The 72089-nt window shown below is 47.0% G+C and overlaps 1 protein-coding gene across 1 annotated transcript; it reads left to right on the top strand.

Moving 5' to 3' along the window:
• The first annotated feature begins 23866 nt into the window (after window positions 1-23866).
• Window positions 23867-37776, top strand: LOC115325703 (serine/arginine repetitive matrix protein 1-like). The gene is made up of 6 exons (XM_029986404.4): window positions 23867-24108; window positions 26526-26815; window positions 30284-30457; window positions 31545-31702; window positions 34480-34665; window positions 37081-37776. Exons 1-6 carry the CDS (start codon window positions 23867-23869, stop codon window positions 37228-37230), a joined length of 1200 nt encoding a protein of 399 aa, XP_029842264.2. The 3' UTR covers window positions 37231-37776.
• The last annotated feature ends 34313 nt before the right edge of the window (window positions 37777-72089 follow it).

Here is a 72089-nt window from a genome sequence, read left to right on the forward strand (position 1 = left end):
GACCATATGCCAGGATACATGATGCAAACGTAGAGCGCGGTGTCAAGAGAGAGGGCCGCTTTTGGTTAAAAATAGATAGCCGGACCGGACGGAGTAGCCGAGGCGTCGGCAAAGGGCTTCCAAGAGTCCTTGGCGCAAAGCGTCGAAGCATAGCCTTCTATAATCCTGGTCCACACCTTCACACATGCGGATGGCGTATGCGGGGTAACTAATCTCCCCCTCCATTCCACCCCACCTTCTTCCTATACTCCGTTCACCTCTAAGCTGACAGTGCGGTGGAAGCTGCACGCTCGCTGGACCACTCAACTGTCGGCCTTGAAACATGTGACCACTCCCCTCTCCACGCACTCCTGTGCGTTGAAAGAGGTCAAGCGATAAGACTGGTCCGGCGAACACGTAGCCTCTAGCGCACTGTCAGCTTAGGGGTGAACGGAGTATAACCTCGTCAAAGCGTTGGGTTCTTCCAATCTCCCCTTTGTGTTCATTGTCACTTCACTTATCCTTTGCACCCAAGTTTATCCCAGTCGAAACTGGTGGATTCCATCGTTGTATGCTTCCGCTCAAGGTCTTGGAAAAGCATTTTACTCCCAATGCGGTCACCCCCTCTCCACTCCCAGAGTGATCTTCGGCCGACGTTGGCGTTGTGCACCCGAGATTTTCACTGGTCAGCACAGGTTGTTGCGTTCTGTTTCAACGATTCAGTCTTGCAACGTCAACTCTCAAGTGGACATCTCGATGTCGTTCTCCAAGCCGTCTGCAAAACGGAAAGTTGAAGACGAGAAGCGGCTCTTTCAAGAGCGATGGGAACTATCCTATTTCTTCACGGAATCGCGAGACAAGGTGTTGTGCTTAATTTGTCATCAGACTATAGCTGTGCCAAAGGAATATAATGTGCGACGTCACTTCATGTCGTGCCACCAAAAGAAGTATGGAGCCCTCACCGGAAAGATTCGCAAGAACACGGTGCCCCAACTTAAGGCGTCGCTGGGAAAACAACAAGACCTCTTCCAAAAGGCGGTCAAAACAAGCGACGAAACCGGTGAGAGCTAGCTTTATTGTTTCCGAGCTTATCGCTAAATCGTCCAAACCATTCACGGATGGCCTGTTCATAAAAAAGTGCCTGCTTCAGGTTGCTGACGCTGTCTGTCCGAGCATCAAGAAGACATTTGAGAAGATAAGCCTTTCCCCAAACACAGTGGCAGAAAGAATTAATGAACTCAGTGAAAACGTCGAGAAAGAATTATTCACCCGATGCAACGGCTTCAACGCATTCTCAATCGCCGTTGCCGAGAGCACTGATATTACTGACAACGCTCAGTGCGCCATTTTCGTAAGGGGCATAAACAAAGATTTGGACGTCACAGAAGAACTCTTGAACCTAGTGCCAATGAAAGGAACAACCACAGGCGCCGATATTGCTTCCGCCCTCGAAAAAGTGGTTGATCGTGCCGGGCTGCCATGGGAGAAGTTGGTGTGCCTCGCAATCGACGGCGCACCGTCAATGGTGGGAAAGAAAAGCGGCCTTGTCGGACGATTGAGGACGAAACTCAGTGGACTGGATGTCAGCAAGCGGTTTGCAGCAGTCCACTGCATTTTACACCAAGAGGCACTCTGCAGCAAGTCACTGCAGATGAAAGGAGTCATGGACATTGTGTTTGGTGCGGTAAACTTCATTCGCTCCAGAGTGTTAAACCATCGACAGTTTGTACCCCTGTTGGAGATGGTTGGCAGCGAGCACAGCAAAATTTTGTACCACACTGAGGTACGGTGGCTGAGTCACGGGAAAGTTCTGAAGAGGTTTTTTGATCTTCGACACGAGATTGATACCTTTTTAAAAAGTAAAAACAAGGCCGTTGCTGAACTGTCCGACCCCAGCTGGCTTTGCTCCCTCGCATTCCTCACGGATATCACTGAGTACCTGAACCGTCTGAATGGGAAACTTCAGGGGAAGGACAATCTCATTACGCCAATGTATGATGACATCCAGGCATTTCAATCGAAGTTACAGCTCTGGGAGTGCCAAATGAGTCTGCTCAAACTCAACCATTTCCGACCCTCCAGCCACTAGGGCACGCGAACCAAGAATCGTGCAACACCTTTTCGGACCTCCTGCGTGATCTCCAACAATAATTCCAAGAACGGTTCCAGGACGTGAGCAACCTGTCAAGAGAATTTAAACTTTTTTCTTTGCCCTTCTCAGTGCGAGTGGACGACGTTGCACCTGAACTACAGATGGAATTGCTTGAACTGCAAGCAAACACTGTACTCAAGCAGAAGTTTGAGGACGTCGGAGTCCCGAAGTTCTACAAGTTCCTCGACGAGGCAAACTTCCCCTCGCTGCGCCAACAAGCAGTAAGAATAATCGCCATGTTCGGAAGCACATACTTGTGCGAGCAACTGTTTTCCTTGCTAAAGGTGAACAAGTCGACACTTCGGTCAAGGGTGACCAACGAACATCTGCGATCGATCATGAGAATCGTTTCCGCACAAGGGTTAAAGGCGGACATCGATTTTCTCGTCGCCGCTAAGCGTTGTCAGGTGTCAAGCCAGCGCTCATAGAATTTTAGCTCCCATATTTGTGGTTCACATGAATAAATATATTTCGGCTTTCATAGACTGTTTTGGACGTTATCTTTGTAATACTGCAAATTGCAACATAATTTACGCAGGTAAACTTTGCGGCAATGAATTGTAGCATGGTTGGTGCAGATTTCGACTGTTGTCAAAAGCGGTGGTGGTATCTGGCGTGAACCCCGTGTTGGTCAAAAGCAGGAAGCAGACGTCACACACTTCCGAATGGCGGCAATTGCAAATCCAACCCCCCTCCCCCCGCTCCGACATGCCGGCCCTTGCGAACCTAGGATTTCTGGATGCGGCCCGGCTCCTAACGTGAGTTTGAGACCCCCGAGTTGAAGGGTCATAATGCAAAATCTTGAAAATGTTTAAGTTATTTGCAATATGAAATCATTGCAAGCGGCTTAGTGCTCAACCTTTAAGGGTTTCAAGTAACTTGAAAATGACTGTTTTTTTGTTTTTTTTTTGCTTTTAGTTGAATTGGATAATATCAGGAAGTTTGATGTTGATAGCAATGAACTGATTATTTCAGTAATAATGAACTATAAATGAACTCACGAAAGTCAGTTTGAACACAGTGGCTATGCATCTCCCAACAAAGTGGCAGTGGTGAAATGACCGTGCCTGACCAGTGAACACGATTAAAGTCCGTCGGTACGTAGTGTATTCAGTGTCGTGTTTGTGTCCAATACTCAAGCCTTTTTTCAGATCCTTTCGTACCAGCTGGTTTCTGATCCTTGCATGCCTCTTTTCTTTCAATAGGCACGGCATCAAGTACGAGCCTGTTGCTGTGCGATGCTACGAGAGTTGCTTGTGTGCCCTTGGACACGACATGCAGAACTTCCCCCACGGCATCCTTGTTCACCCGGAATGCCCATCGCTCGTGCCATCTCGACAGAGAAATCTCTGGGATCCAATTGAACCAACTCCTCATGCAGTTGTAGTGGTGAAGTGCCCGTACACCCTGAAAGACTGTTTCAATGCAGTGCGGAACTTTTATATGACGAAGGGCACTGCAGGTGTATACCGGCTGAACAGGAACCATAAGCATTACCGTCAGATACTTGGACAGATGGCACTCTCCGGGCTGCTGTGGGGGGACTTCGTAGTCCACTCACACAGGACCTCCAGGACCTCCTCAAGGTATTCGGCACAGGCCTCGCCACAGACTTCTGAACTTTTCTGCGGATTGGTGTCGTATTTGTCCATTTTCGTATTGCGCCTAAATTTCGGGCACTTTTCACTTTTTTTTTTCTTATGTATTTCAGCATATCACTTTTAATGTTTGTTTGTTTTAGTTTCAATAAAGTTTGTCATTTTAGAGATTAGGGCAAAGGTGTTTGAATCGACATCCCAATTTCGAACGGAGGTCACGGTATCAAGAATGGGAGGGGTTTTAGGCCTTGTCATTTGGTAAACTGCTTCCATGAGACAGTAGGTTGCGTGCAAGCACTGTGATCGAGCATTTGACCAGATGAGATGTTTGCATAGTTTTTAGGTTTTTGTTTTCTAGTGTATCTGACGAACACTCAGCACGTTTCTGCTTTAGTTAAAGGGTCATGATGCAAAATCTTGAAAATTTTTAAGTTATTCGCAATATGAAATCCTTGCAAGTGGCTTAGTTCTCAACCTTTAAGGGTTTCAAGCAACTTAAAAATGACCGTTTTTTTTTTTTTTTTTGCTTTTAGTTGAATTGGATAATGATCAGGTAGTTTGATGTCTGATAGCAGTGAACTGAATGCCTAAGTATACAGTGTAGACTGCATATAACGTATGTTGCAGGAGTCGCAAAAATCCGCACTATAAGCAGTACCGCGCTATAACCAAAAAATCAATTTTTCAGGCCAAAATACGTGCCATCAGAGAACTTACCTTTGTAAAACAATTTATTTTATGTTAGATGAAAAATAAAGCTTAGTTTGAGGAAAGTCTTTATTTCACCAGACTAGTACACTTCTCTCTCAAGTGTGTCACACATTTTGAAAGAAATGAGCAACTTTTGTCTAGCACAACCTTTTATTGGCGTCGCGGGTTGCGGATGGACGTTGCGAGCGTTCAGGATTGCTAACCCTAATCACTTTTCTCCGGTGATGAAAACGCGTGAAAATTCACATCCTTTATATGGTACGCGCATGAAATGCTCAAAAAAAGGCATGAAATGCGCATATGAAATGCTCCAAATAAGAAATCCGGGCGATGTTCGAAAACACAAATGCTGAGAAAGCACCACCGTAGTCGAAGTAAACAAACACGACGACACGGCCGTTTCTGCTGTCTTGAGAGTGCCGCCACGAGTAGGTGGATCTTCCCTTCCAGTACGTCCTGGGTTATCAGAGTGACGCACAATGAAAATTCAGTCAAGGAGAGCACCAGTACGCGGAACGATGAGCTTCCACCACGCCGTCTACGTCGACGATCACCACCGACACCATGTTTGTGGATAGAAGCAGCCGGCCCACGACCGGCATGCAACGCGCGCGAACGGCTGGTTGGGCTTGCCAACTCCTTGCGCCGTGAACGACACGTGCGTGCGTCCCTCCGTCGCTATGGCAACTGAAGCCTCTCTTGAAGTATTTGAAGTTCATGGCCTCAGTCTTGGGGTTTTTCAACAAAATAAATGCTCTATTTCAGAGCAAAGAGAATCTCATTGCTGTCATGCAACAAGAAAGCCCAAGGCTCATTTGGTGCCTCCGCCAAAATTTCATGCGACCTGAAGGAATTCAAGATGTCGAGAAGCGGAACCCCATGGATCCGCATTCGCTTCTTCTGCTGGGGGAAGTCTACCTTGGAGAAAGCTGCCTGAGCTTCTTCAAAGCATGGAAGGGGGAAGCTCGGATGAAAGCACCTAAGCTGCGCCGTCTGGCATTCTATCAGACTGCTGTTGTGGAGGTGAAGAAAAGGGTTCCGGCATCCGGACCATTCTACCACGAGGTGCAATTCATCCAGCCCAGAGCAGCATTGAACTACGAAGCTCGTAAACAGGTGTCAGTCCTGCAAAGCTGGTATGCATACCTCTTGCCATGCGTTGACGCTCTGCAGAGGAAATGGCGAATGCTGCCTTCTTTTCTCACTGAACCCAAGAATGCACTCTTGCAAGAAAAGTCCGCCACATCATTGTGGGACGAAATGTCCAAAAACTTGGAAGGCAAGCCCAAGTTTGAAAACATAGTTTGCTGGGCGAAGCTAACACTGCCTCACTTCAATGCTAGACTAAGAAGTATATTTTCACTACAGACAGGCGTGAAGACTAGGAAAAAAAACACCTTGCTCCGGACAGCATCAACGCAGTGCTCGTCATGAAATCTAGCATGACTGCAAGATCAGAAACAGCACTGGTTTCAAGGTAGAAAAAAAGTACATGAAGTTGTACAGAAGCAAAATTTATAAGGCACAACGCAAGCAGACCGACGCGTCATCGGAACTCGATTTTCCCACCTTACAAAACAACCTTTCCAGTTTTATTGTAGACTGTGGCAACGCTATTTTGTGTATCGTTGTCTTCACAGCTTTTCCAAAGTGTGCTATATTGTGTTACGACTAGCAAGTAATTGTAATCCTTTGTGTGTGCGTGCATAAACTGTATATATTGCCAAGCGCATCGCCGAGCGAGCGCATGCGTGGCCAAATGGTTACCACGCTTGGCTTTCGCACAGAGGCCCCAGGTTAGATTACTGGAAGCGGACGCTCCTTTCATTTATTCTTTCAATTTAGCGTTTTTGTAAGTTTGAGAACCTTGTCGTCTGATTGAGGTATGAATGTTCTACGCACCGAATGTTCCAGAAACCCACGTGGATACATAAGGGACTCTGCGTGGCGAGCCGGAGTCAGTCGCCCCAGCGCTCGATCCTGCTGTTTCGCCGATATCGATGCCTGCAACGCTAACCTTCTATTTTTTGGGGCACAAATGTTTAGTTTCTCCAGTTATTCGCCGCCTCATCATTTGTCACTTGTGACAATATAGTGTATGTCAATTAATTCCTTTCCAGGTCCATCTTGGAAATGGTGTGATCGTGAAAGCAGACAAGATGGCATACATTATGGGAGCGCGGGGTGACTCCATGTTTGTCAAGGAGGCGGCCAAGCTTGTGTTTGGCCGCGAGAGCCTTCAAATGCGGAGTGTAACAGGGAAACCCTGCCTGCACTTTAAAGGAGCAATAGCCAAGAAGGCCCCGACTCCTGCAAAGATGGAGGCAGTACACAGTAGGTGCCTATTTCTTAGGGGCGTTGCAGACCTGAGATTTCAGTTCGAGCGATTGCAAATTAGTGAGATGAAATACTGTGGGGCCTTTGAAAGTTTGAATTCAGAACAAACGTTTGAAACACAAAACCAATGTGAAGCAGCTCACGATATGCAAATTTCTAAAGGTGGAATTCTTGATATGAGATTTTATAGGTAATTTAATGTGCACGCCAAGCTCCATGAATGGTGGAGCTCTATAGGAGGTATTAATATGTGGTTACCGGCACAAGCTATAGGTGAACAACCCTGACATCCAGCATGACCTACAGCTTTGAGGGCACGAAATTAGTTTTTAAGAGCTTGCTGTCAGTGCACGATTTAGGAAGGACATTTGCTCGGTGAAAGATTTCTCTCGAGCATACCATAAGGGGCTAAAAGCAATTTATGAGGGCCCTTTCATGTCATAGGCAAGGCAAAACTTTATGTGTAATAGCTTTGTTCATTACTGCAGCAAATAAATATTATACTTTTTTATACAAACTTTGAGGGCAGACAAAGAAGTAGCGCGCAACCGATTAGTATATTTCTTTTCTTTTTCAGATGCCTTTCACAAGTATGTGGACAGAAACCCCAGGGAGAAGTCCCAATCCAAGAGGATCTCTCTGATCAATTCTTACCTCAGCGAACTGCTCCAGGACATAAAATAGAAGCTTGAATTCTAGGCTTCACTAAGAAGCTTGGTAGTCAAGCTTTGGCATGTACTTATTCAATAGAACAATTATCATGGAACGACCCACCTCATACTCTTTCTTTGCATGACAAACATAGGTCTGTATTCCAACGTGCACATGGGTCAATCCATATCAATAGACTGATCTCACCAGCTGCTCTGCGCATGCTCGTAGGTAGGGTTCGGAGTTTTCGGTTCAAACCGATAAAAGTATGCCGAATCCGTTTTCAGAAATTCGGTTTTAACCGAAAAAGGTCAGTTTTTAGGCTTGGCGTTTACGGCTTAAACCGTTAAAAACCGATAAAAGTAAGCCGAATCCATTCTCTAAAATTCTGTTTTAACCAAAAATGGTATATTGGAGGCGACCCTAAAAATGTGACCATTTTCGGTTAAAACAGAATTTCAGAGAATGGATGCGGGGGGGGGGGGGGGGGGGGGGGGGAAGGGGGGGGGGGGTAGAGGGGGCGTTGGAAGATTCGGGAGTAACCTCTTTGTGATTGCCCTTTTCCAAGGTTCAACATGCAACACAAGAGGTCTTGGGTTGTTCTTCGCGGGACATCTGTGTTGTTTCTGTGAATGGGCTTAGTGTGTCAAGTTCCTGGTCCTAAAAGAAAGTTAGGGTGTTGCTAGTGTAAGGTTTTTAGCTTCATGGAAGATGTGCAGCCAGAGTTTAGTGAAGTGAGCACACAAAATATATTGTGCTTCTAAACGTCACACCGTGTCTTTTTTGGTAGTCACACTTGGTTGATTGGCCGATTTTGGGTCAGGCAGCGCTTCATCTCCTCAGCCTGCCAGTGTCCAGTGTTAACGGTGAGAGGACATTCTCGAAGCCCACGTTCATTACCAGGAACGAATGAGCGTGGATCAACGAGGAGAACCTTGGAAAGTGGATTTGTGTTTACTATGATAAGATCGCATAATTCTAATGTACAGAAGGCGAAGTTCCATGTTTTTTGGGCACTGACTTGTTCATACAGTCTAGCCCGATTATAACGAACCCGTTTATAGCGAAATAGCGGTTATAACAAAGGGATATGGATTTCCCATTCCCATTTCTGCATTTTCAATGCAATTTGGGTTCAGTTATAACGAAGTAAATAAAACAGCCTCAGCGGATATAACGAAGACAAATTTCGTGCCGAGCAGATAAAATACCTAGCAATTACAATAATTTACGACCTTTTTTTGGCAAATTTTGAGTAAAAAAAACTACTCAAAATTCGGTTGCCGGCAGCCTCCGCAGCGTCGTGCTTCACCGCACCACCTCATGCGCCGCCGCATCCTTGAAACTTTTCAAAACAAACGTAGAAAGAAAAAAAATTTCTGACGACAGCACTCATACGGCCAATCGTCGTTGTCTCTCTCTCTCTCTCCCTTTGCTGTCATGTGACGGGTACAGTCGCTGGAGCCGCCAGTTTAACTCGGAGTCGGCTGGGGTAGCTAACGCACAGTAGCGTCGTTCGTGTACTCGAGAGTGACACTCTTAACTCTCGCGCAAGGTGCAGGCGTCGTGCAATGCGAACTCCAGAGTCGCACCGCGCAAAAGTATGATATCGCGCAGTCTACTTTGTCAACGATTATCAAGAACGCCGGCAAGATCGACGCCGTTCTGGATGGCGACGCTGGTGGCGGTGACCGAAAACGGATCCGAGGTGCCACCTACCCTGACGTAGAAGCGGCGCTTTACAAGTGGTTCTTGGATGCCCGCGCGAAGAACATCCCGCTGAGTGGACCACTCATGCTACAAAAAGCAAGGGATTTGGGCTTCGTTCTCCACCATGACGACTTCCAGCCAGGAACTGGATGGCTGCAGCAGTTCAAAGACAGGCACGACATAACGTGCAAGAACATTGTCGGTGAGGCCGCGTCCGTTGACGATCCGTCACTCCAGAAGTGGATGGAAAAGAACCTGGACCGCATCCTTGCAACGTACGCCGACAAAGATACCTATAACGCCGATGAAACCGGATTGTTTTTTCAGCTGCTACCAGCGAAAACACTGGCGGCCAAGACTGACAAGTGTGTGGGAGGCAAAAATAGCAAGAACCGCATTACGGTGCTCGTTTGTTCGAACATGGACGGCTCGGACAAGCGCGATCTGCTGATCATAGGAAAGGCGAAGAAGCCACGGGGCTTCGCTAAGGTGCTGTCCATGCCGGTAGCGTACCGCGATAACAAGAAGGCCTGGATGACGCGAGACATCTTCACAAAGTGGCTCACCGACTTCGACAAGGCAATGGACAAAAAGAAGCGCAAGCTGCTGCTTCTGTTGGACAACTGCAGCGCTCATCACGTGAATGCTCATCTGAGTGCTGTCGAGGTGCTGTTCCTGCCCCCGAACACGACCGCGAAGCTACAGCCGATGGACCAAGGGGTCATTGCAAACTTCAAAGTCCTCTACCAGCGCAGAGTGATCGAGCGCCTGCTGATTGACATCCGCACCGCCGTTGACCCAGCCAGCCTGAAGGTCCCGTTGGAGAAGGCCATATTCTTTGCGAGCGGAGCCTGGAGGGACATTAAGCCACAGACCATCCTCCACTGTTTCCAGAAAGGCGACTTTTCGAGGAGCAGCGGTGCTGACGAGAGTCCTGCCGGAAACGAAGTAGTAGCCGCTGATGGTGACGCAGCAGCGACATGCTTGGGGCGGCTCTGGGAAACTGCAAGCAAGGTCGACCTCGTGCCTCCCGGCGTGGATCACATGGACTTTGCCTTTGCCGACGACAACATCGTCGCTACGGAGGACGTATCCACCGAGGACCTTGCTAAGAGTGTCGTGGACGAAAGTGCCGATGACACTGCCTCCGACGACGATTGTGACGACGGTCGCATTTTGCAGCCAGTGACCTCGGGAGCAGCCGTTGCTGCAGTCGACGTGCTTCGAATGTACTTCGGAGGTTCCGATCCGAGCTTTGATCTGCAGTTTGACAAGTTTGAGGCCGCGATCGTTAAGTGCTCGCTCGCGAACAGCGTGCAGGGAACCCTAGATGGCTTCTTGCAGAAGGAATAAACACGTTCCCCCAGGTGAATAATTTTGTTATTTCTTTTTCTTTAGTTCGGATATAACGAAATAGTGGATATAGTGAAGTCATTTTCAATTCCCGCCGACTTCATTATAAACAAGCTAGACTGTACTTCCGTTTTTTTTTTTTTTTTTATGTATCTGTGCCGTTATTCCTTGAGGTATCACAGATATCAAAGAATCATCTGATCCAGTGTCCGATGATATTTCTTTCATATTCCCGAAAAAACCGGCAAACTTTTGTGGGCATAAATATACACAGAGAGACCGAAAATTAAATCTTAAAATAAACACCAAAAAAACTACGCCGAATTTTGAAAAAAAAAAAAAACGAAAACATTGAACTTTATTTGTAGGTCACACGGCCAGGTGCCAATGCACGAGACTGTTTGTGCTGCTTCATGCTCTGCTTGCATGCACCCACATCAGCTAGGTAATGGCGCATCCAAAAGGGCTTCAGTTCCCGGATTAAATTACGGTAGTAGTAGCATGGCGAAACTGGCTGGTTAGATCTGTTTACTCATATCCCTAGGTGCGAATGGATTAATCCCACGTATGACAGGTCCCCATATCTAAAAGGGGAAACCAGCTCACATACGGGGAACCAGTTCACGTACGGGAGACCAGTTGATTGGCTCAACCAATCAAAAGCTGCAAACTTCCCTAGACTTGAGCATTTAGTATGTGTGTTCATCTATTCACGAACTCATCTCTAACGTCACAACACAGTGGTGGCACGTTGGTCGCACTTCCAATCTGGGGCTGTGGGCAGAAGTCCCCATGTGAGACGTGTATTCCTGCGTTGTTTTATAAAGGAACGAGACAAAAACCTGCCTTCGCGTCAAAAGCCACGACTGGGACTGTACAAAAAGAGTCGAGAAAAGTTTGAAGGTCAGTTTTCATGTGCTCGTTTTGTCCGAGATTGTGGATATGTGCTGTGAAAAGGGAAAACCAGACGCCGTCTGACCAGGATTGCTTGGGCGGAGAGCACTTTAGGTTGAATTCACGGATACTTGTGGTTATTAGATTTATTTTTTTTGTTTCAAAATGAACGCCAGAAAACCGTCAAGTCACAGGGATTACCTGTGGACTACGTTTAGTGCGTCCAAGTTCAAACGGCCACCTGATCGTTCGAACTGTGGTCTGCTCTTTGAAACGTTTGTTTGTCGTCTGCTCTTTTAGAAGACACCGGCCCGTAGACAAAATGCTGGCGCGGTTGTTACAGTGGCCATCACCGACTTGTTATGCCTGATTCACTTGGTCCAATTCTGCTTGCGATTTTCAGTATCGACGTCGACCATCTCAGCTACGGTTCACGCTTTTGCAGCCCGAGCGACGTCGCGACTGAAAATTGCGAAAATCTTATCATGCGAATCAGGCTTAGCGTCCATTCTGCGGCGTCCATGCGGAATGAATCGCCGCATGTCACATTATTCACGCGAAGTTTTGCGGTGTAACGAGCCTCGGTAATTTCGCTGAGGCGGCTCAAGTAGTCAGGCATTGCCAGGAAGACGTAGAATCAACAATTCGAACGCGAAAAACGGCAGGAGGACTCACATCGACGCCAAGAACATCACATTTCAATGGTTTGTTTATGGGCGCACCGAGCTTCTTGTCCACACTCCATTGCGCATGCGCGGTGCTGGAGGCATCCGCTAGGGGCGCTCCGGTTTGTTTGTAAACATGAGTTGGAATATACATTGGAGCCCTTGACTGTGCTTTGACCTAAGACAAGACAAACTATACGGTGGGTAAAGACGCATTGAAATAAATATTTGTACCATTTTCGTTTCACCCTACTTTACAAAAAATTAAATCAACCAGTAATAAAAAAAAAATTTTTTTGCTTCGTTTAAGCTTATTTTGGCGCATGTGAGGCACAATTAGCAAAAATGGCACTTTGGCGCAAGATGAAACAGGCTTTCATTGATGGCGCAATTTGGCACAAATGGTGCACGACTTCGAACACTGTAGTTGCGACAAACTCGAAAGTTTGAAGATAGTCCAGCTTCTTGGCGTAAAAAATTCAAAAGATGCAAAAATTGTTGAATTTTTTAAGGCAAAAGGCTGAAAGGTTTGAACTGCTTCAAACCTTTCTAACCCTTCGGTTCAATCTTTGAAACTCAACTTCGAAAAAGTTGGCAGCATCTCTGGTATAACTGACAGCACCGAGTGAGCCGTTGTGCAGGCACAATCCCACCCCCAGTAAGAGGTTTATGTTTTTCTTGGTTTATTGAGAAATAAAACCAGGCAGTTGCTTGCCAGCATTCATTTCGTCCAGTATCTCGTTTCGTCAGCATCCAGTCACACAGTTTCAATATCCATAGAACAGCCTATGTCAGCCGATGTCGGATCACACTCAAATCTTGACCAAGGCACAGGGAAAAGGAAGTGATTCTTATTTACAAGGAACTAACAAATGAAAAGCTGCTGGCTGCTGCACAAAAGACAAGATCCAGAATGCTGCAGAATCTCTGTACTTCACAGTCTGGTTCCTCCGTCTAAATTACAACACCATAACCTGACCAGACGATGTACCAAGGCATTTGAAACCCGTACTTGGTTCTGGGACCGAACTATCAGGACAGAACACAGAGGTAGCTCAAAATTAGAGTTGGGCAGAACTGACACACATATTTCTCGTTACAGCCATAAAGCTTGCTCCACTGATGCCACAAGTGGAACTCGTATTCTGGCAGGCCAGTAAGAAAGAGGAGGAGATGCAAAAATGACCCGTGCAACACTTGGTAATGCATCGTCTCTGAAAATCTAGGATCCTAGGAGCACAGTTAGCTAAAATTCAATTTTTTGCTGAGGACCAAGCTTCACTTGTGCACCCCATAGCAACGCAGATCATCCACTGACTTGCAGTTCCCTTATTCTAGCAAAAACAATGGAATATGAAAGGTCACCATGCAGGTTCGTGCAAACAAATTGTTTCAACAGCCGGCTTTAAACCAGTTGACCGTAATACAAAAATGTTCGAAAGACGAGAAATGGAGCATTGGAGCCTATCGGTTGTTTGTCGTCTTGTTCATCGCGGCACATGTTTCCAAATATCTCACAGCCGCTGCCCTGCAAGATAAATGCAGAGCTAGGCAGGTCTATGCACACTTACCCAAGAAGCAGACGCTCGAAGAAAACCGCCACGTCCGCATCGTCGTGCTTTCAGTAGCTGTCTCTCAATCCAATGGACGCCAGGTTGCTCCTCATGTCCAGACCCCTGCAGCAGAAGCAAAACAAAAAAGCGTTATCACTCTATGTTGCGGTGGTGCATTTGGGCACCAAAGTGCCGTTTACGTTCGAAAACTACTGTTTGCAAGCAGCGACGACGCACGAGATAATTGGGTGGGAAAGAGGAGGACCGACCGGGTTTTTCCAACGAGGGCTTTCAATCAAAGAAGTGGCAGAATTCTCGGAGGCTGCGCGGACAATCGTTCGGATTGTGGGCACCTTGCCCGGTGTCCACAAGTGCCAACCAGACATCGGTGGGCCGCCGCTTTAAGCACTGTCACGCCCGGCGCTTGGAACGCTTCTCCGACTGGCGCAGTTATTCTGTCCTAAAAGTGGTCTGTCAATGTTCGCCCGACGACGTCGTAGAGGCGTCGTCAGCCGCGATACGGGTGGTGTCGTCACAGCAGTGGTGTTGGATGCGAGCCTGATGCAGGTCGCTCTCCGGCTCAGCAGTCCGTGGAAGCTTCGACAGCCGAAAGTTGAGAATCCACGACGAAAGCGACGTTCACATTCTCTTGTACTTTTTTTGGATAGCGACATTTGACAGCCCGACACTCCGGTCCCTCCAATGTCACTCGTTGCCACTTTGGCACCGAATTGGAAGCACAGTTGGAGTAGGGCGCTAAACAAACCGGGCGTTGCAGGAACCCTTAGCCCCACTGTGGTTCATGCTCTACAATTGCGACTGGGCCCGGAGGAAACTTTTTGAGGCAAAGCAACCAAAACAATGCATGCACACATCCTTTTTCTTTTTTCTCTATATAAATTATCTTAGGGAACCGCCGGTTCGGGAGGTTCCAACACGAACCTGCACGAGCGCATGCTCAGACAAGTTCGAGGGTTCCCACAACCGAGGAAGCCAGGTCCCACCATCTACACTAAGTTTCGCCTTAAGGGCCCCTGAAATGTAACAAGAATGGTTTTTTAAACAGTCTGGTTGGGAAACGCTTGTCAAAAATTCATTTTATATGACAAAAAAAAATCTTTTAGAGCGATATTGAAGGCGCAGGATTTATCTTAAATTTTGCGCGCAAAGTCCATGACGTCATGGAACGGTCATACGCTCTTTCCAGCTCAGTGAGACGGCCATGCACTCTCTTTACCTCAACGTGATGGCCAAGCTGATCCACCTCTCCTTTACGCACTTGAAATGCCAAGAGAAAACAAGTGGAAAGAAGGTGACTACCGACTAAATCGAGTCTCGCAACGTCAATATTGCTCTAACAATTTTTTTTTTTTTTGCGTAATATTAATTTTTTGATATGCATATCCCAGCCGGACTGTTTAAACAAAAAAATTGTTTTCTATTCAGGGGCTCTTAAAGTGGATTCTCAGATTGCCTATATATTGTCATAACTCAAACTACAGGCTCTAAGCATCGTAAAAAATCTGAAATCACATTCAAGAAAGAGGGGTGCGTCACAATCAAAGATTGTGACGCACTCCTCTTTCTGCGCCATGGTGCAGGACACGAGGAGGGAGCACCAGACGGGAAGACAGCGGGGAAGGGCAGGCAACAGCCAATCACAAGTGACGGCGTACCGGCGGACTAATTTTCCTAATGCACGCGTATTTGAAAATTTGGTTTGCCGGAAAGCTGTCATTCGTGACTGGCTGTTACGTGCCCTCACCCGCTGTCTTCATGTATGGTGGCGCCCCTGGTCCACCGCTGAGTTGCAAGACCTATCACGCCACCATAAACATGCCCGTCTGCGATTATTTCACAAGCCATGCATCGCTTCACAAGTATTTTTTTTACAACACCCCCCCCCCCCATTATCTTTCCACGTCACGGTCATTCATTCAAAGTAACGCACATCACATGCCACTCGTCTACTTATGCGCGATCATTCATACCATGAACCATAATCAACTGGAACAACCTACCGGCTCACATTGCAACTGAGCTAGATATGTTTACCTTCCAAGAGCTCATGTGCAGTTATACTAATAGAAGGGTATGCACTTGTCTAAAAGAACGGACACGTAAAAAAAAAAAGTATATGCTAATACTTAACACACTTTTTTATTCCATGTTCTCATATTGTCTCTGTATGCTTTGTGTTTTTGCGTGTATAATAATATTTATGCTTGCGTGAGTTCCCCCCCCCCCCCATGTAATACCCTCCTACCTTTAGGGGTATTTTGAATAAATAAATAAATCCGTCGACCCCGCTGAATACGATTACGACATGTTTCACACTTGTGGACCCAACGGTGCTGCAAGCTGAAGTAGACGGTCTGCCTGAACATAAATCGTGCTTTGTGTCTTCGGCATACTGTGGACGAGCTTAGACAAACACGAAGCAGAATCAGCAACACGTATCCGAGCGTATAAAGGGTCCATCCGTTCTCTCCGAGACCACCCGTTGTCAAAAATGCGCCCAATAACTGAACAACGGTAACGGCAAGTCTATTGCAGCTGCAAAAATCTTTGATCCAACCATTCCAGCCCCCCTTCGGTACTTGAGCCATCCTCGATGGAGTCGTCGGTGAGTCAGCGTGGACCCCCGCCTACATACCTTAACCCTTTTGAGTGCCGCGCCCGAGTATACTCGGGCACGCTTCCCTCCGCACTCCCTGCCGCACCCGAGTGTGCTGGTTTAGGTTTTCAATTTACTTCCTGCCTCTGCCGGCTAAACTCGGGCTGACAATACTATTCTTCTGAACAGGAAACGCAATCTATGGACAACCAATTGAATCAATGTTTTGAGTGGTGGTTTCGCCTCTTGACGGCAGGTGGAGATTTTCGTAAAGGCGACTTCCGTATGCGTTTCCGCATCAACATTCTTTTCCAATTGCGAACACACGTGCATCGACTTTGCGCTCCTTGACGGATGCTGAAATACAGGAACTTCTAACGAATTCAGAATCCGATCACAGTGAAACCGAGCGTATTTTGGAGACTGACGAAAGCGACGAGTTGACGTCACCTAAGAGGCTACCCAAAAGAAAAAACTCGACGACAGTGGCTACAAGTGAACTACAGGCGACTTCGCTCCCATTCTTCACAGTTTTGACTCGTCGTCTTCCGGAGTCCGTCCCTCGGGCATCTCGAAAACCTGAAGTGAGCTGGAGTACTTTAAGCCCGTTTCCCCCAGACGTTGTGGATGTAATTATTGAACAGACAATTTGTTTGTGGAGTGGAAAAAAAAGAAAACCGGCACAGGGGGAGCGCCGGGCCGAAAAAAAAACGGGCACTTAAAGGGTCAACAGCCCGGGGGTCTGCGGACCATGGCTTGAGAGCCACTGACCCAGATTCGGCTCCCCCATTGTGGCTAATCTTTTGCCCCCAGCTGGTTAAAAGAAACTCCTTCCCTCTGCTTTCTAATGGCCCCGGGGCAGTGAACAGAGGGGCACCTTTAGTTGCAGCCAGCCAATGGGAGGTAGAGCCCTGCATATCCGCAGATTACCCGTGGATATCCGCAGTAAACTGGCGAATTCGGATAAAAATTAATCAGATTCGGCGGATTGCGGATCGGGTGCGAATAGCAGGGACTGCAGATGCGGATTAGACGCGGATATCTTCGGGTGCGGATGCATTTTTGCCGAGGCGGCCCATGAACCTATGCGACCGTACAGCGTATACAGTGAACAAGTGAGCGATACTATGAAGTGCATTATCGAATGTATTACGGGGGCAAACTACTCTCCGAGATAAAGGTGCCAATCGGGGAGAAAATTGTTCTTTACGTCAACAAAGATTTGATTCTCACCAAAGAACACTTTAGAACATTCTATCTCACCAAAAATACTCTCCCTAGAAAAAGTAAAGAACGCAGAACTATAAGTCGTCCCGGGAAGCAAGTTCTTGTTTGGCAGGGAAAGAGAGGAAAATGTTCTTTGTGCAAAGAAACCCCAAATTGTACAAGCGACAAGAAAGTAGATGAAGCCTGCAAGTGGCTTCTTCGCCTACAAGTAGATCAAGAAGACTGAATTTGATCCTCTGCAGTGGTGGAACTGGCGCCAGCACGAGTTTCCGCACCTCATCCTTGAGCACAGTTCGTGCGCGCAACCCCAGTAGCATCAAGTGCACCAACCGAGACTTCTTATTCGTATTAATTTAAGAGGGGCAAGAGTCTGAATCCATCCATGGTGACGATATTGTTTCTTCTACACAGCAACCTCGACGAGTGAAACGCTGCATGTGCGCGTGTTTTCTGTTTCTCGACAGTTGGCACCGAGTTGTTTCTAAGTATATGGTTCCAAGCATACAGTTGAGGGTTTGTGTTTAAAACTAATCGATAGGAGGTGTTGCCATCACTGAATAATGCAATATTTTCCCAGTGGTGTACTCGCACCTTACCACAAATAGACGAGGATTTCGCTGTGGCGAGTGAGCACCTCTCCTCTCCCACTTTTTATTGTTTGGCCTAAAAAAATGTCACAACGTTATTAGTCTGTCCTTTGTCAATTTTCATGTTTTTAAAACATGTGCCCGCTTAAAGTAGGTTTCACAAAGCAAAAAGGAAAATAAATATAAATTCCCTTCCTTTTAAGCGCATCTGCTGGACAGAGTGTCAATGCCACGGACTCCCAAGACGATCTCAGAACTGCGAGCATCTTTCCAGAGATATGAAATGTGAAGGATGATCACTTATCATAGAAATACGATAAAACAAAATATGATAAAATGACTTTCACCATGTTCTTACACAAAGGTCTTTGTAGAAAGGTAGGCAGGCGGCTTATAAGACATTATCAATATGCCTTTTCTAATTTTTATTCATGCATGATTTTATGATGTAAAATGAATGCGTGGATTGAGAGTCAGATGTGGTTCCGAATTTCGCAGATGCGGTTCGGATATAAAGTCTGCGGATGCAGATACAATTATTTAAGAACATTGCGGATGCGGATGATCAAACTGTTATCCGTGCAGGGCTCTAATGGGAGGAAACTGCGGCATGGGGACAAATAGGTTCGTCCCCATGCCGAAACGTCCCCTTACCGATACGTCGGGTTCCCAACCTCCGTCTCAGGCTGCTACCTTTGCTGCGCCGTATTCGTTACCACGTGAAATAGTAGGCGCTAAATGGAAGGCTGTCATAACAATTAGACTTGAGCGTGTTGCTGATCTAAGTTGACTTAAAACGAAAGAAACACACAAGAGGACGAAAGGTAAAAAACACAGGCAAGCTGGTGAACGATATCTATATTCATAATAGAGACTTCGTTGTACTGTTTTTTTTTTTCCTGCGTCTCGGGGTTACTATGGACGAAACAAAAGTATGAAACAAACGACAGTCGTTTGTTTCGTCCTCTTGTGTGTTTTTTTTCGTTAGCTGTGTCTACAGTGCCGTCCGACGGCACTCCACTCGCGCCTACAAGTGCCGTCCGAAAGAGAGTCGTACAGCGCGTGTATCACTGGGGAGCTCGTTAACACAGGCCCCCGCCTGCATTTACGCCACTTCGCAGCGACGGTATGCGGCTGCTAATTACAAAGGTATTAACCCATTGGCCCCGTCGTACACGCCGCTTCGCGGCGAACAGCCGGCAAACCAAGCACCGCCGTACCCCATGCACCTCCGGAAACCAAGTCGCATACCATTTCGTTCAGCGAAATTTCGGCGACGACATTCGTTTTTTCCTGTATTAATCAAAAAAAAATTAACGTAAACATCGCCAAATGCGTCGGCAAAATAAAATGTTTCAGAAAACAAAAACGAAAAAGTAAGCCGCACTGGGGATCGAACCCGGGATCGCTTGCTTATGAAACGGACATCTTACCACTAGGCTACACTCTTTTTCTTTATTACCCGATTATTTAAACCGAAAACACACACACACACACATATTTACATTACACACACATGGTAGCATGTCAATCATATACAAATGAAAAGGAAGTATGAAACAATCATCCCTTTGATGGTTGACGTCACATCAAAAGTCTCAACGTTTCTTACGGTTCGATTCTGGATACCCAATCCGGTACATCAGCTTCTGTTTTTAAATATTCTACGTACGCCACAACATTTTGGCGAAAATATATCTTGGCCGGTCTAGCATCGGCATCGTTATGGAGCCTCGTGGGGCGGGAGAGCCCTAGACTGTGGAGGCCCAGAAGCATTAGCAAATCAAATGGCACCCCTCCTTCATTATCTATTGCCCAAAATCTAATACCGTGTTGGTCTAAAGGAAAATCTTTGTGTAGGGTTCTTTGGAGCACATTCCAGAAGAATACCCCCTCCCAACAATGTAAAAAAACATGTTCAATAGTCTCGGGGACTTTAAAAGTGTAACAGTTTGTTCCCCAAGGGACAAAACTGTCTATTCTTTCTAAATATGTTCTGACTGATAACGTTCCGGTATGAAGTTTAAAAAACAAAGTCTTAAACCCCGGCTTAACTCGCATCCTCTTCACTCTTTTCAAAACATTCTGCCCTGGGCCTTCACAGTATATGGATCTGTACCTCGGTACAGAAAATACGCTGCTTCTTAAATCTTTATATAGCTTTTTATGTGTAACGGTACTTAAATATTCCATAGAAAAACGTGTCTGCAAGAACCGAAAAGAGCTTACAATTTCTCTGAAATAACCGAACATGACCGGGTATACACTCTGGACGACACTATCAGCTGAGGCAGCGCCCGCGCCAACCTCAGCTGACACACAGTTCTTAGAAAAGAGTCGGAAGTGTCCCGAAAAAACAAAAATCTATTTACTACCTGACTGAGAAACAGGTGGGACAATTCGAGTCCCCCGTACCGGACTTGCCTAAACAAATTGTCCCTCGCGCACCTTTCCCAGGATGACCCCCAAATAAGAGCAAACACTATGAAGTTTTTGAATGTTAAGTCGTGTGCAATACAGCACCTGCATCACATACCATATTGTTTATACTAAAAATAAATTACACGCCGTCGCTCTGGCAAATATCGAGAGATGCTGTCCTTTCCATTGTTCCAGTTGAGATTTCATTTCTTGCGCATTGCAATGGAGTACCGCTTGGGAGTACCGCTAGGATGCTCTTATAGCATTCTAGCGGTACTTCCAAGTACTTGACGGGGGTTGTTTACCATCTAACATTTGCAAAAAAACTCGGTCTCGAAGTCCATTCCCCGTGCCAAAACCCAATACTTTTGTCCCAGTTTACATAACTCCCCGTGGTTGCAGAATACTCCTTAATTCCCCTCACTACTCGTTGGACACTTTCTTTGTTGGTGCAAAAAACAGCAATGTCGCCGGCGTAGGCCAAAAGCCTAACTTCTGAGCAACCCAGTTGAAAATTCGTAATCCCCCCCCCCCCCCCCCAATACTGTATCCTTAAACATAACGATATAAATACTGTACAAAAGAGGACTGAGGGGGCAGCCCTGGCGCACCGAACGGTGTACTTTAATGGGGGCCCCCAGACACTTGTTTACAATCAGCCTTGTAGTACAATTTCGGAAAGCCAGAGCCACGCCCCCGCGAATTACTTGCCCCCACATTCTCATGGTTCAAAATCGCAAAGAGAATTTCGTGCGCTACACAGTCGAATGTCTTCTCGAAGTCGAGCTGGAGGACCGCTACTCGAGCATCCAAGGACTAGGCTAGACTCCGCTTCGAAAAACTCGTTTTGAGAACTCGTTTTATATAAGACTTTCGGACGGCACTTGAATGCGTGAGTGGAGTACCGTCGGGCGGCACTTGAACGCACTGCAAAAGTGCCGTCGGACGGTACTCTAGACAGCTATGTTCCCCGTTTAAGCCAACTGTCGTAACAGTTTAGAAAATGTGGCGCGTCAGTCTCACCTGGCCGCACGGTCGTACCAGCGACGGAACTGCGCCACTGCGCCAGCTCTTCTTTACGAACCGTCAGTACACAATGCTTAGGACAACTGACGACCAGTGACCACCACAGAAGGCGGGCGACAGTCAAGTAGGGTGGCTAGAGACGGATTGGATTGATTTGATAAATGTGCATCAGCGTTGCGTTTCCGCAATTCTTGTTCATCTCACTTATTCTACTTTCCTAAATCAAACAAAAGTTTTAGCCTCCGCCTAAAACTTTGAACATTTTTTTTTATTATTAAAACAAGTGTTCGGTAAATATTTACAATGTCAACTCACAACTTCTGCTACAAGTTTCTCCTGAGAGAGCCGCTCTCAAAGAGAGAGAGCAACTCAAACCATGGAGAGTATTTGCAGTTTAATGACGAACGCCTCAAGTGCGCATGCATTGCATTTTTGCTTGGCGAGGAGAGAAACAAGTGGAGAGGCAAAGGCGTTTGCAGACAATTAACACCTTTGTCAATATTTGCTTTTGTCAGCTAGCAGCTCGCACAACTCGTATCTCAAACGCGTCCCATAACCCACGTGACACCATAAAGCGCTTAGAACTACTCTAAAATCTAGGCACACTAATTCGCTTCAAATGTCACTAACGGACCAATCCAATCCAAAATCCAGGTGTCTGGCGGGATTTTCGCCGATTGTGGCAGACGTAGTTGACGTAGCCACTGTAACGTAGTTGACGTAGTCATCCGAATGCAGCTCCGGAGTTCCCGGTTGGGCCGATAGGGGCGCCGCGTCGCTGGCTTCTCTCTTGTACGTCCATCCAAAGAGCAGATTCGTAGGTCTACCCAGCCAACTCCGACCAAACTGTTATGCTCATATTCGCCGCTATGATTTTCAGCGCAGGCGACGTGTATATGATCTTCGCTACCGAAAGCGAAGCACTCTGGGCTCTTCCGACCAATCAGTAAGAGCGAAGGGAAACGACCGTTTTTGTCTTTTTTGTTTTGTTTGCGCTCGCTCGTCACTCCAAGCTTTCAAACCGTTCCGCGCGTGCTAAAATCGAAAGTGCGGTGCGACGCTGCTGCGCGCTTATAATAATTAGAGATGTACGTCTCTAATTTGACAGAGATTCTGCCGAGTGTTTTGCGTGCCTCATGACGGCGTATTACGGAGTCTACAGCGCGGCGAAGTAACCTCGGAGTGCTCATTCTTCCGCTTTCCAACAGACGACAGGTGAACTTCTATATCAATTTCTTTTTTTGTCAGCGTTCGAAACTCGACTTTTTCATCAGAGCATCGAAATGGATTGCGTATGCAAATCGCCAGGACTTTGGAAGCCTGCCCGGCTTGCCGACGAGCAAGCTGCGCCAGCGTCGTTTGTGCAGCGAGCACTTCGCTGCTACCGTGTTTGCAAGTTGTGGGAAAATTCGTTTGTGGAAAAACGCGTGCCCCACCGTTCTTGTTACGAATCCGTTGCTGCAAGGACTTGCTCCTCTGGGTGAGTTGCTGTCAGAGCAATCTTCAGTTAATTTGACAGCTTCGTGTTTATATGTTAGGATAGAGTACCGATAAAGCACCTACAGTCAGAGATGTAGACACTCCAAAACAGTAGTTCTTTCTTTCTTAATTGCATTGCCTATTAGCGAGTTTGTTTATGGTTTATTCATCGTTTATTCTTATGCAGCTCACCTGCAAGCCTTTTCCTTTATTTCGGTGTTGATTTGTTTGTTTGGGTATTCAGAAGTTTAGTTTGTGGGAGTTGTTTATAGATCATTTAGATAATTCGATGATAAGTGCTATTCTCTTAGTTTGTACATTAAAGTAATTAATTTCGTTTTACATGTTTGACAACTTTACTGTGTTTACTGCCTACTATACAGTTCTTGGTTCCCCTTTAAGGGCGGTGGACTGCCAACGGAGTTTGTAGATGCGTGTTTGAAGTACCGCAACTCATTTGAATGGGGTTCAATAAAAAAATACATTTCAATGAACGTGCTGTTTCTGTTTGATTGCACTGGTAATATCAAGCGAAGCGCAGTTGTTGTGAAGTATATCGCGCGCGGCTCGTCTGCTAGACCGGTGCCGTGCTGGCCGCTCACAGCGGTCGGCGCGGCACCAACCTAGCAAACAAACCAGAAAAAAAAAAAAAAAAAAAAAAAGAACCCGGGGGGGGGGGGGGGGGGGGGGGGGGAGGGTCGAAGGGGGAAGGAGGACGGAGGGCGCACGCCAACGGCAGTGGTGGCGCCATCTGGCAGCCTTTCGAGACCGATTTTAATCTCCGACCAGACGTATGTTCGCCTTTCTGCCACTAGCGCCTCGTGGCGCTAGTTTTTCCTTACCATGGTGGAGGCTACAGCTGCACTCGGCTGACGTAGTCACGTTGTGACGCCGTGTCGCACAGTGATGGCTTCACGCCGATACCAACCGGGGGACCGGCTGCTAGGCAGGGAACCGCGGAACGCCCGGAAGCGATGGGAGTCGGACGGGTATGAATACGACATCTTTCCCCAACTCCCTCTGCCAGAGGCCCACCCTCCGAAGCGATGGCGGTACCAGGAGCAAGACAGTCCGTCGTTGTCTGAGGCAAGCTGGGAAGCAGAAGACGCTTCGCGACGGCCTTCACAGCTCAAACAGGCATCTTTCTGGTAAGCTCCCCTCGTGGCGGACCTTTACGCAGCTTGCATATTCTACAGAAGTGGGTGCGGACATAAAACATAGGCAGTGTCTGTTCCGCCGGGACCCGGGAGACTTACGAGTTTTCGTAGGCGAGTTTAGCCCTCTCTCAACGCTCTCCGTAACCCGCTGCGACACGTACAAAATGATTTTTCTTGCTCTCGGAACATCGTCTATAATTGGTTCAGGGTACTTCTGTTCTTTTAATACTTCTCGTAGTTGGTTGGCGTTAAGCCGTCGTCGTTTGGGCCTGTGGGCCTTAGGTACGCATGGCTTGCACTGACGTCACATCGCATACTTTTGACCACCATGTAAGAGGAGGAGAGGGAAGCTGCTTTTGTAAGAACTTTGAGTAACGGGTTAATTTTGGGAGGAAAATAGCGACGTCGGTGCATATCCGGGAGGCATAAAAGAGGATCCTGCTAAGAGGGGAGCTCCTTCTTCCCCTCTTCTCTGGTGGTCATCGAACCGCTTTTTGAATGACGTCACGTGCAAGCCATGTATACTGGTTTTGCAAGGACATGGGTGGCCACTGTCGGAGTGCAAGTATTTTTGACGGTCAGTCGGCTTTTGATAGAGTCGAGCAACCAGTTTTGTGCCCTCAACTATTACCCTGACGTCTAGAAAATTAACTTCGGTTTTGGAATAGTTGAGAAAAACTAATTAGAAGGGTCCACAAAATTAAAAACTTCGATGAAGCTAAGCAGCGTCTCCTCTTTCTGCGGCCAGATTATAAATATATCATCCATGTATCTCTTATAAAACATTGGTTGGAGGGGGCAGCTTGAAAGAAAATTAGGTTCTAGATTGCCCATGAAGATATTCGCGAATGGCCCCAAACTACGCGAATATCTTAACCCCCAACATTTGGGCAACTTGTTGCTCGCTCTTCGTGTTGTCCGACAAACCTGTCACATCGCGGCAACAGCAGGACAACATGGGCGACAGAGAAAATGTTGCCTCCGTATGACAGCTTTCAGCAACAAAAACAGCCGCAACTTGTGTTGGACAATGCGTGTTGCCCTGATCGCTGGCTCAGCGAATTTCGGGCCGGGAACACGACAACACAGATAGCTTCAATGGCAGAGCTAGTTCCCTTTCAATAACATCTTACTCGAATAAAGGCTTCGAAAGCATTATTATTAATCTAGCGGCGAAAATGACATCACATGACTTTGTGTCATGTGACCCATTAACAAATTTAGCGGGAGGAGGAGCAGGGGCATACCCTCCCCTCCTCTTCCTCAAGAGCTGCACTCTAAGATTTGTAAACATTTTAAACGATTTGTGAACATGAACAAACAACTAATTTTTTGTGTTCATGTTCCATCCACCGAAAAGCACAGCAAAAGAGCCGAAGTATGCGTCCAATCTAGCCACCCTTCTGTCTCCTTCCGCACAATAAAGTCCTACTCTGTCACCGTGGCAGCGCAGTGTCTTCATTATGGAAGAATGCGCGAATGCAGCGTCTGAAGCCAGCAATGGGAGACACCATCTTCCACATGTTGTCTTCTAACGTGAAAGCCGAAACGCTGGCCAAAGTCGGACGCGCAGGTGCGGAGATCGATGCTGACTGCGTAAAGCGGTTGCCTAGCGAACTCTTGGTGGTTTCGATGAGGCTTGATGCAGGATCGGACCCTGCACACCACACGGTATGTTTTTCCGCCTAGCTTGAAGCCCAAGCTAACATTGCTGCATTGGTAGCAGGCGGCATTCGGAAAATGGCGCAGCTGTAGCCACCTTCAGACTCTGCGTTCAAGCACCCGTGTATTGACGTCCGGTGACTACAGCAGACGGACTTCATTGTGTAGACGGTGGCGTGGCGATATATGATGCATACCTGGGCCCTCTAGCCATGCTTTTCAATGGACTGAACATGAATTAAAAGAGTAAAACCAGGACTTCCGGCAGATGGCCGATTTTCTCCAGCGCCTAACATTGTACTCACTAAAACCGTGCAGTACAGCCAAGGCTAAAAGGAAGAGAGTATGCCAACCTGTTCAAGAGGAGGGAAAGGAAGAACGGTAGAGAAGGGCTGGGGTTCGCCCTTTCCTCCTTTCCCTCCTTTTCAACAGGTAGGGATACTCTCTTCTTTGTAGCCTTGGCTGTACTGCACGGTTTTAGTCAGATGGAGTATAGATGAAAAGCTTTTTGTGTTGGCCATCCGACGGCTGGCTTCATTCCCTGGAACTTAAAATATCAAACTGCCGAGAAAAAAAATTTTTTTTAATAACTGCAAAGTTTGTTACGAGTTGCAAAGAATGCCACGGGAATGTGTTCTGTGTAAACCAACTTTACCCTAAGATTCCCCGAACCGGAGCGATAACCATTTGTGTTCGACGCATGTCGTGCAAGTCCCAACCATCGCCTTTGGTCCCCATTTCCGCAGGAGCACGCCGAGCAGCCGCAAGCCCACAACTCTGAGGGGCTCTGCCGCAAGGTCGTCCGTGGCGCGTTCTGTCCACGCACAGCACGAGCCCTCGGAATCTTCAAAGAGGGCAGACGTTCCCGAGGCGTCGACTTCGGGCGTCGGTCGCCGTCCCTCGACCCCGAGGAGTTTCGGCGCGAGGTCGTCAGCGGAACGACCTCGGCAGGTGGGACGAGAACCGTCTCCACAGTCTTCCGGGGACGACGAGGGGCCCGCGGTGTCTGCATCCAGCGTCCAGCTACGTTCTGCAGGTGGGTCGTCGCGGGTTAGGACGGGTCGGCTTGCAGCCCGAAAGGGGGACACTAAGGTTTGTCTCGAAACACAAGAGTACAGCCGTGCGTGGCCTCTTTCTTTGTTGAAAACGCGAACGGGCATTGCGGCGCGCCCCTTTTCCAAGATGTCTCGTAAGAGGGGTGTTTCGGGACATTTGGTTGCTCTTTTAATGGTGAAAAAAGAATTGTTGTGCACGATGACAATTTTGGGTTTTGAACATGCCCATAGTGCGCATGTGTTGGTTTCGCAGTATTAAACGACAGTCTCGAAATCCACTTTAGTGGCTCTTTAAGGCTGGTCTGCACACTTGCATTTGCTTAAGAATGAGTTCTTGTGATCTCTTACGACGAGCAGGGCTGTACATAGAGATAGTTTGGTCAATGGGAGGAGCTGACGGAAACCAGGCGGAGCGGCGAAAGCGGTGCCCCGTGATGATTCTGCGAAATAAAAAGAACCGGAGTTATTCTTGAAGGAGGCACGTATCGTGGCACAGGTATTTTTTAGTTTCCGGATGATGCTGAGAGTGCATGAATAAATAATGGTAAGAGATTGATGCAAATAGGGAGTTTCAGGGTGCTGAGTGCTGTTAAATGAGCCAGAAAAGGTGACATTGACGAGAAAAATTTCCTGAAACACGAGGCGTAACTGCAAATGTGGGGTGCGCGTTCGGGGTTGGGTTCCAAATTGCCACGAAGCCGTGTCTACAATCTTCCCCGTCCACTCGGCCACGGCTGTGTCTGCAACCAAAAGAAAGATGAAGTGCATTCTAAATGTCGCGTGCATTGCCTTTTCGGTTGCGAAGAGTCGCAAACTTCAACTCTAGCATGCTGGACTGAAATACTCAAATACATCCTTACCCAGAAATTGTGATTGAAGGATATAGGCTAAGCTCATTGCCTCCGCTAGAGGAATATTCGTGACTGGTGGTTGGTCACAAATGCTGTCAATCAACGCGTCCAAGGCCATTGAACCGATTTCGGCCAATGACGTGCTTTCATTTTCGCCCTATTCTTACCAATGAATGCCCGAACTCTCAACATCATGGCTCTGACGGCGACATTCGTTCTACGCTCGCTTTGAAAAGTTTTGACTCCGTTATATGCGGCCATTTCTAATAGATAATCAGTGTTTGGTAAAGTACATCTAAAAAGTACTTTACGTAAAAAAGTAAGTTGGATGTTATGTACTTCAAGTAAAGCAGGGAGTACCAGTGTTGCCAGATGGTCCCAACAAAAAACCGCCAAACGGCTGGGAGGTATAGCCCAAATATAGCCAAAGCCATAAAATAAATATAGCCCAAAATAGCCAAGACTAAAAACAACGATTTTTAAGCCTTTTATTGACAATTTTTCATACGCATAAAAAACAACACGTTAAATTCTCTTTTTCAACCCTCAGATGCGCCACTTTTTGTGTACATTAGGTCCCCTGATATATATATATATAAAGAAAAGCGTCAGAAGGATGAAAATTTGTGAAACAATTACCCATCCTTCGTAGGTTTTCAGAAATAGAAAACATACATGAGCTGTATTGTGAAGCCCGGTAGATATAATCATACAGTAAAAGAACAGAATGTAGAAGCAGAACAGTCAGAACTGGGAGTTTTAAACTAGCACCCGCTATATCTAAGGTTCTTACCAATAACCCACCCGTCTATTTTTCTTTGTGTAGAATATGAGCGTCCCCCGTTCCGGTTCAAGCTATTTTTTAATTATGTTTCTTTTATTAAAGTTGGCGATGCCTAAGAACTTTCGCAATGAGCACCAAAGCTGCGTTTGGAGAGTCCAGTCTACGTCCGGGTAGAAGACGCGCTACCGGACCTGTAAAAACAGTGCAATTTGTTTGTTTGATTTGCTTCACTGCGCTGTGGGGAGACCGCTTGAACTCTGCTAGCACTGCTTCTCTGCGCATTGTGAAAACCCCGAAGTTTGTAGAAGTTTGAAGCCATTCTCCTTCCTTTCTTTCCTCTCAACTAGCCAAAAGAGAAACAATTTTTTTTTCAAAACTGACTAGAAGTTCCAAAATTAACTAGTCGAACCTCAAAGTTCGACAAGAGTTCGCCGCACCCTTAGAAATAGCCCAAAAATAGCCACATAGCCAAAGGCGAAATTTCGACGCCAACTAGAAAAAAATGTAGCCCAATTTGGCTATATATAGCCCAATCTGGCAACACTGGGGAGTACACCAAGCACAACATGCTTGAAGTAAAGTACAGGGAGTTCCCTAGAAACAAGAACCACGTTTTTCGGCTTGGGTAGATAAACTAAGCATCGCAGAAAGCTCAAACTTCGTGACAATGTGACTGTGGCTTTTGGGATAGAATGCAAAAGTTTGACAACGTGACGTCGCTTGGATCAAAAGATTATTGAAAAAAACAAACATTTCTCTATGAGCCAAAGTCCAGCTAAGCTTAATATTGTCAAAAAAAGAAATGACACTGGGCACCTGTAGTATCTATTAGCGAGTTTGTTTCACACGCACTGGCACCGTTCAAGTTCTCTCCCAGAATGCATCGCACTCACAGAGTGTTGCATGGAAAACTGGACTCAAACGAACTCGCCAAATGCACCGAGTGCAGAAGACTGATGCTGCCGCCATCTATGTTGTAGAAAAGGTACTGACTTCAAACCGAAACTATGGCCTTTCTGTTCGGAGTGATGCGTGGGAATGCGAGAATGCAGTCGCTACCAACGTTTATCTACAAACGTTGGTCGCTGCAACCTGTAGTTTATAGTTGCGATGACTTCAAGCAGCTCGGCTGCCGTAGAGATAGTTACAGACGGCGTAAATTTCCGCAACCAGCTGTCTGCAAAACAGCTGGTTGCGATCTTTCAATTCTTATAACCGTTTACACTGAAGAAAACTGATGATGCTCTCCGAGCAGAAGCTTGATCCGTTTGAGCATGGTATTATGCGTGAACCACTCAAAGGGTGCGGCTTAAAACTAGCCTGTTTGAATATCCAGCACTGGGACTTTCGATTTGGATTGTCATTATAGGTGGATTAGATATCAGCCTTGGTGAGGCGTCGAGAACGAGAGCTTTCTTAAACAAAATACGACGGGGCAAGTTGGCTGACGTAAGTAAATGACGTAGGTAAAAAAAACCTTTGCTCTAGTGAAAGAAAGTTCCAGGGCCACCTCGTAGATGTCGCCAAGGTATCTATTAGTCGTAAGTTATCACAAGTACTCTTCATAAGCAAATGCAAGCGCGTGAACCAGGCTTTAGTTCGTTCAGATTGTTGCAGAGTCTTAAGACCATTTTTACGGCGACGGCCACCGTTCGCAAAGTTTCGTGGCGGACCCCACGTGTGCTCCCCGCACGTGTGGCTCGCTTAATTTAGCGGGAAATCTTTTTCGCTTATTAGTTTGGCGGGGATTCGGTGTGTCGCGAGCGATTGCCATAGAGTTATTCCCTTTTCATTGTTCCCATTCCATTCCATAGTTCCCGAGGCGTCGGCTTCGGGTGCCGGGCGCCATCCCGCGACCTCGAGGAGTTTCAGCGCGAAGTCGTCGGAGGAACGACCCCGGCAGGCGGAACAAGAACCATCTCCGGAGTCTTCCATGGACGACGAGGGGCCCCCGTTTTCTGCGTCCAGCGTCCAGCGCCATTCAGCAGGTTGGTGGTCGCGGGTTACGACGGGTCGGCTTGCAGCCCGAAAGGGGGGCGCCAAGGTTTGTCTCGAAACGCAAAAGTGCAGCCGCGCTGTGGGGTTTTTTTTTTTTTTTCATTGAAAACGCGACCAGGCATTGCTGCCGAATTGAGTCGCACGATGCCCAGCTCCTACGGAGAGGCCGACGCAGTCGGCACACCTCCCGGTTCTAGTACGCCCTAACGACGTGCGGAGCTTTTCTGTTGTCATTCGTCGCCACTTGGAGACTGCTTTCGGTGCATGGGCGGGACGGGACGCCAAACACACCGGCGCGGTACGCATTCCAAATGCGTCGTCACGGTGCCGCGTGAAGTCGCCGTAGCTTCGTTCGATTTTCCCGCACCAATGCAAAAAAGTGCAGGGCGGTGTACTTCCGGCATGTGTGTCGAGATACGACCAAAAGTGCACTCCCTCACACGTTTCTGCACCAATGAAGAAGGTGCGGGTAGATCGAACGAAGCAACTGTCACACGCGTGCCGTCCACTAAATTCTGCGTAAGCCAAATCTATCCTGTGAGATCAAATTATATCGAGGTTTTTTCTTTTTTTTTCGTTTCTATAGGGTTAAAGATGTAAATATGTACCGGCCAGGAAGGATTCCTTCGTAGCCTTCGGCGACTGCATCTGACTCTCCGCAGCCACTGAGCCACTGGCAAGGTCGGAGTGAGTGTGCATCGACAGTGCGTTGTCACTTGCCTCGGTCAGACATTCCAGGGGCCCTGATCTGGACACTCGACGAAAAAGTCGGCGAGAAATCTGGCGGCTGTGATTGGGCAGTCCCAAGGTCAAGTGCGACGTTGACCAATAACGACCGCAGGATTTCTTGCCGACTCTTTCTCCAAGTGTCCAGGTTAAGGCCCCTGTTGGCTTGCCGGGGCCTTAGCTTATGTCGTTTGTCAATTCATGCCAAAACAGTTCCCGAACATGGATTTGCGAGACTGCCTTACCTCAAACAAAACATTAAAAGAAAAAACTCTTTATCTTTATCTTTTATTATTTTGTTTTTGTTTTTAGGTTTTTGGGTTTTTCTTACTTACCTTAACCTCTCTTTAGGAGCCAAACCCACGCCAGAAAGACGTCCGCCGACCCCGGCGCGCCAAGCTCCCGCACAGCCATCGGCGGCGGCACGCCGAGCTCCAGAGCCACCGGCACCGGAGCCTTCGGCATCAAAGGGACCCGGCAGGAGGCGAAAGTCTACCTCTCCCAGGAGGGTAAGTGGCCCTTTCCTCGCAGCCTTCGCGTGGGTGCCGCCATCTTGAAAAATACGGCCACTAAAGCCGCTGAACTAGATGTGCCAAGAGAAGGAAAAAAAGGTCCCACGCATCCCGGCCGCTTCAGTACGGCGGGGCGGCGCAGACCCGGACTTACCGGAGTAAGGTGCCGACAAGCTAGTGATGCAAAACTATCGATAAATCGACTATCGATACTATTGATAGTTTTGGAAAAACTATTGATAGTATCGCAGAACTATCAATAGTCGACTATCGATAGTACTATCGATAGTTTATCGATAGTCGACTACCGATAGTACTATCGATAGTTTTTCGATAGTCGACTATCAATAGTACTATCGATAGTTTTTCGACTATCGGTAGTACTATTGATGGTTTTTCGATAGTCGACTATCGGTAGTACTATCAATAGTTTTTCGATAGTCGACTATCGGTAGTACTATCGGTAGTTTTTTTACTATCGGTAGTCAGATTTTTGGCGGCTATGGAGACTATCGATAGTACTATCGATAGTTTTGTACCACTAGAGCGAACACAGTTGCCGTACCGCCGCTCGCCTCCCTTCCTCCTCTCTTCGCCCAAAATCCTGTCTCCGTCATCACTGAAAACTGAACCAAAGTTGGGATGGTAAGTGCTTGGGCTAGTTGGTGTCCCATTTGAAAAAGTAAAGCGAGAAAAAGAGAAGAGGGAATGACGGAAACTACTAGTGTCGTAAAACTATCGATAGTAAACTGTCGAAAGTACTATCGATAGATTGACGATAGTCGACTATCGATAGTTTTCCGATAGTCGATGAACAATAATTTTCCGATAGTCGACTATGAACAGTACTATCGATAGTTTTTCGATAGTCGACTATCGATAGTACTATCGATAGTTTTTCTATAGTCGACTATCGATAGTACTATCGATAGTTTTTTTACTATCGATAGTCAAATTTCTGGAGACTATCGATAGTTTTGCACCACTACGACAAGCCCGTGTAGCCGGCAGCTCCTTACTGTACGCGGAGAAGCGGCAGAATGTCGCCCGTGAGGTCGGAGCTGCCTTCTTTTCAAACCTGCCATGCAAAAAAAAAAAGTCAGCGTTTATGCCACGAAAACAAAGTCGACCAGAGCTCTAACAACCTCCAGTCGCTGCAGAAAAAAGGACACGGCTAACCCTCCGTCTACTTTCTCTCCCCTCTTTTCTGCCGCCGTCTTTATCGTCCCTTTTCTCGGGACCAACAAAGTCGGCGCTCACGATTTTTCGTGCTCTGCTCCCGTCTTTACCCACCCGGTTGCACAGGTGCCGCCATCTTGAAACCGTCGGACGCGGGCGCCGAAGCCGCCGAAAGAGCGTAGCTCACGAGTAGCGACGTTTCCCCGGCCGTCTCGCGGGCATCATTAATGGCACCCGGCAAGAGCGGGTGTAATGGTTACAATGGAGAGATGCAACTTCCTGTGATTTTTGTACGGTGTGTGGGGCACCCTGCAATCAAACGCGTCGTTGTGTAGGTGTAAGTGAATGCCATTTGGAAGTATTTAGTGCGTGAATTGTAAACAGGTTAAAAGATATATATTTCAGGCGTCTGGGATGACTTGCACCAAATCGTAAAAGAAAGAAACGGGGTGCTTTCCAATTCACAACTCGGCCCTTAAAGGAATAACTGAAGTTTGCTAATTGGTCTTAATCGACCGAATAATTTGGCAGATTGAGAAAAATGTGGCAACAATGTTAAGACTCTTGCTAACGACGTACAGTTTGTTTTACTTCCCTGGAGGACTCCATTTGCTTTTTTTAAAGTTTGATGCAAGTAATCTGGGACACCCCGTAGACATTGTCTCGATGTTCCCGAAAAATCAATAAATGTAAGGGTTTTTAAGAATCCCCTTTTCCTAAAGAAGTTAATTTTGTTATCTCGGAACTGTTTTCAGCTACGGCCCGCCACGGACCATAAATACTGCTGAAACAAACAAGAAATCGCATAATTTTAAGAGATTGTAGCAGACGGGTAACTTTTAGTTCTCGATTGCGTGCACAAACTTCGCATTTTACTTCCACCAGGGCGTCCAAAACAGTTGCCCGATCGGCGCATTTACCGCGTCGCAAGAAAAATGGTCCCTCGATTTCCGCCCGATGGCATCGCAGAAGGGCGGTGTCCCAGCGGCGGTGTGTTCATTGCCACTTCAAGACCAATTTCGGTGCGCGGGCAGAGCTTACTCGGCTTTTGGCGGGGCTCTCTTGCAGAGACGTAGTGCACGACAACATTCGTGCCGTCGAGGCGTAAGACACGTGCAGAGTTCCTCCCTGCAGTGTCAGTGCCAAGCAGTATGCAGTGCATTCTGTTTTAAGTCTGCCTTTGGCACAACAATGTAAAAAGAGCTTTTTTTTTTTGTGTTTATTTGGTATTGATTTGCCTAACTGCAGAAATCGCTAGAGTTCTTTTTTTGAAGGTGCGAAATGCTTTTTAACGGAGCTCCACCAATCGCAAGATTTCGCCCATACGTCTGCCCATCGGTGCATTTCCCTCCAAGTTTAGCGGTAAAATTAATAAATGTATAGCTTCTTTCCGAGACGACCGTTAAGTGTCTCCTAAGCAAATCTAGACGACCGCTCCTGAAATACCGCATTTCATGCAGCGTAAGACTTTAGAAGAAAAGAAAAAAAAAAGTCGCCATCAGCTTTCTTTTTAAAAATGGCGGTTGACACTTTAGCCCGGTGGAGGCCAATCGGCGGGAGCTAATCAGCGCGGTTGCCACTCCTCTTCTGCCCAGGGCAATGGGAGGCCGAAGCTTCGTGCCCCACCTTGGCTGAAGAACATCCGTCACCTCCAGAGGACCACGCGGCTCCTCATTCCGCGGCTGTCGTTTCCGCGGGTGGTGACGGAGATACTGCAGGGTTTGGCCCCCAGTCGCTCCGACCGCTACTACATGCAGGGGCTCGCCTTGCTGGCGCTACAGGTGGGCCTGCCTCGTCTTTCGGTCCTCGTCCTGGCGCCCCGTCGGCAACGACCCGCGTCGTCTGTCCGTCGACGTTGGCCCACATACCGTAAAGTCCTGAGAGATAGCCCACCTAAAATAGTTAGAAAATTGGGTGAAATTGAAGGGTGGGCTAACTTTTGGTGTGCAGTCGAGGCAAGTTGAAAAAATGCTATTTTTAGATAGTGTGTCCTTGTCAAAGTTATCGCAGCAAGGGGCAATGAAGCAAAGATGACTGTACTTTCCAATCAGCAGTGTTCGCTTATATCTCGCCATAGCTAACTAGACGCATTTGCGCCACGGTCATCATTGATCCGAAACTATGATTGCTAGGAGTGGGCTATTTTTCGGTGTTTCAAATCGAATAGCACCTCGAGCCAGAAATGGGAGTGGGTTACCTTTCTCGGGTGGATCATCTCTCCGGATTTTACGGTAGTCCTTTTTTTCGTCAATATGTACATACCTATTCACTTGTAGGTCAGGTAGGCCTGTGACTGAATCGACCTACGTGGCCTATTTAGTCGGTACCACTGCTAGCCTTGGGTCTTCGGCATGCGCCGCTTGGCGAAACACAACCGCACGCCGGTAGGATGCTCGTCCAGATCGAAACGGGCAGGAGTGGGGAGGATCACAAGAGCCAGGAACCTTGGGTCTTGCTGTGCGAGCTTGCGCTCTACGCTCTCTGAGCCGCAGTGCACTAACAGACCCGACCGCCGGTCCTCCATTACATGAAAGAGCAGTGTCTCTCCTTTAAAGAGGCGGTGCAACGATTTTCTAACTTTGGCCAAGTAATTGTGGGAATTAGTCGAGGCCACCCATAATACGAGGAGCGGGAACCCTTTCTTTCTTGCGTGCGCTAGTTTTTAATCTACAAAGAGATTGAACAAGTAGAAGTGTATCGACTGAGGTTCAGTGTCGCCTTTGGAACCAGCAGCCTTCCCTGCACGTTGGTCGACTTTTCAAGGTCACGCTTCCCATCGTCGAGGGATCTAGGTGGGACGGCTTGCCGCGGGGAAAGACGTTGAAGGTAGCAAAGGAGAGGAAACGGTTTCCTTTATTTCCGATAGATGGCGCCGCGGAAAAGGTCACGCCATAGTTCCGATGACAACCACACAAGACTGCAAATTAAAAAAAATATGGTGTTGTTTTTTTGCAATTGCAGTAGAATATTGATGATATGAATCTCGAGGGATCGCAGGAAATTTTTGTATCATCCAAAATTCATACTAACAAAAAACAAGTCGCCTAATTACGTAAAAGCAAAGGGGCGGCTGTACGTGCCATTCATTGGTCACACCCCCATCTAAAGAAGTCGGTAATGTTCTTCCGAGTCTTTTTTTTTCAATGCCACCCAAACGTCACTTTTGACACATGGAAGAACGAGCGTACCTGCCGTCGCTGACCTTGATCTCGGGCTCACTATGCGGCGCAGCTCATCAAGGGCATGCAGTGTTTCAGCAGTCATTGGTGGCTGCTTGTCATTAGTTACGTCGCCGTCATTATCTCCACTACTTGACCGTCCTTGCAGTGCCATCACTTCGTCAATGATTGCCTCGGCAGTCCTTAATCCGCAAGTAGCGAGGCTGTCATCTGCGGTAATGAAATCAAAGGCCGATTTCTCAGCACAAAGCAGGTCTCAGTCCTCAATTCTCAAGTTTTCCTCTGGTTCCGGAGGAGCAGCCACTGTAGGATTTCTGAATTCACACTTGCGAAATCCGTTAGATAAGCGTTGATTCCACGATCAACGTCAATTCCAAACATCATTTCGCACGTTCACTCCAGTCTGTCAGAGTTGCTGAAACCCATTTATCGCGTGACAATAAATATAAAGCAGCAACTCTTGAGTAAGCAAACACGAGTTACTCCAGCGAGTCAAATTCTCATCACGCGACAACACAGAGCAGCCCTGGATGTGGGTATGTTTTCCAATTTTGGAACGCACCTACGGTTATCGGGATTGCATGGCGCGTATATAGAAAGAACGGCGAGAAAAGTGACTCAAAAAGCCTGCTACAGTCGTAGGAGCCAAGTGATGCCGCCCCACAGGATGTGTAAACGTTGTTGACGATCGTTCACATGATCCACCGCGGCCGAGAAGGCATTCGGACTATCCCGAAACGTAATATATTAGTCTTAACAAACTTCGGCCGGGAATTTCGAAAAATCTGTTTCGTACCGAAATTCGGACGAACCGTCGTCGTATCATCGAGATTCTACCGTATGCAGCAAATTTGTAGCATTTTGAATGAAGGTGGCACATTTTCTCCTCTATTGCCAATAGAAACAATGTAAAAAATGCGAGCCGTAAATTTTTCGACATTAAAATTGTGGCACTGTCCGAGTTCTAACATGTCGACTCGATTCGTCGGCGTTTGACGGGCATCACCTCTTTTCCAGGACGCGTCGGAAGACTTCGTGACGAACTTCCTGTCGGCGAGTTACCTGTGCTCCCTCCACGCCAAGAAAAAGACCCTGATGAGGCCAGACATGATTTTCCTCCAGAACCTCCTCAAGGCCTTTGGCGCCACCCTCGCCACGGCCTTCTGAAGCCGCCCACTTCCTTCAGACGCCAACAATGCTGTGTACATAGCTTCGTTTCGCCGACATTGTAAATAGTTTTCTTCTCATCGTTGCATTTCCAACACTCTGTTCGCCCCCAAGCTGACAGTGCAGTGGAAGTTTGTCGCCACACTGTCGGCTCGGGGACGAATGTGCAGTCGCGGGCCCAAGAGGCAGGAAAGCGCCGCCTCGCAGGTTCAATCGCGTTCCGGTTTCTTGCGTCCGCCGTTGTGTGTGGACAAAGTCGTTCACTCGTGAACATTCTCACTCTCTTCCTCGCGCCTTTTTAGTGTTTTAACTGTGAACTCGTGCTTTTTGCTTTTCAATGACAAAGTTGCGTTTGCAACGTTAACGGACACGCGTACGGAAGTGTGCGACCCGCTCCACATAAAGTTTTCTGCGGATTGGTGTCGTATTTGTCTGTTCTCGTATTGCACCTAAAGTTTGGACACTTTTTCCTTTTTTTTTTTCTCGTGTATTTCAGCATATGACTTTTAATGTTTGTTTTTATTTTCAATAAAGTTGTTTGTCATTTTAGAGATTAGAGCAAAGGTGTTTGAATCGGCATCCCGATTTCGAGCGGAGGTCACAGTATCAAGAATGGGAGAACTTTTTGGCCTTGTCATTTGGTGAACTGCTTCCATGAGACAGTAGGTTGCGTGCAAGCATTGTGATTGAGCAATTTGACCAGATGAGATATGTTTGCGTAGTTATCGGGTTTTTTTTTCTAGTGTATCTGAAGAACACTCGGCACGTTTCTGGTCACGATGCAAAATCTTGACAATTTTTAAGTTATTCTTAATATGAAATCATTGGAATGGGAATGGAATTAGATGCCTTTTGCCCGGAATAGAATGGGCCCGGTTCTTTATATATATATTTTTTTTTTTTTGTACGTTTAGCTATACTCAGTTAGTCGGCGAGTCAGTTGTTCAGAAATAAAATGAGTGGGAAGCTGCAAACCCGCGTGGAGCCCTAGCCGACTTATACGCAAAAACAAAGTGCAATACAAAAGAACAAGGGTCAAAGCAAAGAACAAAGGGGGAGGGAAGGAAGCGGCGGTGGCGCCTTTCACCAGTGAAGTTCAACACAAACTCGAATGCGTCTGCACCTGTTGCACGGCTCAAGGGTACGTCATCAGTCAAGGTGAACTTGACCCGCTACTCTGGTGATCCGATACCCAGGAAGGAGGCCAGACGTGGCCTCGCTGTGCCGACCCAGACTTCGTACTCCTGCGACTCGTCTCGAGCGCGCTGTTTCTAGGAGAGCTCGCACCTGTGCCGGCCATCTCGGGTCGCAATTCACAGGTCTCTGTTTGGATGATGCTAACCGAAACTTGAGGACTGCCATTCATGCGTTAGAGGCAGAAGGTCGGCAGGTAGGACCTTCACAACAGGGATGCCACCGTATTAAGAAGAAGAAGAAGAAACTTAGGTGTTTAATGGCACAGCGGCAACTAAGGCCATAGTGTGCCAAACACAAGGTAAGTTAAAGGCAATACTGAAAAGACCTATAGTAGGTAGTTCCATCTTAAAACTATGGAAAATGAATGATTAGAACCTTACAAGATGCAGGCCTATTAAGGCCTCCAGAAATTTTAACCAATGCTCCACTAACCAGAGGCACTCTAAAGGAATTTCATTCACGCAAGGAAGTATGGAAAATGTGCCGACGATACAAGATCGCCGGCTCTCTGCCACCACTAATTTTCAGGTAAATGTAATAGAAAAGAAAACAAACTAAATTTCATAGCCGATGTAGGATGCCCATGCGATCTAAAAACTTAAAAACTTGACGGTGCGGCACAAGAGGTTCGTCACCCAACAATATTGCCGGGTGGAACGGGACGCGATTCCGGAAAAAGGTAGAGAAAAAAGTAGTGCGTTCGTGATGGTACTTGGGACATACGATAAGGATATGCAAGACGCTCAAGGACTCGTTACAGTGTTCACATTTCGGAGCTGCCTCTGCCCGTAGGAGGTACCCATGCGTGAGATGGGTGTGTCCCAGTCTCAGACGACAGAGCACAACCTCAAAGAAGCGCTCCCTGTGTCGGAAACTTGCCCATTCCCGCAGGGTAGGTTTCACACAATGAAGCTTGTTGTGTATTTCCGTGTCCCATTCTAACTGCCACTTTTTCTGGATTGCTTTTTTAAGACTGTGTTTGTAATCAGTGTACGGAATGTCCTTGATATCCACTTGCCTCTCAATGCACGTACTGGCAGCTCTATCAGCATCCTCATTTCCCTGAATACCGACGTGACTAGGCGCCCAACAGAAATTGATGTGTAAATCTGATTTTGCTGCAGTGTGCACAATGTTCCGGAGCCTAGTAACGAAGGTATTCTTTGGTACTTCCAAAGAAACAAGTGCCTTTAAAGCGCTGAGAGAATCAGAGTAGATGACAGAATGCTGGATAGCGTTTTCTATAATGAATTCAACAGCTAAAATTAAAGCATATAATTCTGCAGTAAATATTGAGGCTCTGGCATCAAGACGCCTAACAACCTTCCATGTCTCGCTTATAACAGCACAACCAACAGCAGAGTCACTCTTAGTACCATCTGTGAAGAAACTCCTACAGTCACTGTACGCATAAGCAACCTGGGAAAACTCCTGCTGCAGGGCAGCAACAGGAGTTTGCCGCTTATTATATTTGATCAGAGTAAAATTAATTATGGGTGCTACGCACTCCCAAGGAGCCACTGCCAGTGGAAGTTGGGCAACTAGGCTGAAACTGTCAAGGTCGTAAGCCTGTGAATATCTTTTAATTCTCTGCGTAAAAGGGGGTACGACAGATGGCTTGTTCTGGAATGTAGTTTCATAGCGAGAATCCTGAATTGCTTCCTGGATCGGATGAGAAGGGACAGAGCGAATTCTTAATGCATACTGGAAGCCTAAATAAAACCGTCTTTTTTCAAGTGAATATTCATTACTCTCAGCATATAGGCTAGGAATAGGGGACGTCCGAAAAGCACCAGTGGAAAGCCTCAGACCTTGATGGTGGATCGGGTCCAACACCTGAAGCGTAGATTGACGTGCGGATCCATACACTACACATCCATAATCCAATTTTGAAAGAACCAAGCAGTGTTAGAGACGAAGGAGACATTCCCGATCGCTACCCCAAGACTTGTGTGAAAGCACCTTTAGGAGGTTCATTGACCTTGAGCATTTCTGTTTCAGGTAAAGTACATAACTACGGAAATTCAGCTTTTTATCAAATATCACTCCTAGAAACTTGTGTTCATTATGAACAGGAATTGCCTGCCCCCTTAAGGTCAGACTAGGCTCTAGGATCATGCCCCTACGTAAAGAAAAGTTGACACATACTGACTTCTCTGGTGAAAAACTAAACCCATTGGCATCAGCCCACCTCATCAGACTATTAATTCCCAGCTGAAGTTGTCTCTCGCGGACCGAAATGTTACACGAACAGCAAGAGATCTGCAAATGCCACCGTATTGTTTTATCAACCGTAACAGAAGATAAGACATGTGCTCCAGGATGCTTCAGGTGGTCCACCCTATTCTCGAAAATTCCAAATGCAACTGCCTGCATAGTCTTCAACGAGGTCACCTACAACGAAAGTATGCATCGTCCTTTCATACAGCAGCGTGGGTAAAGTTTCAAGTTCAAGGCAACACCTACAGATACAAGAATACTAGTTCACTCCGCCGTGACATCATCTTATCAGTGTTGACAGGAACGCCCTTATTGGACAGGGAAGTGATGATGTTTTGATGGAATTTATTTAGAGGTCGAAGTCTTTTCGCATCACTGGTCAGGCAGACAGGATGCTAGGGAAGGGGCCGCGGTCAATCCTTGATGGAAAGTTTTTTGAACCCATTGAAGACTCCTCTTCGTCCGGAACCACTACCTTCAAGGCGAAGCGCCAAGCCTGCGGGAAGGTAATTTTGGGATAAAAAAAAAAACAAGAAAAATCTTCCATCAAACTTAAAGCTTCATCTCAGTTGGCGTCTCAAGGAAATTTGAAGAATGTATTGCATTATCAGTATTTATATATCTGCCCTCTCTAAAATGTATTCCTGTATTTGATTTTCCAAAGACGTTTTGACTCTTTAAAATGTATTTCCGATATGTATCACGATACATTTTTACAGATATATTTGAGTATCAGTATTTTAGCTACTATTTTCCTCTATCCCAGTATTTCTATTTTCAAATACATTTTTTTACTATTTCTGCCCAACCCTGCAACGCAATGCAGCTGCCAAGTGTCAATTTTTACGTTTAAGAATTAGAGGAATGGAATGGAACGATTCAGCCATTCCAGGAGTGGGAATGGGCCCAGTGTCCCCATTCCTAGGAGAAGGAATTGACTTACCGAAAACTAATTCCCCGGAATGGAATTGGAATGGAATTGGTGTGCCCATTCCGCAACACTGTATTGAAGCACCATCTCGCACCCCAGGTTTTCGCGAGCAAAACCAGTCGCAGCAAATTCTTTCGCAACAAGGCCGCCAGCGAGCAAGCCACGACCCCTACGAGCAATCGAGGAACTGGAACTGCGGGAACAATCAGTGGCCGCCAGGGCCTTCTCTGAAGGTCAAACGGTGAGGCAAGCTACGGTAGGAAGGGTAAAAGGGAAGGAAGAGAGGCAGCCGAGGTTACAAGTGGGTGAAGAGGATAAGTTTGTCTTTGAGAGATGTTCCTCGGTGGGACTGCTTGCGGCGCTTCAAGTTCAAGGACAAGCAGGAACCTGTTTGTCGCAAGTGTTGGCTGTTACAGTGGGACAGCATCCGCTTCACGTAACTTTGTGGTGTTTCCAGACAAAAATCTGCGTTTGTCGCTCTAGGGGGACGAGGCTATAAGTCTAAAAAGACAAACATGATTCCTCCCTCCCTTCTAAGCCAATTTTCTCCCCCTAACTATCACCAGGATTACTTTTGGGGGATCGGAAAAAAAAAATGAAAAAACATCACCCCCCTGCCTCTCCCCCCCCCCCCCCCCCCCCCCTTTTCCATGAGGGAGTCGCCAATTTCCCTCTGGTCAAACATTTTCACCGTTAGATGGGTAGTGCAACGATATTAATGTTCAAAGAGTTGGCAGTTTGTATTTTTGATATTGGTTATCCAAGCACAAGTGACCAAAAACGTGTCACCTTGATTCAATAAACTGCTATTCCGCTGCGTAGTTGCAAAGAAAAAAAGCTAACTATTTGCTGATCTGAAGCCGCGTGTGGCCGTTACGGGAACTACGGTGACAGCGCCACTGGGGGATACGCGAAAGTCAACAAAAACCTGTCCCCCTCCGCTGCTGCATTCGCCGTCGGCCACGTGGCGAACCGTCCTTTGTGTCAATCGCTCGCCGTGACCTTTGACGTTGCTAATCCTTTAAAAGTCGACAATCGCGGAGGAAGCAGCTGGGGTATCTGAAGAGAGAGCCCAATGGGAAACCAGGTGGTCCCCCAAACATGGTCACTCGAAAGGCGACGTGGGGAGTTGAGAGGCACTTTGACCTTTGGTTTGTTTCATTTTTTTTTTTTAATAAAAACTAGTGCTCTCAAGAAATTATGCTTTGCTGTTCTTCGTTTTATAGGTGACACAGATTGATTTCCGCAGTTAATTGGCCAAAGTCCGAAAATACTTGCACCGCCCTTTTAAAGGGACACTGACACCCCCCAAAAATTTTTTTCTTTTTTTGCCAGGCGCTTTATTATGGTGTCGGAGGACTACCCAATTAATATATTTGCAACAGAGTCGCGTATTTTTTTTTAATAAAGTCAAAAGACGCAACTGTTCGAAACCGAAACCGAAACCCGACGGAGGTCGGAGAAGTGGAGAGAAGGGAGTGAGTGGCGGAAGTCACGTGGCTACACCCGACCGTGCGTTTTTTTTTTCTTCTCTCCGTAGCAGACGACACGACATGCGGCGGGCGATGCGGCGTGCGGGAACTGCTCGCCGTGCGATTCTTTTGCAGTTATGTTTGTTCCGCTCGTTGTTTTGTACTCCAAGATGAGTTGTTTTGTAGATTGAGGAGTTGGAGATGAGTAGTAAGTGCCCGTGGTGAATTTCCATGATCGGCTCCGAAAAGAATACGGCTATTCCGCCCTACTACGTCACCGCGCGAATTTTGTGCGCGTTGAGAAAGAAGTTGAAATCAACCAACTTTTTTATGCGCGCCCGGAAGGAGCGAAGAATTGGCGCGACGTCACGAAATACGTCACATCCGGGGCGCGCACGACCTACAGCCGCAAAAAGAAGCGTTGGTTTGGATCGCGCTTTACGCACTTTCTACGGTCAAATTAACATGGCCGACAACGTCGCTCACTTGCTCGGTCGCGACGACCCAACGGACATTTATTTTTCTACCTGCTCTTCTTGCGAGTCCCGACTTCAAGCAGCAAGAAAAAAATGAAGAAGTACTTGAAACCGACCACGACGAACATGAACGCTGGATCCACAGACACCCGGAAAAGGCAACAAAGGCAACGATCCCACCGACCAAGCGAGCTCGGCAGAATATATAGGCCTGGCAGGCACTCTGGGGCTTCTTTCTACTGGTGGATCTCTTTCCTTAGTAATAATTCAACCGGCCCCGGTAAACTGTAAGTTGGAAAGTTTGCTGCCGATTTTCCTCTAGCAAAAGCACTTCCGGGTCGAAGTCGGGAAGCACCACGCATTGGCGACATTCGCATCTAGTAAAGAAATCGTACGCGTGCATATTCAACTCGAAGTAGACACGTCGTGCTTGACGTTTGCGCGAGCGATGTCTTCAGCCACGAGAAGGGAGCGACGGCTCGGCGACGTCTTCGTGCAAATCGGCTTGGTGGTCGGGCGTGTCGTACGGGATGGATACCACTTCTTTTGACGAGTCCCAAATTTCTCTTTTAAAGGTAGACAGAACTCGCCGGTACCGGGAACGACAGTTCTGAAATAGAGGTCCCACGCCCATCGTCCGCTGCCATCGCCGTCCCCGCGAGTCCCACGACACGCGAAACGACGAACGCACAGAATCCTTCCGGTTGTCTGTGGAACTTTTTTTTTTCAGTCAACGTATTTGCAGCTTTTTAGAAGCCACAAAAAATGGGTTTCATATTTTTTTCTGTTTTTATACTGAGTGTGTGCCTTCAGTGACCCACGACTTTGATTAAATTTGGTGGCCGCATCGATACCTTAGAAAACGGCCCGTGACCTTGGAAAAGAGAGTGAGCGAGACTCGAACCGGCCAGTTCTTGATCGGCGGTTTTCGGGCGGAAAGAAACCGAATTTCGAGCCGCAAATTCTGTTCTGGGTAGTTGAGCTCTCATATGTCACGTACAACTAAAAACATCGGCGAGCATAAATACCCTGTCAGTGTCCCTTTAAGGCTCGTTCACACATTTGTGTTTGACTACAACCAACGTTACTAAAACACTCAGTTGGGAAACTCCCATAGAGACAGCCCTAAAAATATGGCCCCAATCTGTCTCCGAGCATCGAGCTAATGACGAACACAACGCCACTATTTCTCCCGCAGCGGCCACTCGAGAAACTGCACGTGATTTCTATTTTTGGCTTTGACAGGGATGGACCCCCGTCTCCCCGGCGGACGCGCCGCGTCGAACTAGCGAAGTTAAAATGCACCTAGGTCGGGACGCGCTACCTGAAAGGCCCGCTGAGGCATGGTTTTATAAAAACAATATTAATTGTTCCGAAAAACCTTGCGAAATAGAGATGATAAAAACATCACGCGCCCATCATTTGCTACTAAACTCCAATAAATTTAATACAAAAAGAGTATTTTCCGTTTGTTTTTACGCAAAAACAGGCTTTCAAAAAGCTCAAGGTGACCACAGTACAGACAAATGATAAAGAGTGGCGCTGTTGTCGCATTTAGCTCGGTCTCGGTGGACGCCAGCGGCCCAGGTTTCGACGGCGAGTTTCCCAACTGAGTGTTTTAGTAAGGTTGACTACAACCGACGGCGACAAGATCAGTTTTTAAGCCTCTTGAGACGGCTTACAACCAGCCCCGCAGCAGCGCATCCGGTCGTAAGATGCTTAAAAAGCGACAAGATCAGTTTTTAAGCCTCTTGAGACGGCTTGCAACCAGCCCCGCAGCAGCATATCCGGTCATACTCGATCGCAAGCGCGTGAACGGGCCCCGCACCGGACCCACAGGGGTACAGGGTTGAGACTTTGGCCTGGTGCAGGAACCGTGCGCATCTAATTCAAACCCCGACCAGGGCGCCCCTAGCGGCAAACGGGTCCGTTGCATCGGGATTGCATCGGGGAGCTTCTGCCAGGCGTTGCGTTGGTTGTGCGTATAGTGCCTGGATCGCGTCTTTGACTGGTGTGTTTACCGCGGCCAAAAAAGTGGTCCCTCGATTTCCGCCTGATGACGTCATAGAAGTGTCATGCTGTCGCCGGTCGCGACCCTGGTGGCGTCCCAACAGTTATGGTGTATGTACCAGATGCCTGTTCTGCTGCAGGTCGCTTTCCACTGTGACAGTTCACGGAAGCTGGTGCAGCCGGAAGTTGGGACACCTAACGGGACGCCGTGACGACAGCGACACTCGCTTTCGCTCGTGCTTTTTGCCAGCATTTCTACGGCCAACCGCCAGGATCGCGACAGGCAACAGCATGACACTCGCGTCATTTGTTGCCACATCGGGACCACTTTTGATGTATGGGCGGGATAGGACGCTAAACACACCAGTCGAAGACGCGCTCCAGGCACCATAGTTGTGCGTTGTAGTGGGTTAGCAGTGATTTCTGAGATGGCTATTCCGCACCAAGAAAGCCGCAACAATTGCTGCGTGGTCGGCTGCAACAGTACGTCGAAGATCGCACACGGCACGTAGTACTACATCGTCCCTTTGAAGCCGTACGAGGTGGAGTACGATCTGGGTGCGACTTGTGCGTCCATACAGGTCAGTGGCGTTTCTTACCTTCCAGTGCGCGCTTTGTTTAAACTGCTGAGGAATAATACAATTAACTTTGTTTTCTATTCTAGCGACGATGGAACAGCATCGACACCGACGGCAAACTCTAAAGTATGCAGCATTACTTCACCGGAATCGAGAAGCGGAATGCGATGAAACTTAGTTCAGCTATCAAACTATTAGTTCAGCTATCAAACTATTCATACAGGGAGGGTCCACAAGGGTCGCGCGGGCATATTCCATTCAGCAAGCCAGCCGGTCGTGGGCAGACGGTCTTGGCCCTGGACCGTCTGAGCAATAATGCTGCGCCGGAACGGGTCGGAGTGCCTGCTAGGCCTATATATACCTATATATTCTGCCGAGCTCGCTTGGTCGGTGGGATCGTTGCCTTTGTTGCCTTTTCCGGGTGTCTGTGGATCCAGCGTTCATGTTCGTCGTGGTCGGTTTCAAGTACTTCTTCATTTTTTTCTTGCTGCTTGAAGTCGGGACTCGCAAGAAGAGCAGGTAGAAAAATAAATGTCCGTTGGGTCGTCGCGACCGAGCAACTGAGCGACGTTGTCGGCCATGTTAATTTGACCGTAGAAAGTGCGTAAAGCGCGATCCAAACCAACGCTTCTTTTTGCGGCTGTAGGTCTTGCGCGCCCCGGATGTGACGTATTTCGTGACGTCGCGCCGGTTCTTCGCTCCTTCCGGGCGCGCATAAAAAAGTTGGTTGATTTCACCTTCTTTCTCAACGCGCACAAAATTCGCGCGGTGATGTAGTAGGGCGGAACAGCCGTATTCTTTTCGGAGCCGATCATGGAAATTCACCACGGGCACTTACTACTCATCTCCAACTCCTCAATCTACAAAACAACTCATCTTGGAGTACAAAACGAGCGGAACCAACATAACTGCAAAAGAATCGCACGGCGAGCAGTTCCCGCACGCCGCATCGCCCGCCGCATGTCGTGTCGTCTGCTACGGAGAGAAGAAAAAAAAAAAAAAACGCACGGTCGGGTGTAGCCACGTGACTTCCGCCACTCACTCCCTTCTCTCCACTTCTCTGACCTCCGTCGGGTTTCGGTTTCGGTTTCGAACAGTTGCGTCTTTTGACTTTATTAAAAAAAAATATGCGACTCTGTTGCAAATATTAAGTGGGTAGTCCTCCGACACCATAATAAAGCGCCTGGCAAAAAACGGAAAAAATTTTTTGGGGGTGTCAGTGTCCCTTTAAAAGGGCGGTGCAAGTATTTTCGGACTCTGGCCAATTAACTGCGGAAATCAATCTGTGTCACCTATAAAACGAAGAACAGCAAAGCATAATTTCTTGAGAGCACTAGTTTTTATTTAAAAAAAATGAAACAAACCAAAGGTCAAAGTGCCTCTCAACTCTCCACGTCGCCTTTCGAGTGACCATGTTTGGGGGACCACCTGGTTTCCCATTGGGCTCTCTCTTCAGATACCCCAGCTGCTTCCTCCGCGATTGTCGACTTTTAAAGGATTAGCAACGTCAAAGGTCACGGCGAGCGATTGACACAAAGGACGGTTCGCCACGTGGCCGACGGCGAATGCAGCAGCGGAGGGGGACAAGTTTTTGTTGACCTCCGCGTATCCCCCAGTAGCGCTGTCACCGTAGTTCCCGCAACAGCCACATGCGGCTTCAGATCAGCAAATAGTTAGCTTTTTTTTCTTTGCAACTACGCAGCGGAATAGCAGTTTATTGAAGCAAGGTGACACGTTTTTGGTCACTTGTGCTTGGATAACCAATATCAAAAATACAAACTGCCAACTCTTTGAACATTAATATCATTGCACTACCCATCTAACGGTAAAAATGTTTGGCCAGAGGGAAATTGGCGACTCCCTCATAGACAAGGGGGGGGGGGGGGGGGGGGGGAACGAAAAGTATGGCCAATCGTTCAAAATACAAACGCACGTTTATCATTTACGGTTATTATACGTCATGCTTGACCCATTTCCGAACGAAATTTGAATATTTCAATTTATGTTTCCGTACCCCTTTAAAGGGGTACGGAAACAAAAATTGAAATATTCAGATTTCGTGTATCCCTTCTCATGTACAACCGCATCATCAACGACACCGACCGCCTGGATTTCTCAAGCAGTAGAAGTACTGGACCGACTGGGACGTCGACTGGCGGAGCTGGAGGCCGAGGTTGCCTATTTCGGTATCTGCCTCCGAAAAAGGTTCGTGGACCCAGCTGCATTCAAACAGCTGTCAGCATCGGGGAGCCATTGGAGCGGCAAGAAGAGGATCCTCAAGGCGTACAGAGAAGCCTCAAGTCACCGGATCAAAGAAATACGCAGCGCTTCCGAAAGACTTTGCGAGCTCCTGGTGGGAGGTGATTTCAAGCGGCACAGGGACTACATCATTTGGAACAGCATCAGGAGGACAGTTTTCAACCGTATGTGGTATGTCAAACGAAGGCATGTTCTGGATAGCATTAAGATGAAATCTCAGGAGGGAAGGGATAGAGACTCACGGGTTTGTAGTTTTTTCGATCGGATGTGTGGAGGTTGTGTTATCAATCCGGGTGGCGTAATGTTATCAAGGAAGACGCAAGCAGTGTTGGAAAACGGACCGAAGTTTTGTATTGATGTAAAACCGTCAAGGGTGGATGTAGTTTCTTCTATACAGTCGGTTGCGAGAATAGTCAGGCATGAAGAAAGAGCGGCGTTTATTGAACAGGCTGTTGGCAGAATGGAAAACGTATTGGATACCCAAATGAGAAAAGGAATTTTCGTGTCGTCAGCTCGGTTAGAAAAGAGTTAGAGGATCGGTCATTACAATTGCTACAAACGAATAAATCCGGTAGATTCGCGGTTCTTTCAAAATCGTCATTTCAAACGAAAACAGGTGAAGCAATGGAATCCTTGTTTCAAGAATGGGGTGGAAACATCGGGAAGTTAAAGAAAAATATAGTTTCAATTTTAGAGGAAGACGAATTTAAGGATGTAGCAAAGACCATGGTAAATCTGTCGAAGTCAGCGTTGAGCGTAAAGTTCTTCATTAAGGATCATAAACCGGAGATGCCACTTAGAGTGGTGATCAATGAGAATGGCACTTGGCAGAAGGTAGTTTCCGTGTTTCTTCAAAAAGGTTTAAATCATGCAATTCTAGATAAGTCTTTGTCACTGAGAAATTCGAGTGAGTTGATCACGGTACTCGAAGGTCATCATGGAAAGGAAGGAGATATGTTGTCAATGGACATCAAGGATCTTTATTACTCATTAGAGAAGAGTCGTTTGTTGGAAAGGGTAAAAGGGGTGCTTGAAATGAATTTCGTAAGGTTCCAATCGCGGGCAGGCATATCGGTGGACAGTTTTCTTGCCGTTCTTGATTATTACTTGCAGTCAACAATAGTAGAGTATCAAGGGAAAAAGTATTTACAGAAAGAGGGAGTATGCATTGGGTCGAGTGTAGCACCGGCGTTAGCGGAAATTTACCTAAATTCTTTGGATTGCATTGTATCTGATAGGTTGCAAGAACTGACGTCGGAATCCTGTTTTGTGAAAAGATATGTCGATGACATTTTGATCTGTTCTTTTCGAGACGGATTATCCGACACTCTGGAAGCATTGATCAGATCGGCAGCCCCGGAACTGAGGTTTACAGTCGAACGACCCATGAATGGTAAACTGCAGTTTTTAGAGCTTATGATTCACAATGAAAAAGGGCTATGTTGGGAATATGGAAAAGAAAACGCAAAACCGCTGCCATCAAAAAACAGTTGCCATTCAAAAACAGTCAAAGCAGGTATTGTCAAGTTTTTAATCACAAATGCAATGGAGAGATCATGTACTCATTTCTTGGCTGAATCAGTGGAAAGACAGTGGAGAAGGTTAAACAATGCTGGTTATCAGGATGAATTCGTAGGGAAGCAGTTATCCGTGAAATTCGCAGACAAATGTAGAGGAGAACCAAAGCAAAGGCCAAAAAATCGAACTACTGTAATTCCGTACTATCACAATATTTCTCACAACTTGAAGGCTTGTGCAAAAAAGTTCGATGTTGATCTGGTTTTAGTTCGGACTATAAGTTGAGTAAGCTCACGCCCTTCCACAAGAGTGTAAGGGAATGCACAAAAATGCATCGAGAAAAGTCTATTCCGTGTGATAATGGAGTGGTATACGAAATTCCCCTGGAATGTGGTTTTAAGTATGTGGGTCAAACGTTGAGGTGTATAAATGATAGATTGACTGAACACAAAAGAAATGTCAAAAACAATGCGACTGATTCGGAAATAGCGAAACATGTTCAAGAATGTAATAATTGTATACCACGCTGGTCCGAAACAGAAATAATACACAGGGAAGTAAACGACATCAAAAGGGTTGTAAAGGAAACAATAAGAATGAAATCAATGGGCAACTGCATTAGTCATGTAGTATTACACCTGAGACTGCGGTGGAAGAAATCGGAAGAACTTTCAGTGGAAGGAAGTTCAAGGAACAGACACAGAGAACGTCTCCACCGCAGTCTCAGGTGTAATACGACATGATTAGCTACCACCAGCTCGCCTGCACGCTCACCGTGTCGTTACAGCTTAGCAGCAGTGCAAAAACCTTCTTGCGGATTTGAGAGTTTTGTTAAGTGGTTGTTGATTGTGAAAGGGTGTAAGTGGTTTCCTCCGTTGCGTCTTCGGTTTGGTTCAGGTGGATTGGTATCTTTTGTTGCCGAGTTGATTTGGGATTGTGGGCCGGGGAGGAGAGGAGGAGGGTGTGCTATGTACGCGAAGGTCGATTGTCTTCCGGGAGAGCGGAGCTAGGTTGTGTTGGTGAGGGGGGCTTTGTAGGTTTGTCAAGGTCGTTTGATTATTGTGGTGGAAAGAGATGAGTTCTTTGTTATCTTTTGGCTTTGGAAGTCGCGAAGGTTCTGTGGTGAAGATTGTGGAGTGCATATAAGAGGGTGACCGAATAAACTTGTCTTTAGCTGTGTTAGAGACGTATCCTCGACTGTTCCTTTTTTTTCTTCTACTTTGAAACGTCCTCTTTTCCTGCCTCAGTCTCAGGCTAACATCAGAATTGTGAGTTGAGGAGGAAAGCTAAGAAGGAAAATGTTGAAATACCAAAGAGCGGCGCTGCTCCGAAGGAAACTGCTACGTCACGACTACGTAGCAGTTTCCACAACGTTGCTAGACTACCTCTCAAATAGGCTCCGCATGCATCCACCAGGTGCACATTGAAGATCGTTTATTTAGCTTTAAAATTAGTTTTCTTGTGCTTTTCAACGGAAGACTGGTGTTTTTGAGGTTAGGTTGCAACATGCAACACATTAAGAAAATGAGCGCTGAAATTTCGTTTCCCTTCGGAGCTGTAGGATTCTGTCGTAACCTGCGCAAAAGTTACGACAATTTCGTTTCGAGAATACGGATTTTCTCTCAAATTTGTCGTACGCATTTTTTTCGTCGTAAGTTCGCTTTGAGAATCCGGCCTCTGGTCCCAGTTACTGCTGGTACCAACTCCAGCAAAAATGAAACACGGCACAAAATGGAAGGTTGACAAGACTTTATTGTCAAAAATTTGGAGAGTGGAACTAGATAATAGGTTCGGTGGCGTGCACGCTCCGGGTTTAGCCACTTGCTTGCGACGGTTGAATCGCTTTTTCAGAGGTAGTACTCATGAGATGAAGGAAGATCGGCCGCTGGCGTCTGTTAGTGAAGACGTCCTCAGCTTCTCCCCATCGCGTGAAGAAAGGTGCTCACCCTTGATCCCGCGTTGCGCAGGTGAAGTCCCGAGAGGATGCGGTAGCGCTCCCACCTTGCAATCTCTGTCACAACAGGCGATTGTTTTCGAGGTAGACCTCCCGCCATTTTCGCCATTCTGCTCGCCGCGGCGTTTTCTTCCGTCCGGTCTTTCCTGGGTGCCCTCCGATCGCTGAACTGCATCTTTCCGTCCTCGAAGTTCACCGCCGCCACCATGGTGTGTGTACAGTTAGGTCCAAAGAAGCACAGCTGCAGTTCTGACATTTTCATAACGACGCCAACTTGGGCGATGGCGACCAATGGCTGGCGACCCATCTCTACCGCGTCCGTCCGACTCCGGATGGATGGATGGATGAATACGGCTGAGCCCTTTGGATCGGGCGGTAGCTTACGCCACCTAGCCATTTTGTTTTACCATTTAAGCTGAGAATATTTAAATGTGAAATCTATATTCACTCCGCAGTGCAAAAAAAGTGAGGCTATGAAACCCCCTTGCCATCAGTGAATAAGAAAATACCTAGTTTTCTCTCGATTTCTGCCACCATTCACTTAATCTTTGCTTGGTAATCTGTACAGTCCTGAAATCCACTCTCCCTTCGCTGTCTCTAAAACCCAATGACTTTATTAAATCTAGGTTGTCTTCGGTAGGCATAGGGTGAATCCCTTTACAGTAGAGTATCAAGTGCTCAGCCGTCTCGTCCTCCTCTCCACAAGCAGTGCACACTGTATCAATTTCCTGGTACTTCACTCTGTATGTTCTGGTTCGCAGAACACCCGTTCTTGCCTCAAACAGCAATGAGCTTCCCCTAGAATTGTCATAAATGCTTTCTTTGACAATAACTTTTTTGTTTAATCTATAGCTTTCCAGAGCCGTCCTTGTCTGCCTTCCCTCTAGCCACCGATCGCTTTCTGTGGCCTTAACTTTCTTCTTAACTGAGACTTGCCCTTCCGTATCTTCGCTATAGCCCAAAAACTTTCCTCTTAATTTCCTAGTGCGCTGTCTCCATTTTGTGTCTACACTCCTCATGTATAAATAGCTGAAAACCTTTCGTGCCCATTGCTCCCCGTCCATTTGCCTCAACCTATCCTCAAATTCTACCTTGCTCACCGCTTCCCTGCTCTCAAATGATGCCCATCCCATGTCTCCTTGTACTCCCTGGTTTTGCGTTTTGCAATGTGCCCCCAAAGCCAGTCTACCTACTCCGCGCTGTTTTATTTCTAGTCTCGCATGCACTTCGGATTTCATGCATAGCACTGTGTTTCCAAAAGTCAAGCCAGGCACCATGACCCCTTTCTAAATCTCTCTCACCACCTCATTCCTGTTGTAATTCCAAAGTGCTCTATTTTTCATTACAGCTGCACTTCTGTTGCCCTTACCTATTATTTACTTTTCATGGTCTCTGAGATATTCTGCACCATCACATATCCATACTCCTAGATACTTGTATTTACTAGCTCTCTCAACTGTAATATTTTGTATCTTCAGCCTCTCAACTTCATCTTCGTTAAATATCATGACTGCCGATTTTTCGCTACTGAATTCTAAACCTAATTCCTCTCCTTCCCTACCACAGATGCTCATTAATTCCTGCAACTCTGTCCTGTTGTTAGCCATTAGTACAATATCATCTGCATACATCAATCCCGGTAAGGATTGCTGGATTTTTTGGCCTAGCTTACTGTAAGAAAGGTTGAACCCAAGCCCACTCTTCTCTAGTCTATCCTCCAATCCTCTCAGATACAACATAAACAGCAAAGGCGATAACGTGCACCCCTGCCTAAGGCCTCGTCTTATCTCTATTTTCCCTGTCGCCTCTCCTTCCCATGTTATAATCACCTTGTTATCTTTGTAAATGTTCCTTAATAGTGCTGTTAGTCCTTCATCTAGGTTTAAGTTCTCCATTATGTCCCACAGGTTTCTTTGGTTCACATTGTCATAGGCACCCTTGATATCCAGAAATGCCAGCCAGAGCTGTCTGTTTTCTTTTTGCGCTAATTCTATACACTGTGTTAGAGAAAATAAATTGTCCTCCAACCTTCTTTGTTTTCGAAACCCGTTCTGTAACTCGCCCAGTATGCCCTCGCAATCTACCCATTCCTCCAGTCTGTTCTTTATAATCTGCATTACCAACCTGTAAATAACCGGTGTCACGGTTATAGGACGATAATTCCTAATATCAGACTTATCTCCCTTTCCCTTATATATCATACTCATCCTACTAAGCCTCCATTCATCTGGAATATTTCCATTTGTTATCATGGTACTCACTACCTCCCTTAGTTTTGCCTTAGATTTAGGACCCAAATTCTTCACCAGCTTGATAGGGATACCATCTGTGCCTGTCGACGTGCCACTAGGGACTCTTCGTTCCGCCTTTTCCCATTCTCTTTGTCCAAAATCCGCGATGTCACAAACTGGACTGCTACTTCCTTCGGTTCTCCTATCCTCCACATGTACCCGTTCCCGAAATTTCTCCTCCATCACTGCTCCTATATATTGTATCGCATCATCTCCCTCCAATTGATCTCCCTGATGCGAGAGTATGAACCTTTGTCTAGCTTGCGTTGTTTCACCGAGTGAGTTCAAGTGCTCCCAAAACTTGTTGGCAGCATTTCTATCTTTCTTACTTACATTACTCATCCATTCCTCACCCTTTCTCTGAATTTTCGCATTGATCAAACTGGATGCCTCTCGGCGACATGTTATAAAATTGTCCCATTTTCTTTTTACTTCCGTTTCGGGCTCCCCACTACGCTTGGAATACCTGTGTTCTCTAGAGGCTTCCTGACGTTTTTGTATCGCTTGCTTCACTTCTTTGTCCCACCAACTTTTTGGTCTATGTCCTTGCTTCCCCTTTCGTTTACTCTTAACTTTGTCTAGTTCTAGAGCAAAAAGCCTAGTTAGGCTCTCATAGGTCCAATCTGTATACCGTTGCCCTGAAACTGCTGCCTCTATTCTTTCAACAACTATGTTGAAAAACAGCGCGATTGGGACGAGGACACACAGGGATGAAGAGAACACAGGACAAAGCGCTGACTAGCAACTGGTTTGTTATTACACCATAAGGAAGGATGACAATGAAATGATAAACATGGAATCAAATGTTCGCGCGCTTGCTTGGCGCCTCGTGGAATAAGCCCCTTTCTTCTTTTTTCTTTTTCATCCGATTGTTGACTTATGTTCTTCTTCTTTCCTCCGGAGCTTGGGTTACCCTGAATCCAAAAACTTCATTTCGCTGGGAGTCATAGTCACCGAAGGTTGGCTCACACACGAACTGTTGCTCTTCATGATGTTGTAGGCTTCTACCATCTCTCGACTTGTTTGGTCGTGGTGTTTCATCTCGGATGAAAAAGAAAAAAGAAGAAAGGGGCTTATTCCACGAGGCGCCAAGCAAGCGCGCGAACATTTGATTCCATGTTTATCATTTCATTGTCATCCTTCCTTATGGTGTAATAACAAACCAGTTGCTAGTCAGCGCTTTGTCCTGTGTTCTCTTCATCCCTGTGTGTCCTCGTCCCAATCGCGCTGTTTTTCAACATGAACTCTCACCAACTCGCCCAGTTATCGATCCTTATCAATTTCAACAACTATTTCCAACTCTTTGTCGCTGCAGAAAGTTTGCTTTGAATTATGTTGTCTAGTTTCAGCATTCACTTCTCTGGAAAAATTCAGCTTAATATGTTTGTGATCACTACCAAGACTTTTGGAACCTTCTTCATCTATTTTCATTACTTGTAACTTACCATATATTTTGTGTGACATGAGTACGTAATCTGTAGTTGAATGCAGATTGCCTGTTTCCCAAGTTATGTGCCCGTCACACTTCTGACTGGTATTACATAAAACTAAGTCATGTTTTTCCACCAGTTCTAGTAATATGCTTCCAGTTGAGTCCGTGTACCCATCCAGACCCTCAATATGGGCACTCATGTCTCCCATAATAATTATTTCGGAGCCTTCCCCTAGTTCACTAATGTCTCTTGATATGCAATCAATCATTTTTCTGTTTTCCCCTTTAGCACCTGCCCCTGTCCATAAGTAAACAACACCAAGGACTGTTGATTCCCCAGCGACTTTTCCTTTCAGCCACAAATGTTCGGCGCACTCCTTTCTGATCCTTTGAAAGTTCATATTCTTCTTAATAAATGCTCCAATTCCACCTCCCTTCCTCGTTCCCTCCATTCTGTTGCATTCTTCCCACACATAGTCAGGGTTGCAAGGTGGCTGCTCCATGTCTCTGAGATGTGTTTCCACAAACCCATACACCATTAAATCCTCCTTTCTTAGTTGCTCCTCTACCTCTTCCCACTTTAACCCATTTCTACCACCCTGCGTGTTAATATATCCAATGTCTGATTGTGCTGTTTTTTTATACCTGTTCTTACGTTTTCTCCTATTTTTAACCCTGGGTGCCTCTCCTGACTTCGTTGGGTTTTCAATTACTTCAGTGCCCCCAGGGCCCTCGGTCCCCTCAAAAAAGCAGTCACCGTGCGGCCCATCCTATCCCCCACCCTGTAACCCGTGTAACCCGTACGCGGTGTCAAATATTGGTGGAATGCAAGCGGGTAGGGACTTCACTTCGCGCAGTGCTGCGTGTCAGTACAGATAAGAGATAAGAAGTACGTTAAGATTGAGTTTTTCAATGGCGCCTCGGGGTTTTACCTCGCATACTCAGGCATATTAAGAAAAGCAGTAATTGCAAAGAGTAATATTTCGTCTATGGACGCATGAAACAAACTTCCTGTTCAACAACACTAATGTAAAGGCGCGAGCTCGATGTATGCATACTTATTGTTTGCTACAGCTTGTTGATTCGTTCACAAGCAAGATCCCCTAGCACCCGAGCTTCGCAGCGTCGAGACTCCCAGCACTGGCTCGTCCACATACCTCAATTGGAACGCTAACAGGATGGCTCAAGTACAAAAATACAACAAGCATGTATTAAGACAAGCTATACATCTCGGGCTTGTGCTAAAGCTTCGAGGTCTGACCATTTAGGTTAGTTTAGAGACCACAAATGACGCTCTCGGGACCAGAAAACAATCTCTTGTCGACGTGTCGATCGAAACCGAAACCATGACACCCTCCTCCCTGGCCAACTAGTTCCCAGAGTGCAACGGGCGCCGTGTTGCATGCACGGCATTATGGAAGTAGTCTTCAAACCAGTTGACCCCTCAGTTGGTCCCAGTTGGACTCCTATTGGTCCCAGTTGATTCCCAGTTGGTACCAGTTAGTCTCAGTTGAAACCAGTTCAGGTGCCAGCTGGTCCCAGTTAGAAATTTTCGCCTGGGACGCCAACTACATTTTTTGCAGGCGCGGAGTACGGCGCTCCGTGACATCCACTTGTCCGTCGAAACGGACCTCTTTCACGTCGTACACGCGGCCAGATTCACGAAGGAGTTTTCCCTTCTTCATGTTCGTACCACGGAAGAAGCTTTCTGGATTCGTAACCGCCTTAAACCCGTCGAAATCACCCCGGGAACACTGTCCGCTGTGCTGCTCATCGCCATTGCTCCCCCCCGATGATTCTGCACCGGCTACCGAAGAAGCTTTCCGGATTCGTAATCGCCCAGTGTCCTCTGTGGTGTTCGTTGCTATTACTTCCCGATGATTCTGCGCAGACGGCACTGGCTACCGAAGAAACTTTGAATTCGTAACTGCCTTAAATTCCTTCGTAATCACGACGGGGACACTGCCCGCCGTGCTGTTCGTCGCCATTGCTCCCCGATGCTCCTGCGGCGGCTACCGCTAGGTCGCTGCGAACAATAGGCGACCGCCGCGACACGGCCGGCTTGCTCGCTTCCTCTCTCCCGGAATTTTTCTCCTTTCCATCGACGGCAATCCTCTTCGCCGTGGCGCCATGTTTTAGAGCGCAGGCAACAGGGCACCCGTTTCTGGGTTACGAGGGTAAATTTTATCTCCAAATTTGGTAGGAAATTTTTCCGCTAAAATTAGCGGGAAAATTTTCAAGGTAAATAAAATAATAAAAAATAAATGTTCCCCTGTAGTAAGGACGAGACAGGAATATCCAGCTCGACTTTAATGTATATAGATTCAAATTTTTAACTAAGATGCGTGCCAAAATGACGTGCGAGCTCACTAGGGGTGTCGCGAACCGGCCGAGGTTCGAGTTCGACCAGGTTCGATTTTTTCGAACTTTTAGTAGAAAGTTTGACGAACCTTGTATTGAGGTTCGACTCGTTGCGCATGCGCGACAGGCTGGCCAGTTGGTTTCGGATTGGATGGTGATTACTAAGGGATGCATTAAGGGCAGCGCTGATTGGTTATTTCAGTTAATACAGTACAAAAAAAAAAGTTATTAACTTCTTCAGTGATTAGAATTAGTTTCTTTTAATTGCAGCTGTTCACAAAATTCAAATAACGCTTTGCATAAAAGAAAAAAATTCTGCAATCCTAGACATGTTTGTATCAAGGTCTGGCCACACTGTCCACAAAGGAACCGGTCGAATCTGGTGAAAAGGTCGACGGTTCGTCGAACCGGTTCGACTCAGTCGAACCCCAAAAGTTCGACCTAAAAATCCGGTCCGTGACACCCCTAGAGCTCACAACATCGCCGCCGGGCGTGTCACGTTCGAAAGAATCAACTGTCCGGCCAGTCCCACACACGCTGAATAATTGTTTATTCGGTTCACACGCAATGGCACCGTGCGAGTTCCCCGAGTGCAGATGACTCATGCTGCTGCAATCTATGTTGTATAAAGAGTACCGACCTCAAATCGAAACTAGCGCCTTTCTGTTCGACGTGATGAGAGAGAATGCAGTCGCTACCAACTATTTATAAACGGCCGCTGCAAGAGGTAGTTTTTATTTGCGATGACTTCAAGCAACTCTGCTGTCGTAGAGATATTTACAGAAGACGTAAATTTTTACAACTTTTTGCAACTACAATGCCGCTGGTGTTTACACAGAAAACTGATGCTGCTGTCCGATCAGAAGCTTGATCCGTTTGAGCATGGTATGAGATCAGTGAGTATTATGCATGAACCACTGAAAGGGTACCGCTTAAAACTAGTCTGTTCGAATATCCAGCAAAACGTTTCCTGGTACTTTCGATTTCGATCGTAGTTACAGACGCATCAAATTTTAACCTTGGTGAGGGCGTCGAGAATGAAAGCTTTCTCAAAGAAAATATGGCTGGGCAAGATAGCTGACATAGCTAATGGTTAAACATAATGGTGTTATATTTAGCTTTCTCGGATGCTTATTGGGCAGTGGCAGGTTTCTCCCGTACACTTTTTTCTTTTCACCCGCACACTTATTTCCCTCATACTTTTTTCACCGCACACAATTTTTCACCCGCACACGTAAGTGTGCGGGTGAAAAATTGTGTGCGGCGAAAAAAGTGAAGATAAAGATCTCGGGGGCCTCTGATGCGTTTGTTCTGAGCATTTCTTTACACACTAGTATATTTGAGCGCCTGTACCCGTCTGTACGGCCAGAGCCGTGTGAACGGCAACAGAGCGACTAAAACTTGCAAATAAAGCACGGATTGAAGCTCCCCGTCGCGGCGAAATGCCACGCAGTGCACTCTGGGAACTAGTTGCCCACTCAGTTTCGGTTTCCATTGAGGAGCTTCAATTGATGCTATCATGCCGTGACCGAATGCGGCGCAATTGCGTTTTTGATTGTCCGACTTCCCACAAATGTACAATACTCTAAGCATTCTCGAGCGATATAGAAGGACGACCGGGGCACTCTTCTTGGTTTCCGACATGCCGGATATTGTGCCTGCATATGCAAACGTATTTAGACCGCCAAACGCGCTTGGAATACTTTGGTTCATTTGGCGCACCGCATAGGGTGTTCACGGCGTGCACGTGCTGTCCGCCGAACTGTGCGACATTCTTCACGCAAGTGCTCCACTGTTGCTTTCTGCAGAAAAGTTTGTATGTGTGAATGTGCCTATATGATTGGCAAGATAACTTCATGCGATATTGAATTTATCAAATCCAAGCGTGTAGGGACTTCACTTCGTGCAGTACGTGCTGCGGGTCAGTAAATATAAAGGGATATATTATTGTTCGATTTTAGCTTTTCATGGCGTCTCCCAGTTTTACCTCGCGTACTCGGGGGTATTAAGAAAAAAAACTGTAACTGAAAAAGGTAATTTCGTGAATGGACACATAAATCAAGTAACAAACTTGCTGACCAGCAACACTAATGTAAAGTTGCGAGCTCGGTGCATGCGAACTTATGGAATTGTTACAGCGTGTTGACTTGTACACAATCAAGATCCCCTAGCTTCGCAGCGTCGAGATTCCCAGCACTGGCTCGTCTACAGACCTCGAAATGCTGACAGGAAGGCTCGAGTACAAAAATAAACAATTTGTGTCAAGACAAGCTTTGCGTGTGGTTCGGGCTTATGCTAAAGCTTTGAGGACTGGCCATTTAGGTTAGAGACCCAAAACGATGCGCTCGGGAGCAGGAAACATGAGATAACAGCTGTTTATAATCCACGCTTTGTGTATAATCTCTTGTCGAGGCTCGATGTGTCGATCGAAACCGAAACCATGCCGGAGTCCAACGCGCTCAGTGTTGCTCGCAGGGATTTATGGAAGTAGTTTATTCAAGCTCGCGTTTGATTTCGTTGCCCGCGAGACACAATTTCTGTCAGAAATTCTACTTTTTTTTTTTTTCCTTTCGGTTCTGGTGTACAAATGACACGTAGCAGAACAACCGCTCGTCGTATGCTACCGCTACTCGCCGGAGCGAGGCATGATGGGATTGCATTTTGGCGCACGCTCCATTTTCTCGGTGCAGCGGGTGCATGCACGCTTAGGGTGCCAGCAAATACCATGTGAGCCAATACTGGCAACTCCCGCGGATCGCGGGCGAAAAGTGATCGCAGCGCCCCTGGCGAGCTCGGAGTCTCCGCTAGCAGATGAATTCTCCACAACGCACTGGTTTTGCCTATCTCCGGGCGAGGTGAGCAGTGAAAAAATATTGCCACGGACATTCGCTGCTTCGAATGTTAAAAAATAGGTGCCACGCACCTCATGAGTGAAGGACATTTTTTCGCGTGGGAAAGATGTTACAGCTCGTAGGGTGCAATGGACCTTTTCCAAATACTGACGGCACCAGGCGGTGGCTGCACGAACTAAAAATCGAGGAAGTGACCTAACTGCGCTACCAATCGTTAATGGGAGCTACGCTACCAGTTGCTTCGCTCTCCGAGCTGCGTCGCGTGCCCACCGCGACTTTAAAGGGATACTTCAACGAAATTTGAAATATTCCCGTTGTGTTCAAAAATAGGTTAAATATGATCCACAATATCTGTAAATAACAATCGCACGTTTGCATTTTGATCCTGGTGGCTGTATTTTTCGTTATAAACGGCCCACTCTGGCAGGCGCTCGGAGGAGGCCCCGCTTAGAGCACGTGACATCCAACACAATCGTGACGTATGTCGTCTCAAGACGAGCAAAGCTACGGCGAGGCTGCGCCGAGAGGATGGCCTAGTCGTTCCAGCCACCGAAGGGGCTGCTTTTGTACGAATTTTGAGTGACGGGTTAATCTTCTATAATCTTCTAGGGGGACAATAGCGACTTCTGCGACACACAAAAGGGATTCTCGGGAAGAGGGGAGTTCCTCCTTCCCCCCTTCTCTCGTCGTGGCCGGAGACGAGACAACCTCCGTCACTAGCTGTCAAGGTTCCTAGACGGGCATTACAAACGAGGCGTTAGCGACATCCACCAGGTGCTCTTTGCTTATCGTTTAATTCGTTTTAAAATTTCTTCTCGAGACTTTTTTAACAAGATATTGGTATGTTCCATGTGATACTGCTCTTTTGAACACATACAGACCAAAAAATGAGCGCCGAAATTTCGTTGTAGTATCCCTTTAAAGGAACACTGACACCCCAAAGGTTTTTTTTTATTATTATTTATTGTCTAAAACGATGCAAGTTGCAGTCATAAACACGCAAAAAAAAAAAACGCATCGCGAAAAAAATTATTTTTGCGCGCGTGCGCGCCTTTTTATTTTTGGCGTTTGATTCTCCCGCCTCTAGCCTCCTCGCTTCTTTTGATTCGTGACGTCAAGAATCATGAAATTTAGAAGCTTTGTAGGTGACATCTCTATAACATTTAAAAACGGCAGTCGTAAAACATGTTTTTTAACGCAATTGTGAATGCACTACGACCCTTCTTTTTGATGTACCAAAAATCGGGAGTTCGTTGTGTGTCGTCTCCTGGATTTGTATCCTCCCCAGGAAAACAGGCGACACCGCTCAAAACCGGTCTGCCGGCGGCCCGGCGCTCGCTCCTTTCCTCCTCGCTTTGGGTCGCCATGGCAACAGCAGGGAGTCGTGAAAGAAAGTGGACTCTCAGGACTCCGCAATATTTGACGTCAACGCACCGGCGCGGATCGCGCGGGAACTTCGAATTCGGCATTTGGAAATTGTTTTTTTTTTTACTTTACAAAAACTGAATTCCCAAATTTCATTATTTGAGGGTAATGGTCCGGCATCGTTTTCAATCGTTTCGGATAATTAAAAAAAAAACGATTTTGATGTGTCAGTTCCCCTTTAAAGAGGAAAATCCGTAGCGTCCACCCAAACGTCGTGTTTTTCTTTCTGTCCACTTTCTTTTTTTATGTAACACAATTATATATATGCTGCAATTACGTGTTCTACTCGTCGATCTACAGCCTCATTCCGAATTTCCTCGATTTTTCGTTCGGACTTCCACCGCTTGGCATCGGGCGCTCGCGCGTGCGCAGAACGCTTCTCGGAAAAGGTCCTTTTTCGGCTCTCCTGGAGAAAACACTCTGTCAGAACTGTAAGCCAGGCAAAACACGAATGTATTTTCGCCCTGTTTCTTGAAAAAGGGCAATGTGAAAAAAATCTTCAGAACATAGCTACGTTTCAACTTTACTTTTCTTATCAATCAATTCGTTTTGTTGCTGCAATTCCAATTCCTCATGAATGTATTGCTTAAAACCGTTTCGTCAAATAGGCGAGCTGGCTAATCCCGATCGTCTCCGGATCAAAAAGCAAAAGGCAATTTCGAACCACCTACGTTTCTGCGATGTCAGTATGGTTTGGAAGAAGTCGATTGTGCGCATGCAAATCTGACGCTATTACTGAAACTAATAAAAACGGAGTTACAAAAACAAAACAAAAAACACCCGTTGGACAGTCGTGCATCTCCTTCCATTTTTCAAAGTCTACTTTGTCGCCGCGGTCTTTCTTCCTTCTGCGTTTATGTTTTTTTGTTCGTTTTCTTCATTCTTGTGTTTACTCGACGTTCGAACCATCGCGTATTTTGTTTTGCCGGCTTAGTTTTTACTTTGTTTCCTTCGCTACTCCCGCCGGTTCGTCTGCCACTCTATCCCCGGACATCAGGAGGGCCGTCTGCAACTTTGTTGTGATTGTTTTTGTTTGTTTCTTCCACTGTCGTCTGCGATTGAGTTTCTGAGTTTTTTGAGTTCCGTTCGCCTACGATTGAGTTTCTGATCCAAAATCTTCAGATATACTTTTTGATACTTAATAAACATATTAAAAAGTGTAAGCTCGTTAAACATTTCTATGCATATTTTATTTGAGTACGCAGTCACGTCTGCTATGGGTCATCGTTGGTTGATCAACCGGCCGCCTGAAAGCAGCACATGACATGGCAGGCATGCCATGTGCTGCTTACCCCTGAAAAAAAAAAGTTTTGGTGGTGTGGTGGAAAATCCTTCTTCCGCTTCCCGAAGACCAAACAAACCTGAGTAATTAAGTTACTTCAAATTAAACTGGAAGAGCTATCCAAGTCTGGCTTCAAAATAGTCACTGACGCCTCAGCAGATAAATATAACTCCACGGAGATCCCTGAGAACTACGCGGACGACAGACCAGATGCACTACTGAACACCCAGTCCTATGCAGCCGGCTGGGCAGCCAGTCAGATCTGTCATCATGCTTGCTATCAGAAACACGAAACACCTCGAAAGACATTCTGTTGAAGAACAAGAAATATTCGCATGCGAAAATGACACTAGCTTAAGACTTAGCTCGTCACCTAGCCGGTAATATCAGCCGTGCCTTCGACACACATTTCACTGATATATTTCTCCAAACAAGACTTCAACTGAAAACGCACTTGAGGCCGCTGATCGACACTCAAAACAAAGGCACGGTGTGCAAGGATTGCCTAGACATGTACGTCAACGAGTTGTTGAATGCACTTTTCAACTGCTTCGCCAAGCGAGCAAACGAGCAACCTGCCAAAGTCACTAAGAAAGAAATGCGAAAGCAAAAAAAGGTCACACACTGCTAGCAGGAAGCAGAACGCAGCGTGTGACTTTTATTTACCGGGCAATTATGAGCTATAGACTACGTTATTCATTTCCCTATGTTTTGTTCTTAGTTCCTACCAACGCCGCGAAAGCAAATAAACAAACGTGTAACGTGCAGCTAAAAAAAGACGTTTTTTTTTTGTTTTTTTTTTAATAGTTTTGTCGTGTTGCTTCGGCTTTGTTTGTTGTATACTCAACACCAACCGCGAGCACCACCTGCTGATTTTCAATGCTCCTACCCACGCCCCGTGCGATCGTCGTAGTTGAAGGAGGTCTTTGCTGGGTGATCTGTGTCTTTGTCTCATCTGCTAACTTTTTTGCTTCATTCACCGTTGTTCACGACTGTTTCCCATTTCTTTTTATTTTCGTCTGAGATGGGGACCCCATCTTTTCTGCAAAGTTCGGAAGGTGTTTGCGCAGTCATTTTTATCGTTACTCCTTGTTTTTTGTAATTATGCAGAGGCTGGTGCGCTTACGTTTTAAAAATCATCTATTCAGGTGAGAAATTCTGACAACGCAGTTGGTAACGGATAAACAGTAATTTCTCATGATTTAGTTCAAGTAGATAAACGTCATTTTTCCGCTTCCCAGATGCGCTTCAGACGTAGGGTGACCACCTTCCTTCTAGTGAAATGCGGGACTCGCTGACCAAAGGGGGGGGGGGGGGGGGGGGGGGGGGGAGAGAAGAACGGTATTATATTTGGACTGTGGTAACTGCAAAAAAGAACTTAGTGCGCTGTCGAGTTGGTGGAAGTTTATCATGATGCTTTTTAATCCGAAACTGGGGCAGAGGGAGGAAACATTGTTTTTTTTTTCTCATTTTGCTCCAGTCCCAGGTTAAAAAAAAAAAAAAACAACAACATAATAGAAATAATAACTATTTGAGAAAATTTATCAACACACGCCACGAAAAATGGCTCTGCTAACACACTTCATATCCTGTCTTGTACGAAAGCATAGTATAGAGCTGCAAATTGTATTGCGGCAATTAGGCTCAAATAAGTTTTACTCTCAGTGATATATTTTACGTTGTAATGCCGAATATGTTAATAAATGTGTCTAAGTTGAAAGCGTAGTAAAATCGACTGCAGCAGAATGCACTGCATCAAAAGGATAGAAGAAGCATGCAGTGAATCTTTTACGGCTTGTTTCCTGTCGATTCTTATTTTTACCAACATGTTCCTACAGAAATTTCGAAACTTTTGTTGTTGTTATTGACCGTTGTGAGTTGCACTCTTTATGCCTTGTGCGATCGTCTTCACTGGAAAAAAAAATCTTATTACAGCAATTTTATTTCTTTGCCTTGACGCAACGCGATTTGAAAATAATTAAAATAATTCATTTTCAACTTTTGGCGAGCAATTTTTTCTCGCGATATTTTGCCTACCAACTATCAATCGATATTTTGCCACCAAAGAAAGAGAGGCACAATGGCGCATGTGCGTCAGTCTCCTGCAAGAACGGCAGTCGCTTCCCGCAATGCTTGGATAGAAAAAATATGTAGCATCGCGATTCGCACGTTTACCAGTGACCTCCGCGCTTCCCCGTGCCCGGCTGTTCGGCAGACCAATGTGATGCGCAGTTAACTTTACGGCAGCGTGAAATACGGGACATTTTGAAAATTTGGGAATTTCTCGCGGGACGCGGGACAGGAGCCCTCAATGCGGGACAGTCCCGCGAGTCGCGGGATGGGTGGTCACCCTATTCAGACGCGTGCGATCCTCCTGAGTGGCGTTTGAAACCTCTAAATAAACTGCTCTACCTTGGTTTCTGCGCGCGTTGTTATTTGATTGTCGTCGCAGTTCGATCACTGGATTCCGCGTATTTGGTGCCAGCTATGAAACGAACTCGGAGAGTGCAACCACTCATGGAGTGCCGGCCGAAACGAACCCGCTCCACGCTGCGAGTAGGCACGCGTAGGCACGAGTGCTGTGAAACGCATGACTACCTCAACACGTCAAGATAACGATAACACCGTAAGAAACTAAACTTATGAACCGGCCCACCCGCTCCATCAAAATAAAAATGAACTTTGCGCTGGGCTGGGGGGGGGGGGGGGGGGTGGGTGGGGAGGGCGGCGGCGGCACATAGGTGGTCACGTGATCCTGTTGTCACGTGACTGCGCTCTGACGACGTGCTAAAACTGCGTCTCGGGACAGGCCCCCCGCATCTCTCTCCCCCCCCCCTCCCCCTTTTCCGCTACGCCTTTGTGTAACGTTGGCGTTGCATGGCCACTGATCCCGACAAAAGAAACACTCCGAGATTAAACGAGAAATTACTTAAAGGGATACTTCAACGAAATATGAAATATTCCGGTCGTGTTCAAAATAGGTTGAATATGATCCACAATATCTGTAAATGACAATCGCACGTTTGTATTTTGAGCCTGGTGGCAGTATTTTTCGTTATAAACGGCCCACTCTGGCAAGCGCTCGGAGAAGGCCTAGCGGGGACCACGTGACATCCAACGCAATCGTGACGTAGGTCGTCTCAGGACGAGCAAAGCTACGGCGAGGCTGACGTCGAGAGGATGGCCTAGTCGTTCCAGCCACCGAAGCGGCTGCTTTTGTACGAATTTTGAGTGACGGGTTAATCTTCTGTAATCTTGTAGGGGGAGAATAGCGACTTCTGCGACACACAAAAGGCATTCTCGGGAAGAGGGGAGTTCCTCCTGCCCCTCTTCTCTCGCCGTGGCCGGAGGCGAGACAACCTCCGTCACTAGCTGTCAAGGTTCCTAGACGGGCATTACAAGCGAGGCGTTAGCGAGATCCACCAGGTGCTCTTTGCTAATCGTTTAATTCGTTTTAAAATTTCTTTTCGTGACTTTTTTAACAAGATATTGGTATGTTCGATGTGATGCTGCTCCTTTGAACATATATAGACCAAAAAATGAGCGCCGAAATTTCGTTGTAGTATCCCTTTAAGGCTGATGCCTCCCTTTTTCGCTCCTGCAAGTTTTCCCATTTTGATTCTACCTCAGTTGGCAAGGCTCCCTTTTTTTTTGGCCACCTATGTTCCCTAGATGCCTCTGGCGCTGCAATATGGCTGCTCTGACCTCCTTATCCCACCAGCTATTTGGTTTGTGTCTTCGTTTTTGCTGTCCTATATTTGTTTAATTCGGTGCTTCTCTAAATCGCTTTTAAAGATTCCTATTAGATCCTCATAAGCCCATTCCCTTTCTGGTTGTTTCGATACTATGCTCTCAATGCTTTTAAATACCTTTTGTATTTGAGCTTCACTCAGTTTAGACTTACCCGCTCGTTCCTGGGCTTGCTGTTCTTGTTTGGATGCGCCAAATTCAATCTTAATACGTTTGTGGTCACTCCCTAAGCTTTTTGTTCCTTCTGCATCTATTTCCATACTTCCTAACCTATCATACAGTTTGTGGGACATGAGGCAGTAGTCGTCACCGTCAGCGCGGTGTGACAGGGTTTTCGGACAACAAATCGGACAACACGGTGGCCGGGCGGCAGCAACATGTTACCGGACTGTTGTAGTTGCCGCGATGTGACAGGGTCGCCGGCAACACAATTTCTTCGTGTTGCCGGATAAAGTTGTCCAACTGTTGCCTCAGTGTGACAGGGACTTAATGGTTGGCTAAAGGCTTCTGTACGGCTTACCCTTCGGCTCACACTTCGGCTCTCCTAAGCCGGCATGCAATAAGAACCGCGCGCATCTAATTCAAGCCCCGACCAGGGCGCCCCTAGCGGCAAACGGGTCCATCGCATCGGGGAGCTTCTGCCAGTCGCTGCGTTGGTTGTGCGTTGTAGTGGGTTAGCCGGTTAGCGTTGTAATTTCTGAGATGGCTATTCCGCACCAAGAAAGCCGCAACAATTGCTGCGTGGTCGGCTGCAACAGTACGTCGAAGATCGCACACGGCAGGAAGTACTACATTGACTACATCGTCCCCTCGAAGCCGTACGGCCGGACGAGGCGGAGTACTGCGCGACCTGCAGGTGCGACTTGTGCGTCCATACAGGTTAGTGGCGTTTCTTACCTTTCTGTTCGCGCTTTGTTTAAGCTGCTGACGAATAATACAATTAACTTTTTTCTATTCTAGCGACGATGGAACCGCAACGACACCGACGGCAAACTCTAAAGTATGCGGCAAATACTTCACCGGAATCGAGAAGCGGAGTGCGGTCGCCCACCTAAGCCTACACTTGGATGTTTCCATCAGCCTACAGGAAGATAGTAGTGGGAATCGCGGAACGGCGCGAAAAAAATCGCCCAGTTATTGTCAAGCTGATTCAGAAATAAACGTACATAATTACCACGGTCCACTCAACGCCACCTACATTTTTTTGCAGGCACGCTTAATTTTGTTAGCGGAGTACGGCGCTCCGTGACATCCACTTGTCTGTCGAAACGGACCTCCTTCACGTCGTACACGCGGCCAGATTCACGAAAGAGTTTTCCCTTCTTCATACTGGTACCACGGAAGAAGCTTTCTAGATTCGTAACCGCCTTAAACCCCGTCGTAATCACCCCGGGAACACTGTCCACTGTGCTGCTCATCGCCATTGCTTCCCCCCGATGATTCCGCACCGGCTACCGAAGAAGTTTTCCGGATTCGTAATCGCCCTCTGTCCTCTGTGGTGTTCGTTGCTATTACTTCCCGATGATTCTGCGCCGACGGCACCGGCTACCGAAGGAACTTTCCGAATTCGTAACTGCCTTAAATTCCTTCGTAATCACGACGGGGACACTGTCTGACGTGCTGTTCGTCGCCATTGCCCCCCGATGCTCCTGCGGCGGCAACCGCTAGGTCGCGGCGAACAATAGGCGACCGCCGCGACACGGCCGGCATGCTCGCTTTCTATACCTGTCTTTAGCTTTCTATACCTGTCTTCTTCTAAGGAAAGCTCTGTTGGTCATTGTTATATATTGATTGTTATCGATTGAATCAGACCCAGACCCATGGATTCAGACGGGCCGCCAACATGTGTGTGTCCCACACAGCTAGGCCTGACTTTTATTCACGAGGGCAAACCGCCACTAAGAGGGCGCCACTAACATGTCGATATATATATAACACGCCGCCACACAAGTAACAAATGCACAAAAATAAAATGTCCGACTGGGTTTAGTACAAGAACCTTGACGGAATCTTCACAGGTCTTCCTGAGCGAGTCTGGCGGGGTTGAGCTTGTGGTGGCGAGTCTGTTGCATTGGACTGACGAAGGGAGGTGCTGGCAGTGGGCGAGGAGTCTAGAGGATAGTAGTCCTCAGCCGTCAGTCGGGGTTTCCTCGGGTCAGCTTTCCGGTTGGGCTTGGACTCTCTGGAGTCGATTCTCACACGAAGGTGATGGCGGTTACGTGCGTAGCTCTGGCCATCTGGCGATGTCACCTGGTATCTTCGTGGAGCTGAACCCACCTGTGTCACAACTGCATTTCTCCAACTTTTTCCATGCCAAAACCAAACTGGCTGGTTCTTCTGAAAAGGAGGCATCTCTTTCGCATGTTGATCCGCATGTTTATGCTGTGCACGCTGCCTTGCTTGAAGCTGCTTGGAGAATGACTTGTGTGGATAGTGTGGCAGCAAGCTGCTTGGACAGGCTGGTAATAAAGTCCTTATTCTTCTTCCCATCAACATTTCTGCCGGAGATGGAAGGCCGTTACTTGGCGTTGCTCTGTAGGTCATCAACACTAGTGCCAAGTCCTTTCCTTCGGAGAGAGCCTTAGTCATTGTGGCCTTGATGGTTTGTATTGTCCTTTCTGCTTGTCCATTGGACCTCGGAAAGAGTGGTGACGATGGGTTGTGGACGATATCCCACTCCTTGTTGAAGCTTCTATACTCCACAGAATCAAATGGGGGGCCTTGGTCACTGACAACTTCACTTGGTATGCCGTGGCACGCATACAGCTCCTTGAGCACTGATATAAGAGCAGATGCCGTTGTAGTCGACATTTTCTTGACTTCCACAAACTTCGAGTAATAATCTACCACAAGCAAATAAGTGGTGCCACCGTGGTAGAAGAAATCCATGGCTACTTTCTCCCATGGGCGTATTGGCAAGTCTCGGTCAAGAAGTGGTTCTCTTTGATTTGCTCTTTGGTGGCGTTGACAAACTTCACAGCTGCTGATCAGCTCCTCGATGTCCTGGTTCATCCTAGGCCAGAAGACGCTTTGGGAAGCCAGGTTTTTGCATGCGACAATGCCGCGATGGGTCATGTGAAGTCTTGAGAGCACATCCTTCTTGCATGCTTCTGGCACTACTAGTCGTTCGCCATAGCAGACGAAGCCATCGGTTATGTAGAGCTCACTTCTTCTTGAGTAGAAGGGTCTGACTGACGGGTGGACCTTTGAGATTTTATTTGGCCAACCGTGTTCGATGTAGGTCGTTACACGCTTCAAGACCTCATCTGCTGCCGTGCTAGCTTGGATTTCAGCCAGCTTTGCTGTGGATGCTTGAACCAATGTGCAGACCAGGACACCATGTTCCTCGTCTACTGTCTTGATGGTCTGCGCTGGATTAGGTGCACGAGACAGTGTGTCAGCAACTGTCAAGTGTTTTCCAGGCACATGGACTAGCTTCACCGTGAAACGCTGGATACGAAGGAGCAAGCGTTGGAGTCTGGGGGAGATTTTGTAGAATTCCTTTTGGTGCAAGCCGATGAGGGGCTTGTGATCAGTCTCCACCACGACGCTTCGACCACAGATGTAGTAGTAGAACTGCTCACACGCAAACACTATGGCCAACAGTTCCTTTTCTATTTGCGCGTAGCGCTGCTGTGCCGGCGTTAGTGCTGCTGATGCGTATGCCACTGGATGTCCGTCCTGCAGAAGGATGCTGCCAATTCCATACGAGCTGGCGTCGGTTGATATCACAATTGGTCGCGAAGCATTAAAGTAATGCAACACTGGAGCAGTGGTCAGGTTGTCTTTGATCTCGTTGAATGCATTGGACATCTCGCGAGCCCAGTGCCATGCCACGTCGGACTTCAGGAGCTCACGCAGAGGTTGCGTCTTTGTTGAGAAGTTTGGAATAAACTTCATAAGGTATGTTGCCATTCCGAGAAATCGCAGGAGCTCTGCCTTGTCATTTGGTGGTTGTAAGGCCTGGATTGCCTTTACCTTTTCAGGGTCAGGAGCAATGCCTTCTTGGGTAAGCTGGTGACCAAGGTAGGTTACTGTAGACAGTCCCAGCTTGAGCTTGTCCTTGTTTAGCTTCAGATTGTTGTTGCGTGCTATTTCAAGCACCTTTCGCAGATGGGTTGCATGGTCACTCTGCGTTCTAGAGGCTACCAAGATGTCGTCAAAGTACGGCATCACTATGGTTTGGCGCTCGAAGATTCTGTCAATGGCTTGCTGAAAGAGCTCTGGAGCTGTGCTGAGTCCAAACGGAACTCTGAGGAACCTGTACCGACCCCAAGGTGTGGCAAATGTGCACAGGTACGAGCTCTCTTCATCAAGAGCCAGCTGCCAAAATGCACTTTTGGCATCAAGCACTGAAAACACAGTGCACCCAGATAGCCGCGCAAAGAGTTCTTCTGGAACTGGAATGCGGTAGTGCTGCCTCTTAACTGCTGCATTTAGGTTTCTTGGATCCAGAAAGATCCGCACATTTCCATCCTTCTTTGTGATGATGACGATGGGATGAACCCAGTCAGTTGGTTCTGTCACGGCCTTGATAATGCCATTGTCCTGCATTCTTGTGAGCTCGGCAGTCGGCCTTCACAGTTTCTTCGAGTGCACTTGGCACCCGGCGAGGGGCAGACACCGTAGGCTTTACATCCGGTTTCAGGCGAATGCTGTATTCTCCTGGGAGTTTGCCGATGCCCTTGAATACTTCTGGAAATTCTTGAAGTATTTGTTCAAAGTCCGGAGCAGGATGAGAGGCTTTATTTGCCACTTCGATGTGCCTCACTCGATGCAAAAGGTTTAAGGCTGTGCACGCAGCTGCTCCAAGTATGGGCTTGAGATTTCCCTTCACAAGCAAGAACTTGA

Source organism: Ixodes scapularis, unplaced genomic scaffold (assembly GCF_016920785.2).
Source record: "Ixodes scapularis isolate PalLabHiFi unplaced genomic scaffold, ASM1692078v2 PGA_scaffold9__187_contigs__length_104089568, whole genome shotgun sequence".
In the NCBI taxonomy this organism is placed as follows: domain Eukaryota; kingdom Metazoa; phylum Arthropoda; class Arachnida; order Ixodida; family Ixodidae; genus Ixodes; species Ixodes scapularis.

Bases quoted from the DNA above. Each gene is read 5' to 3' on its own strand.
- LOC115325703 (XM_029986404.4), top strand. From the start codon at position 23,867: ATGGCTTCACGCCGATACCAACCGGGGGACCGGCTGCTAGGCAGGGAA. The intron at 31,703-34,479 runs GTAAGTGGCCCT...TCTTCTGCCCAG, and splicing joins AGTCTACCTCTCCCAGGAGG to GGCAATGGGAGGCCGAAGCT. The intron at 34,666-37,080 runs GTGGGCCTGCCT...CCTCTTTTCCAG, and splicing joins TCGCCTTGCTGGCGCTACAG to GACGCGTCGGAAGACTTCGT.